The following is a 68,631-nucleotide window of genomic DNA, read 5'->3' as shown; positions in this document are numbered from 1 at the left end:
GTTCAGCTTCTATTTAATTTTAATCAAATTCAGTGTCCTAGTAATCTTACACTGCTCTGTTCATTACATGTTCTAAAAACCCAGATGCAAACTTGATAATACAATTTCAGTTCAGGTGCCACCTGTTCCCTCTCATGTCCCTGATCATTTTGAAAACAAATAATAATAACTCAAAGATAAAACTAGAGAAACAACCCACAAATTAATGAAACAAAATAGATGTTCAGAATTCTTTGTAAATAATGCCTGCCCAGCTACAGTATTTGCTTTTGTGTCATTGTGTTTGTTTCCCATTATCTTCTCTCACCATGTTGTGTTGGACTCTCTCGGTGTGTTATCCATCTAATTTAACCCCTGATAGTCCAAGACGTAAACATGTGCTTAATTTTACACACAAGTACTTTCACTGAAGTCAGTAGTAAGCATGTGTTTACATCTTTGCAGGATCAGGGTCTTAGATTCCTTAGTGTAGGAAACTTGAGTGGGATTTACAAAGGGACTTAGGCGTTGGACTGATGACCATCACAGTGCTTACCTTTTAGGCACCCAGAAAATCAAAGGAACAATAGTGTGATCCACAAAGCTGAGTTAGGTACCTAGGCTCCCTATACAATGAATGAGAGAGAGGCAGCCTAAAATGTGATCCACAAAAGCCAGCATGCTAGACAAGGAGCCGCCTAAGCTAGCCTATGGGAGATGAAACAACAGGAGTGTGTCCTAAGCCCCTCCTGGAGCATCCTCCTCACAGAAATCTGTGCCTATCTCTGCTTAGCAATCCATGGGCAGGAACCAGATGCCCGGAATCAGGCAGTTTAGGTACCTGTTGCAGGAATGAGTTAGGTGCCTGCCTGGCTCCACACAAAGCAGGGAGGGGGAGCAGAAGAGGAGGTACTGCAGCTACTTACCTTATAACTTTTAGCCCAATGGTAGTCCAGTGGTTAGGGCATCCACCTGGGAAGTGGGAAACCCAGGGTCCAGTCCCCCTGCTCCAATCACTCATTATTTATCCACAGTGGAACAGCTTCAAACAGAGGAGACTGAGGAAGTCCCATACCAGAATATCCCATAGTTGAGTCATTAGCGCACACTTCTGAGAGGTGGGAAACTCCTGTTCAAACCCCCTCTTCACCTCAGGTAGAGAGTGGGAATTGAATGTGGGTCTCCCACACCCCAGTGAGTGTATTAACCACTGAGCTAAAACTTATAAAGTGGGGACTGGCAGCACCACCACCTCCTCTGGCTGGATTCTGAATGGGATCTGATCTGGCAGGCCTCTGAGCACACTTACTGTATTGGGCTCTGTGTACAATTAGACAGATGAATGCCTATCTTCCCCAGTTTGTGAATGGCTCTGGGGCTTAGGCAGGGAGATGGGCATCCAGACACCTACAGGGAGGCAGCAGTGCACCTGTTCAGAGGCTGAAACTTGGGTGCCTAGGGAAGTTTTACCTAGAAAGAGTAGGCAGTGAGTGCATTTAGGCACCTACAAGATTTGGCAGTTGTTTTGTTGATTGCAGTGAAACCAAAACTGGGATTTAGGTGCCCAAACCTGAGACTTTGTGGATCTGGGCCCTTATCTTTAGACTGCTATGGACATGGAAGGCAATGAATTAATAATACCAATAGTTTTTGATGTAATAGTTAACTTAAAAATAAAGCCATTGTCCCACTTTGAAGTGTTGTGATGCTGAACAGCCTATGAGGAAATTCTGGGCAGGATTGTGCCTCCTCACACACCATGTTCTTCTGCTTGATTCTCCAATTACACTGCTCTACAGCCAAAATGCTTCTGAAATAAATGTAGTCAAACTTTACTAATTCTGGGTCACTGAGAACGAAAATGATGCTTAAAATTGTTGATTGGCTCTAGTTTTCAAGATATGCTATTGGGTCAGTATATACGACCCTTGACTTGGGAATGGCGGAGGATAAGTGAGTTATAAAGGGAACGAATCTCAATTTAAACCAGAAATGACTAAAATACATCTTTGACTGGATCTATGAATAAATCTATGACTGGGTTTGGACAGTACTTGCTTTTTAGGCAAAACAATGAATGATGCAATCTGAAGCTGGTATTGCGTCATACATGATATGAATTGCATCATGTTATTCCTAGAAGTCATGGCTGATGCAATCATAACGAAGCTTACATCACTCCGCTGAACAAATTGCCCTATATCAGCTCTAGAAATCATACAGTGTCGTGCTCTCTTATTTGTCAGTGTTTGATTTTTGCAAAGGGACACATTTCTGTTTAGCCAAAGTGAGCAGAGATGCCTCGTACTTGTGTGAACAGGGCAGATAACTTCTGCTATGTTTTGTGAAGTGACTTTTGGATCACAAAAGCACAGTATAACCACTATGGTTAAGAAAGCCTATCACCTTTATTTTGGCTGCAAAATTGGAGATCAGGACAAGAGGTGGGCCCCACACATATGCTGCAACACTTGTGCAACAAATCTTCGCCAGTGGTTGAACAGGAAAAGGAAATCTATGCCTTTTGCAGTGCCAATGATTTGGAGAGAGCCAACAGATCATACCAGCAATTGTTACTTCTGCATGGTGCCTCCAGTTGGGAAAGGTGTGTCAAAGAAGAAAAAGCGGACTGTGCACTATCCAAACGTTCCATCAGCTATACGCCCAGTACCCCATGGAGAAGGACTGCCAGTTCCTGATGCACCAGAATCATTCTCACTTGAGTCAGACGAGGAAGAGGATGAAACTTCTGGTCCTGAACCATCAATGTCACAGGACCCACATTTTCTCCCATCCTCCTCCTCTGAACCACACCTCATAACACAAGGTGAACTGAATGACCTTGTCAGGGATTTGGAACTACCCAAGAGTAAGGCAGAGCTGTTGGGCTCCAGACTACAGCAGTGGAATCTCCTGGCAGGTGATGTTAGGGTTTCCATGTTCCGTGACCGTCAAAAGGATCTTGTCCCATTCTTCTTCATGGAAGGTGATGTGTGTAGCCTGCAACAACATCGATGGTGTGATGGCAGCCCTCAACATCGTTCACGATCCAGATGAGTGGAGACTGTTCATTGATTCATCGAAGACGAGTCTTAAAGCTGTTTTACTGCATAATGGCAATGTTTTGCCATCAATTCCAGTTGGTCATGCAGTCCATATGAAGGAAACCTATGACAACATGAAACAACTTTTGAGGTGCAAAAACTATGACCAACATCAGTGGCAGCTTTGTGGTTATTTGAAGGTTGTTGCTCTCTTGCTTGGTCTGCAGACTGGATACACAAAGTACTGCTGTTTTCTCTGCGAATGGGATAGTCGTGCAAGAGATTCCCACTACATCAAGAAAGATTGGCCACTCCGACAGTCATTGGAGCCTGGGAGGAAAAGTGTTCAGCATCCACCACTTGTTGAATCAAGGAAGATTTTGTTACCACCCTTACACATCAAGCTGGGTCTGATGAAGAACTTTGTCAAGGCCATTGACAAAACACAAGCAGCTTTCAAGTACCTCCGTGGAAAATTTCCAAGGTTAAGTGAAGCTAAGATAAAGGAAGGTGTCTTTGTTGGTCCTCAGATTCGTGAACTTCTTCGAGATGATGCATTTGACCATGCACTGCGTGGCAAGGAAAAGACGGCATGGAAAGCCTTCCAGTTAGTGGCAATCAATTTTCTCGGAAACAACAAGGCAGACAACTACAGGTTGTTGGTGGAAAACCTCCTCAAGGCATACAAAAGCCTTGGTTGCAACATGTCACTAAAGATACATTTTTTTGCACTCTCATCTAGATTGATTTTTTTTTTTCCCCCCACCGAACTGCGGAGCAGTGAGCGGCGAGCGATTTCACCAGGACATTGCAACAATGGAGAAACGCTATCAGGGCAAATGGAGCCCATCAATGCTTGCAGACTATTGCTGGACAGTGACAAGAGATGCTCCATTTAATGAATACAAGAGACAAGCCAAGAAGGGCCGAGTAGACACTAAATAGGACTAAACTATGTACATAATAGTTTTTTGCCTTTTGTTTCATAATAAATTTTATTTATATAACCCTTTTGCTGATTTTTGAAGTGTTACATAAACAGGACAGGTGAAATATTATCATGTAAAGCAACCATAAACACATGAAAAGACCTAGGTTTACAATTTATGATTAAAACTCTATCTACACAATATACATAGACATAAAATGTAAAAACTTAAATATCTTAGAAACAGTAGCCAATCAGTTGTTTTAATTGTCATATTTGAATTCAGCACATCAAAATACATACTATATAGCACATTTTATCTCTGAGGCAGACGACTTCTCAAAAATTGTAGACCAGTGTAATAAAGTAATAGTGGCTCAGATAATAGGGGCCATAGACATACCTTAGATAGAAAGTCACTAAGGTAAAGAATTTAAATTAATTCAGGACATACCATGCTTTGATTCTACAGAAATCAGAGATTAAAGGTGAACTGAAAATCAAAAAACCAAAGTTTTTCAAATTTGGGTGCTTGAACTAAAACATATAAATCAATCTTTAAGTATCTAAATAATTTTCAGAGGCCCCAGTCCTGCAACAGGTACATAATTAACTTTATGCATGTGAGTAGTCCCACTTAAATTTTCAAAATCAGGGCTTCAGCAGGGGATTTGCTTTTTATTCTAATTGTAAGGTGTCTTGCAAAACCTGTAGTGCTACATAATTCACAAACAACAACAAACGATCGTGTGTCATCAACACATAAGTGTGATTCACACTCAAATTCTTCCCAAACTATCAACTGCTTCTGTGATTGTTACTTATTGAGGCAGGGACTAAAGGTTTTTTTGGCAGTAATCTGACTGTTCCACTCAGCCAGGAAAATATTCTGTGCCAATTTCTAATAAGAACATGTTTGAAAATAGAACTACAGTAAAAGTACATCTAACTTTAAATTCCTCAAATATTTTGCAGAATTGAAAAAGAAAAGGCTGCAGAGAAACCTAATCAGAAATCATTATGTAGCCCACAGATGGGAAGCTTTTCACCTTCCCCTCTCTGCCAAAATACAAGAAAACTCTTTTTATTTTCACGTGCTATGGCACAAATCCTGGGTCCTGTGCATGTAACAGTAAGGCACACATAAGCCCCTTGCCACCATGTATACTGGTTTACAATAGCCCAACAAACTCAGTTGATCATCTTCTTGTCATGTCCTCATACTGCTTCCCACCACACCTGTGCATATCCAGTTGCCTGATCATTGCACTCTGCCAGGTCATTGGAAGAGCATTTGTGCTCAAGCAGCTGGCATCACAAAAGATGCTTCATATTTTGAGTCTTTCTGCTATAGTCACCGGTATTGGACTCAGTGATGTAGCCCCACTTTATCATCATGTCTCTAGACCAGCCAACTCCAGTACAGATGGAGCTGATCTGAACCAGGAGATAGGTGCTCAATGGGTGGTAGCTGGAGCAGACAGGCTACAGGGTCATTCTCTACTCGTTTGCCATAACTGAACCCTTGGCTGTTTGGGTGATAATGTTAAGGGGTTTAACGTGGTAAGAAAACTTTGTTGTGACTTCAGTTGACTCAGAGTCAGTGTTATTTCATTACACCTGGGGGAATTCTGTGCTACTGCGCACTCATAATTAATGAGCTGTGCATATTTTTAATTTTTTATGCAGAAAAAAGCTCCTGGTGAAATGTTGCTGCAGTTCTGTCTTTTGCCCACCAGAGGCCACTGTGGCTATAGAACACAGCAGCTCCCAGCCAAATAGGGAAGAGAAAGATCCTGCAGAGTCTTCTTCGCAGTGGGCCAGGTCAGGAGACAGGGGCAATGGGGAGGCAGACAGCGTAGGGTGCTGGGGTAGGTCAGACAGGGGCTCATAAGGACTAGTGGGGGAAGACAGACTGGTGCAGGGGCTGAATGGGAGTGGAGGCACAGGGGCACAGTGGGGAGGGAGGTGCAGGGCCACATGGTGATGGGGGAGGGGTGCAGAGCTACATAGGGACAGGGAATGGCTGGGTGGGGGCACAGGGAAACATGAGGACAGGGGGAAGGGGTACAGGGACACATAGGGACAGGGGAGTGACTGGGTGAGGACACAGACACACATGGGGATGGGGGAGGTTTACAGAGCCACAAAGGGACAGGGGGAGGCAGTGAAGGGCCACATGGGGATGGGGGGAATGGGTGTCTGCGTGGGGGTGGAGGGACACACGTGGGTGAAGGAACACATGGGGATGGGGCAGATGTGCCTGACTGAATGGGAGAGGTTAGGGGTCAGCCAGGGTCTGCATGGGGGAAGCTCCCTAACAATCCCTCTCCATGCCCTCCCCTCCCCCCCCTCCCCAAAAAAACCTGTTTCATACTTTTCCCACCCATACCCAACAACCCTCCAAGTTCACACCCAGGCTCCTTCCCAGCAATTTACTTCCCTCTTCTTCAGCTCCTCCGTTACTCCTGACTCGCCCAAGCCTTTGCACTGCTTCTGAAGGGTGTAGAAATACGATTCTGTATTTTAGTTTAAATGAATTATTACTCAGAGTTCTGTATTAATACACCTAGTAAGGAATCTATTTGTCAAAAAACATTTCCTGAATCTTTTTTGTTGTCTGTATTGTTAGACATACTTGCTGACAGGTATTTTGAAATAAATGATCAAAAATAACTGAAATTGGTGTGATTATATTGTGTTATTTTGACAAATAAAATATGCAGAATTTTGCAGAATTTTAAAATATTGTGTGCAGAATTTTAAATTTTCTGTTGCAGAATTTTTAATTTTTTGGTGCAGAATTCCCACAGGAATATACTTACTTTTTCCTCAAGAAAAAAGGAAAAATGGCTTCACGGTTTAGATTTTGAGCTGAGTGTTTGAATAGAGAATTCAACTAAATCATAATGGACAAAAACATAAGTGCACTTTTTCCAAATTATTGACAATATAGAGGTAAACATCAAATTTGTTCTTTATAAAAATATTTTAAAGCTAAAATAATATTAACAACATAATAATTTGCATTTATACAATTATTTGACTGTGAGTGCATAGATGTGTAAGTATTATTAGCCGAATTTTGCAAATGGGAGTACAAGTGGTTATAGGAGTCAGTAACAGAGTTTAAGAATAGATCCTAGATGTCCTGACAATTCTGCTTTTCCCAAGTACACAGACATGTTCCAGTAATCTTATATTATTTGTTCAATCAACTGGTGTAACCAGAGATGAGTTAGCACTAGGGCCTTCTGGAGTTAGTCTCTTGGTTTAAACCATGTAAATATAACCTGAAGAAGAGGTTGGGTAAGCTTAAAATCTAGGTTTTTTTACCAACTGAAGTTGGTCCACCTTTGTCTCTCTACATGTAAACAGACACATATGCAATTTTTCAGCTACCTAGAAACTTCTGTTAAATTTTTACTCTGTGAAGACAGATGTATCCCAAAACGTTGCCAGACATCTTACAGATATCCTGCCCAACAAAAGCTAGAAAACCAGCCCCAGTACAGCATGCATTAGTTAATCTCTTAGTCACTATGATACCCAGTAACCTAGGGTTACCATACGTTCGGATTTTCCCGGACATGTCCAGCTTTTTGGGCCTCAAATCCCCGTCCAGGGGGAAATCCCAAAAAGCCGAACATGTCCGGGAAAATAGGGAGGGGCCGGCACCGCTGGGTGCTGGGCCGGGGACCGGGCCGGGGCCGGCGGTGCTGGCCCGGGGGTGCTCGGCTGGGGGCTGGCCCGGGGCCGGCACCCCGGGGCCCGAGCCGAGCCAGGCTGGAGACGCTGGGGCCGGGGCTGGAGCCGCTCGGTTGGGGGGGCCAGACTGGGACAAACACTGGAAAATGGGGAGGGTCCCGATTTTATTGGGACTTCTGGTCACCCTACTTTTGTTCATGGTGCAGTGTGGGGAAATTTGACTGTCTAGCAGACGAAGCCAGCCCATGGGATATTTCTGGGGTACTCCCAGAGAGAGTACAAGTCCAATGAGGCTATGTCTACACTGTAACACGATAGGGTTTGAACCCTGATGCCTGGCTTGACTCAGGCTTCAACCCTTTACTCCCATGGGGTCCTAGGTTCCAGCCCTGGGTTAGTGTGATTGGGCAGCGGGGGAAGTAATTAGGCTTGAGCCTGTTTGAACCCTGTGTTAACACTACAGTATACGCACACCCAGACAGCCCCTCAATGCTAGCTGCAGCAGGCAGGTACTACTGTGGGGGGAACTATGGGGGACACTCCTCAGCAGAGGGTAGGAGACGAGCAGGAACGGCCCCTAGGTCGGGAGGGCGGAGCAGCTCAGCAGCTGCACCCGCACATGCAGCTGAAGAAAACTGCTGGAACTGCCCCATTCCCTAACCGCCAGCAACCGCAACCAATCCCGCCCATAACCGCCCCACAGCTGCTCACGAGGTAAGCGCATGTCTAGAGAAGAGCAAGAGGGCTGAGCGAGCGCACGCGCTGACTCCAACTCCCTCCCAACCTCTCCGCGCGCAGCGCACTTTAACCGTCCCACGCTTACGCCATGCCTTTTGCTCTAATGGCCTCTAAATGGTTGGTTGGGCGAAAGTGGAGGATACGGGTGATGTCATTGTCTGACGCATGTGATAGCGCGCTCTGTGATTGGCTGGCACCGCCCGCCAATAAACGTTGAATTGTTGGATTCAAATTGAGTGGAAAGCTGAAGAGGTCAGTTAATCAGCGAGCTCGGCCTCAGGGTGAGGAACGTGAGTTGGGTCCTGCTGGTGTAGCTGCCTCCGCCATGGCCCATAAGCAGATCTACTACTCCGACAAATACTTCGACGAGCACTACGAGTATCGGTGCGTGGGGCGGGGGCTGCTTCTCTCTGTCCTTCACCCTCTTCCGTGCCGCTGGCGGGGCGCGCGTAGGAGGCGCGGGGCGCAGCGCTCTCTGGGGTGGGGGGTGTAAATGCTTTGCCCCGCTGCTCCCCTCTGGGGGTGCGGACGGGATCAGTGACTCTTCTGGGGTGACGGGGTTGGGGGGCTCAGGTCAGAATATGACGCTCTAATATCGGGGCCCGACTCAGGCTCTCTCCGCCCGCCTCGAGCGCAGACGCCGCCGAGTCTGCCCCGGAAAATGAGGGGACGGCGACTCCTTCTGCAGGGGTCGGGGGAACAATGGGCTCTGCGCGGTGGGCGGGGAGCCTGGGGCGGTCGGGCTGTGTGCGCTGAAGGGGCTCCCGAGCCAGTGACTAAATCGCGGGGCCTGCTCGGAGCCCTCAGCGCCGTCTCCCAGGCGTACTGGCTGAAATTCATTGGGGAAACTCTAGCGGCCATTGCTGAGCAGAGGCGGGCTCGCAGGTCCCTTACCCACCCGGAGCAGACATTGGTGGGACTGGGTTTTACTACCTGTAAACAATCCTGATCTCGGGGATGGGGTGACAACAATGGCAACTGCCTGTTGGCCACATCAGGGGAGGCGCCTCTGGCTCCCTCCAGCACCTGACTCTGCTTTCACTGCTTCAAAGTGAGGCAATTCCTGCTCTAGTCACTTTATACAAGCTCACTGAGACCACGTGGCCTGGGCAGGTGGGCACTTAGCCTTTTTGTGTGTAGCTGCTCTGCAATGCAAGGGAGTCTTGGAGCTTTAACTTGAAGTGTATTAACTCATACAATACTCTGAATAAATCCTAGCAGTAAAGATGCCATGCTTTCTGTGGGAAGTTTTGCTCTGGTTGTGTGTATATTGGTGACTCCTTATATGCAGGTTAATGACATTGAGCACAAGGCTATAGGATGGATGACCTCTTGCTTACCCCACTTGAATGTTTTGTTAATTCAAGCCTGAAACAATGCTGTGAGACCAGTTTGCATCATAGGGAGGCAGAATGTAACTGGTCTCAGAGGGAAGATGTAAACAGACTGCTCAGTGCCCTATGAAATGCACTACAATGCCTCAGAGTAGCAGCCGTGTTAGTCTGTATCCGCAAAAATAACAGGAGTACTTGTGGCACTTTATTATTATTATCCTGTTATTTTTGCGGATACAGACTAACACGGCTGCTACTCTGAAACCTGTCATTATGCAAGGCACTGCATTTAGCCGTATGGAGTGGAAATCCATCAACTTCTTTTTAAAATTTGTTAGTCTCTAAAGTGCCACAAGTACTCCTGTTATTTTTACAATGCCTCAGTTTCATGTTACTCTCACCTAGATAGGCTTGTGATCTGCATAGACAGTTTCGTATTCAAGGGCAGAGGTCAGATTATCTTGGTCAGCAGTTGACTTGACAGTGATAAGTGAATGATGGCTGGTGGTATAAGAATGTTGCTTTGTATGTTTCTAAAACCACTTATCTGATCAGGTAGATAGGGGTTTCCTTTTTTCTCTTAAACAGTGTGGCAATAATCAGTTGCCAAGAGCACTCTTTGCTTTGATAAACATGTGCTAGACTAGGCAAGAATTCTCTCCTGGCTCAAATATACTCCATTCCGCACTTCATCTGAAATATATGATTACACCTTCCCTTACAGGGCTGAAGGTTTAATATCTACCATACTGGCTCTTGGTTTTCAAGATTTAAGCTTAAGAGGTGGTATGCTAAAAGTATTTTAATATGAATACTTAAATCTGCATGAATTAAAACTATTGTATCTTTAAATAGCCTGTATATTGCCATTGGTACATCATCAACTTGTAGAACAGTTGATGTCTCTCCTAGTGTAGTGAATGGCACTCCCAGGAAACTTGAGAACAGGTGGGCATCCTTCCAGCAGCTGGGACAGAAATAGATTGGGAGGGGCACAATATCTTAGGAAAAGTGCACTGGGCTTCCCACTGGTGGTCAGGATAATGCCAAGTTGCCTGTTATCCTCTGTCTGGAGGCTATAGTTCTGGACTTTGAGCCCTGCTTAAGATATTTCTCTAGGAAAGGCAGTAAGGGTTATAGCCTACAAATACAGGTGTCATCAAAAAGAGAACTGATCTGTACTGTGGGATAACTTTAGTACTATTATATTTTCAACAGACATGTGATGTTACCCAGAGAGCTTTCAAAGCAAGTACCAAAAACCCATCTGATGTCCGAAGAGGAATGGAGAAGACTTGGTGTCCAGCAAAGTCTTGGCTGGGTCCACTACATGATCCATGAGCCAGGTAAATAGAATGACTGTTCTATAGCTATAATGGCACTTCTAACTGACTGCACAGGTACTTGTTGGGATTAAAAGGACACCCTGAATCTTTGCCTACTAGCAATACCCAATGTTACAGGAAGCAAAAGATTGATACAACTCTGTAGTTGCTTGGGAAAACTAACAGCAGTGGAGAAGCATTGGCTTCAAATTTCCCTAACACTTGCTCTTAGACCTAGGGCAGGATTTCTCTGGGTTTAACTAGTGGGCATCTCATGTCTAGTTTGTAGCTGTCAAACTTTTCAAGCCCAGAACTAGGGGGTGAGTAGGCAAGCGGCGGGGTGGGGCAAGCCAACAGCTGGGTGGGGGGGGGGTGGTGAAGAGTCTAGTGGCAGGGTGGGGAGTGAGGGTGAGCCAGGGGCAGGGGGCGGGGGCAGCCGCAAAAGATAAGAGGCCAGCAGCGGGCAGGCAGGTGAGCTGGTGGTGGCAGAAGGGGGGTGGTGAGGAGGCGGGCGGTGGGGGCAGGTGTGGTGGGGGAGGGGGCTGAGGAAGCAGGTGGGCAGTGGTGGGGGGGAGGGGCTCAGGAAGTGAGCGGGGGGGGAAGAAGCACCGAGTCGGTGGCTGACCTGTTCTACTGATCTCGTCTCATAAAAAATTGGTCCTTTTTCGCTGCTTTTCTCTGGGTTGGGGGTTGTCCCAATGCTGCAAAGAGGGTGTTACCAAAGGAAGGTGCTTGCTTCTAACCCTGGGGGCCATCAGTATGTCTGCTCTTTAGTGAGCCCACTTGACAAGTTTAATTGTCCTTGGTCTGGAAGGCATCCCCTCTCCAAGGGTTGCAGCTGTCTGGAGGTGCCTGCCTTCCATGCCTTTCTCATTCATTCAACAGGGTAATTGATTACAAAGTGGGGAGAAGATCTTATTCTACTTCTACCTTAATTATCCTACCTTAAGGGCCTGCTATAACATATTACCAAGGTTCAATACTGCTGTTTCGGTGGGGTGGCCCTGGGGGGTGGGGGGGAAGGTTGTTTCGGCAGGGCGGGCCATGCTTGGGGGGTGGGGTTCTGCCCTCAGCTGTTTTCTTTGGAGTAATATGGCCCTCGCTGCTTTACGAGTTGTGCAGGCCTGGTCTAAGGAGTTGATCATATACTCATGCATTACAGTTACAAATGGGAAGATAGAATTCCACACTAAAATGCACTGATCAGTCACTCAACACTTAACCTTCCAAGTATTTGAAACTTAAGCATTCATGGGACTATGTAACTGTTGTAGTAATTCCCATTTTAATTTTGAGTGTCCTATCTTGGCACCAAGGGTAAAACTTCTTAAAAGCACCTAATTGGCTTAAGATACTAAGTCAGGTGCTTCTAAAATTTTTACGCCATATGGAGGGGCAAGCTTGAAGGCACTGTATATAGGAATGGTCATTTTTCTTACGCTCAGTGGGGAGACTTAATATTTTCTCTATTAAATGTAGTAATTGAGTACTAAGCTGCTGTACACAAATGTGTAGGACTGGCAATGATAAATATTGCAGGATAACATTGAAATGTTTAATCTTATTTCTACAGAACCACACATCCTTCTCTTTAGAAGACCTCTTCCGAAAGACCAACAAAAATGAACTTTTTTTTTTCTGGAGAACTTCTATTAAATCTTCTGGAACTTTATGTATATGAGTGTATATATGTTGGTAGTATTCAGTGAATACTTGAAAAATGTACAAAACATACATCCGTATCTGTGCATGAGCTGTATTATTCACAGCAACAGAGCTCAGTCAAATGCAATTCCAAGTAGGCTGCTATGGTGTCTAAAGATTAATTAAAACATATTCCTTTACTGTAATATAAATGCCTATCTGACTTTTTATTAAATTACTTTTGTTTAATAAAGTGTTCATGTTGCATGTCTATGTGCTGACTATAGACTTATTACATGTATTTTTTCTTTAGAAACTTTAGTTTCAATACTGAGCTCCTCTGTACAGCATTGTAATTACAAATGTTTGACTAGTTCAAAGCCCATGGCTTCCCAACTCCTCACAATGGGTCTGAAGAAATAAACAGTGACTCTCTTAATTCTAGATACCTACTTTGTGACGTCTTTCTAAGAAATCTTGTGTGTTAGCAGATAGGAATCAACTATGTAGAATTTGGGTGTTAAGGCTAAACTAGTGGAGGAGGTACCTGTCCAAAACTGATCATTAAATCACTGCATAGGTGTGGTGTGTCCCCCCCCCCCCCCCCCCCAGCAAAAAAAAAGTGGCTTCACAGCAACCTCGTTCTCCACTATGACATAATACTTGTCTCTGTGAAGACACAGTTGCTGGCTTCACTGCCCCAGAATGTGCACCATCACTTTGCTGCCCTTAGGCTATTTGAGACACCTCTCAAATCGCTTTAGCATGATGAAGGCTAGTCAGCCGATCACACTAAAACAGGCTGGAGAATGCAGTTGGCTGTCCTGGCTTTAAGATTATAAATAGCCCATGTGCTGCTTGAATTTGCATTCAGTGAGCAGCAAAAATCCCATGCTATTCAGGTATTAGCTGTGGCTAGAGATTTTATCTCTAAGTCTTGTGACCACTCATTTCCCATCTGAAAAAAATGTGCTTGTGCACGCTTCTCACAAGGGTGATAATAAACTTTCTCGATAGTCATGTACGTGACGCACATGGCTTGTAGTGGAGGGCTGCAAAGATGACACATTCAGAGAACAGCAGCTATGAGCAAGTAATCTTTCCAAAACATATTTTCAGATTAGTGACTACCAACTTTTAAAGGAAATAAAGAGACAAACTGGATGAGGTAACATATTTTATTGGACCAACTTCTGTTGGTGAGAGAGAGAGGAGCTTTCAAGCCACACAGATCTGCTTCAGGTCTGGGAGAGGTACCTGAAGAAAAGCTCTGTAGCTTGAAATCTCACCAACAGAAGCTGATCTAATAAAAGATCTTACCTCATCAACCTTGTCTCTAATATTCTGGAACCAAAATGGCTCCAGCTACATACCATAAAGAACATTTGTATGAAAAGTTTAAGAGATGCCACCCCACAATGTTTTGTTGCTGGTGCAAAATCATCCGCTTGTATCAATTTTTGAGTCTGCATTGTTATTGCTGAAATACAGGACAAGGAGCATCTTGTATGTATGACTTCATGTAGAACTTTAGGTACTGCAATGTTTATCACCCCTCAGTCATCAGGTTTTTTAAGAGAGAAGACACCACACATATCTACTGGCAAGTACTTAGTTCATGACTGCTTAGAAATACCAAGAATGCACTGAGTATATGAGAAGGGGAGTACTGGGCACAAACTTCCATTCAAGAAACTGAATTTTGCATTGCTGATGTACTCATAGCATGTCTACCGTGATGGCCAAAGCTCTGTGGTTGGGAGTGGTGGTAGTAAAGTGTCCCCTCTCTCTCCCTCCCCCCCTTTTAAAAATTATTTTAAATAAGAAGGAGGGAAGAAATTGAGAGGCCTTCAGTTGCCGCCACTCTAAGCAGTTCTCATACTCTCACTATGTGTAAGAGCAGCCTTGGATGTTGTGTGCATGTGACTATTAGCTGGCTCTAGATGCCTTGTTTTATTATTACTGGGCTGCTGTGGTACTGGGGAAACAAACAGCAGGAGGAGTATATAGAGATGCTGCAAATGTAAATAGAAATGGTGAAAATGGAAAAATTGTGCCTGACTCATTTGTGCAATGATTGATGGGAAGAAAGTGTTCTCAGATGGTTGTAATGCTTTTGTGGTTAATTATATAACAAACCAGTGAATGAAAAAGGAATACAACTTTAATAATTTGAAGAGCATCTCTGGTGAACTGAGGCACACAGCCATGCGGTGTTCCCAACCCTTGCGTCCAGGGCACATTGCCAATGTTCATAAAACTATCCCTCATAAGGGAGCATCTCTAAATTATAATAGTCTACAAACATACCGCTACAGTGGTTATTTGGCCGTGGATAGCAAGAGCCAGATAAGAGGGAAAACGCTGGAAAACTGACAAAAACGCCACCATTCAGATGGATTATTTGCACAAAATAACACAATCAGCTTTCCGTGAGGCACACGCACAGGAGCGTGTCACCCAGAGGCTCCCGGGGGTACCACCCAGGCTTGCACATGGCCTCCAAGGTCTTGGGTCGCAGGTGTGGCAGTACGGTCACGTGACCAGACAAACAGGCTCCACCTCGTTCCGTCGCTGCTGCCGTTGATTGGAAGGTGACGTAGAACCAGCTGCGCCGCGGCTCTTCTGACGCCTCTTGCGGGCGTCGTCGGCCGGTCGGACTCGGGAGCTGGTTTGGGGAGAGGGGGTAGGTGGCGCGTGGTGCTGGTCCCCTTCCCGACCAGCCATGGCCACGGAGCGGGAGCCGGGCACGGCCAGCGAGGTAAGGGTGAGGAGGCGGCGGCACTGGGCTGCGCAGGGGCCCGCCTCCCAAGCCGTTACATAAGCGGGGGGCTGGCTGCACTGCTGGCCCTGGGGGTCCGAGGCGCCCTGCTCCGCTCCCGAGTCTCTGACAGCGGTTTCTGGGGAGCCCCTGCGGACTCATGCGCCCTGTAGCTCTGCCCTGGGGGTGGAAGCGGCGGCGGCGGCCTCCACCTTGGCCCTACGTGTGACGGCCTAAGTGGCTCCGAGCTGGCCTTTGAGTCCAGTTGGTTTCTTTTTAGAGGGACTATCAATTTGAAACGATACTTCTGGTCTGAAAATACTTTACCTGCTGCTGTTGTTGTTGTAAGTACCCCACCAGTATTACTGCAACTGAAAGGGAGCTGGGTCGGGGAGAGATCTCGTCTTTCAGTTTTTCTTGTGCTTTGACAGTCGTTTAGCCACGATCTTATAATCAGATTCGTGCAAGTGAGCTCTGTGCCTGTGCAGAGCCATTTCCAGGTGTAGGGATTTGCTTATATGGCTCTGATTGCAGGGGGGAGGGGCAGGCATAAGTTTCTCACTTTCCTTGTGAAGTCTTAGGACTTGTCTACATGGGAAAGTTACACTGGTGTAAGCTAAAGTGTGCATATAAACCAATATAGATCTACTGGTATAACCTCCTGTGTGGACAATCTTTTTCTGGTGTAAAGAAATGGCTCTTTTCAGTTTAGCTTGTGTTGCTTGGGAATGGGTTTAATTAATTCTGCAAACACTCAAGCATGCATATAACTTTACTCATGATCAGTCCCAGTAGTGTTTATCCCTGATTCTGCAGCTGGATCTGTGCAACTGTTGATTTGTGTGGGTCTCTACATAGGTGTTGGGGTCTGCCTCCTCAGATCCAGTTGCAGGATTAAGATGTCAATCCTGCAAAAACTTAAATACGTGCATAAGCCTTTACAGAATCAAGACTCTGTTGTTTCTGTGAGGCTTTCACGCATCAAGGAAGAGAGAAACTTTTGTGAAAAGGAACATATGTTTATGAAACCACAAATAGGGGAGTCAGGAGCTCATGTAGTACCTGAAACATCTTATTAATTTTTAAAGATGGTGTTTGTTCTAATTATCCCAAACAATTTAAAAAAAATTTGTGAGTATTTTGTGCAGCATAGGAAACTAAATTCTACGTGCTGATCTACATGTAATGTTAGGGGGCTTATTCCTTCACCCTCTCACTTCCCTGGTCCTCCTCACATGAACAGAGACCAACAATACCCGACGTCTAAAGGTGCAAAAACAACAAGGAGTCTGGTGGCACCTTAATGACTAACAGATTTATTTGGGCATAAGCTTTCGTGGGTAAAAACCTCACTTCTTCGGATGCATAGAGTGAAAGTTACAGATGCAGGCATTATATACTGACACATGGAGAGAAGGGAGTTACTTCGCAAGTGGAGAACCAGTGTTGACAGGGCCAATTCTATGCATCTGAAGAAGTGAGGTTTTTACCCACGAAAGCTTATGCCCAAATAAATCTGTTAGTCTTTAAGGTGCCACCAGACTCCTTGTTGTTTTTGTAGATAGAGACTAACAAGGCTACCCCCTGATAAAGGTGCAAACAATTTGATGTTTATTGGGGTGAACTTCCAGCAAGCATGATTCCAATTTCCTTCCTTAGTGTCCCCCTTCCCAGCTCTGATACCACAGAGCCTTTGTTCCCATTTCCCCTCCTTAGCAAGACATGATTCCAATTCCCCCACCCCCATTCCCTGTTCCCATTTCCCCCCCTTACTTCCTGATTGACTGCAGACTGTATAGTAAAACTTGAGTTCTGCTTAGCTATACCGTAACCAATCATTTTACTGAAATTTAACTAACCAATCCTAACATATTGTAACATGATTATTTAACCAATTATATCCCACCACCTTAATTGGTTTACACCCAACAAAATTAATTATACAGCAGACAGAAACAATCACAGAACCAGACAGAGATTATACAGACAAACAATAGGGAAGTGGAGATTACAGTGATAGAGCAATACAGAAATGAGGATTTCACATCCCAGCTATTGATAAGGGAGTTCTTGCCAGACAGGATGCTATCAAACTAAGTTTCCTTTTACATCTTCTAGGCTCTTCCCTTTCTCTGGAGGTGATAGGAATATCAGGACAGGATTGTATTCCTAATAGCCCAATAGCACCTTATTTCAATGTGACTAGTTGGAATGTGAGGATGTGACCATACACTTCCCAGTTTATGGCTGGCCTCTGCTGCTTAGCCGAAGGCCTTAGCCTAAGAACCAGGCCTCAGACTGTCACAGTAAGAGAAGGCCCTTACACAGACAGACAGTGATTTTGATTCTTTCTTTTATACCTCTATAACTAGCTAAGTGATAAGAATACACCTAAATTCTTAAAGTATAGGCCTTTACAGACAGGCCTGAATATCTATATCCTAATATGTAAAATATACTTTTCTCCCCAAAGCCCTGAAATAGTTACTTTTGTCAGATACTTGTGGAGGAGAGAAGCAAGTAATTCAAAGAAGTGTATACAATATTAAGAGCATACTTAAAAGCAAACTGCGTTAAAATGCTTCAAGTTCTTTGCTAAAATCAGTCTTTTTACCATTACAGCATTATCAGCAGGAAATTTACTTGAAATAAGCATTCATATTGTACCAGTACCTTAAGAACCAAAATGTCTCCTGTTAAGAGACTAAACACATTGTAGGCATGGTGAAGTGTATGTATGTGTATGAGAGAGAAAGAGAATATATATGTAAAGGAACTTACTACTTTTAAGAGTCACCTATCCTATGGTAGGGTTACCATATTTCAACACTGAAAAAAGAGGACACTCCACGGGGCCCTGGCCCTGCCCCAACTCCGCCCCTTCTCCACCCCCGGCCCCGCCCCTTCCCCAAAGTCCCTGCCCCAACTCCGCCCCCTCCTCCGAGCACCCTGCATTCCCCCTCCTCCCTCCCACTCTGATCTTGGTTGGGGGTTGCTAAGTACTTCCCTGCTCCCCCCTTGCCCTGCAGCCTCTGCACCCCCACTCGCCCTGCAGCCTCTGTGACCCCCTGCTCCCCACTCGCCCTGCAGCCTCTGTGCCCCCCGCCTGCCCTGCAGCCTCTATGCCCCTGCAGCCTCTATGCCCCTGCCTGCCCTGCTCCCCACTCGCCCTGCAGCCTCTGCACCCCCACTCGCCCTGCAGCCTCTGTGACCCCCTGCTCCCCACTCGCCCTGCAGCCTCTGTGACCCCCTGCTCCCCACTCGCCCTGCAGCCTCTGCACCCCCTGCCCCTGCAGCCTCTATGCCCCTGCCTGCCCTGCTCCCCACTCGCCCTGCAGCCTCTGCGCCCCCTGCCCCTGCAGCCTCTATGCCCCTGCCTGCCCTGCTCCCCACTCGCCCTGCAGCCTCTGCGCCCCCTGCCCCTGCAGCCTCTATGCCCCTGCCTGCCCTGCTCCCCACTCGCCCTGCAGCCTCTGCGCCCCCTGCCCCTGCAGCCTCTATGCCCCTGCCTGCCCTGCTCCCCACTCGCCCTGCAGCCCCTGCACCCCCCTTGCCCTGCAGCCTCTGTGACCCCCTGCTCCCCACTCGCCCTGCAGCCTCTGTGACCCCCTGCTCCCCACTCGCCCTGCAGCCTCTGCGCCCCCTGCCCCTGCAGCCTCTATGCCCCTGCCTGCCCTGCTCCCCACTCGCCCTGCAGCCTCTGCGCCCCCTGCCCCTGCAGCCTCTATGCCCCTGCCTGCCCTGCTTCCCACTCGCCCTGCAGCCTCTGCGCCCCCTGCCCCTGCAGCCTCTATGCCCCTGCCTGCCCTGCTCCCCACTCGCCCTGCAGCCTCTGCGCCCCCTGCCCCTGCAGCCTCTATGCCCCTGCTCCCCACTCGCCCTGCAGCCTCTGCACCCCCCTTGCCCTGCAGCCTCTGCGACCCCTGCTCCCCACTCGCCCTGCACCCCCCCGCCCCTGCAGCCTCTGCGCCCTCCCGTCTGCCCTGCACCCCCTGCCCCTGCAGCCTCTATGCCCCTGCCTGCCCTGCTCCTCCTCGCCCCTGCAACCCCCGCCCCTGCAGCCTCTGTGCCACCCGCCTGCCCTGCCCCTGCGCCCCCTACCCCTGCAGCCTCTGTGCCCCTGCCTGCCCTGCTCCTCCACGCCCTGCAGCCTCTGCACCCCGCCGCCTGCCCTGCTCCCCAGCTCACCCAGCAGCCTCTGCCTGGCGGGGGCTTCAGACGCTCAGCGGCGACCGGGGCAGCGCTCCTGCTTCCCGCCCGAGCTCGCTACAACGTAGCGGGCGGCTGGACTGCGCTGCGGACCCGGCGGATCGTGCTGGGCCCGGGCGGACTCTGGCTTATGCCTCCCTATTTCCCCGGACATGTCCGGCTTTTTGGAAATTCCCCCCAGACGGGGATTTGAGCACCAAAAAGCCGGACATGTCCAGGGAAATCCAGATGTGTGATAACCCTATGCTATGGGGTAGTCTTCTATTACATTCTTTCTGTGAATAATGCCCCCTTGGTTGTGTGTCAAATATAAATGTACATATCTAACCAATATGGCACTAGATTCCATAGAAATCTCCCAGTCAGACTGAGATGTCTTTAAAATTAATGATCAACCCCAAATTAAAAGTACTTTTATGGTTGGTATTATTTATGCCTTATTCATTTGTCTGGTAACTAAGCTTTAACTCCAAAAATAACTTGATTTGTTTTTATACTCGTGTGTGTACATATTTCATGTCCCATTTCTCACCAATGCAATCTATATTTTGTATTTAAATGGCCAGCATAAATTTGGCAACAGTTGAAGTGGACACTCTTCCTAACAAACCCATGAAGCCAAGAATCCATATTATCTGTTGGGTTGTAAAAGCCTTATTCCTCAAATTTCCAGGTGCACACTTTACCACCAGAGGGTGCTCTTGTGCATTCTAAATACTGAAATTACTGTCAATGAAACATTTTTATAAACAAGGCTCCATGTGCCCTTGCATGGATACAGCAATTCATGAAGTTGACTTTGTTTTACTGCTTTAACAATGAGAACTAATAAAGCAAGTCTTAGTTATGAAGAAATATATAATCAGATTTAAAATGACTCACTGCATGTATTAGTGAGTAGAATTTTGAAATACTACTTTCTCCAAGCACAAACTATGAAGTGCCAGCAACAAGTAACATCAATAAATACATTCTGGTTTTAATTTTGGAGCCTCCTTTACATTCAGAAGGCCTGTTGAAGGCAGTAGTAGTCCAGCATGTGGAACACACCCCCCAAAATTGGGCATGTCAATATGAATATATTAGTGCTGTGACAATCTCATTAAAAAGATATAGAATTTAATGTTTGATCCATATTTTTTTAAAAGCAGTCACAATTACTGTACCTTTGGAGACCGCTTTTACAGTAATGCTAATGATCTGAAGACATGATTATACTGATTAAGTGACTAATCTGAAAATAAAATATTCTTATTATTTTTGCATCTTATGTGTTAAGCAGGATGCTAGCATTTTTTAATGTACCTTTGTTTTGTGTATTTTCTGTTAAATGTAGGCATTATGTGAAAATAACTTTCCAAATCTTTGCTGTTTGTTTTTTCCCCTTCACTTTCCTTCTGAGAATTTTGTTGCTTCACAACTATTATTATTAGAACAAGTGAACAAACTAGCTCTTGTGCAGTTTTTCCTCACACCGATGAGGTTAGGCTGTTTTTTTCCCCCCACTTACTTTTGCTTAATCTCAAAATGCATGTATCCAAAAAACGTTTTGTTTCATAGGGCTTCAAGTTCTCAGCAGATGTCAAACCGTTTGTCCCAAAATACACGACAGTAACTGTGGCATGGTCAGAACCGTCGGAAGCGTGTGTCTTTCCTACTACATACTACCCACGTGTTCAGGAACCGTCTGTGGATAAGTATGTATTTTTCTGAATCTCGTATAGGTAATTTTAACCTTCTAGAGCCTTGACTTTGACTACTTTTCCAAAATTGAAGTAAGAGCCTCTAGTGCTTTAATTCTTCTAACTGTATTAGTGCTTGCCTAATGGTTTAGACTTCTGCATTGCTCTCTGAGTGATACAGATTTGGTACCTAGGTTGTTGATCCCAAAGACCTGGTATTGTGGAGTCACTAGAGAAGGGCAAGGAAGAGTCCTGTCGCTCTGCAGTGCCTAGTCTAGCTGATTCAGATGTGGTGTTTGGCTCTGGAAGGAATCGCATCCAGTCCTGGGGTAGAAGGATGATAAACTATTATATGGATGGGAGAAACAATGGGCGTGTATAGAAAGGGAAGGGAGGACCCTTGAGAGTGGGGAAGGGGGAGGCTCCCTAAATGCCTTCATTCTAGATAGAAGGAATCTTCAAGGTCCTTTCTTCGTCTCTCCCCCTGCCCCCTCCCAAAAAACCAACAACAATAACAAAAAAAGGATTTTAAAAGGTAAATCTAGTAAGAATAAGATACAATTGCAAAAGACCCCCAAACAAATCTATTTTCAATGTAGCAGTTTTCAGGATTTTCCAATGTAGATTTTACTAAATGGGTTGTTAATGCTGTATATGAGGATAAAAAAAGACACCTAACAATTACAAGGGTTTGATATTCAGTAGGTGTCCTAACTTTTGTATTAGTTTCTCAGAACGGTAAGCATTGGTTTCATTTTAGGCATAATTGCAGTGTCCTGCAACTTATTTACTGCCTAAAAAAAACCCCAAAGAGGTGTTCTTTTTTTATACCTTAACTGACTTTTCCCAGGGGCGATCTCAGAATTGTTACAAAATTGTCTTTGTATACATCCTGTATTTTGGATTGTTGTAATTTGTTTAATGATGAGCTGAATGCAAGTCTGATTTATGACAATATAACATAAAGAAATAGTGAGAAGCACCAATATTGTGATTAAGGTTGCATTGTTGGGGACTTAAGTCAGAAAATGAAGGTTAATGGTTGATGCACTATTGTGCATATTTCTCCATATAAATTAGGATAGGCTGAAGTCAAAACAACTCTTACTACCAGAGAGAGAGAGCATTTCTAACTTCAGATATGCAATACACAATATCTACTTATTCCAGAATTGAACAGATATATGAAAATAGGAAAACATCAGGCGTATAAACTTTGGCCACGCTAAAGTGGTTTTTAAAATTGGATATGCATAAGCTAACATTTGTTTGCTCAAATTGAGAATGTCACTGCTAGCTGTTCACTTTACACTGTAAATGTAATTTCTGTGGGAAATGTCTTCACTTTCAGAGGCCCGCTTAGAATTTGGCATGATCTGGGTGGTGGAGACCTTACTTATATCAATTTAGAAAAATGTGTTTTCTGATCTCCTCTTCCTTTTTAACTTTCAGATCTGTTGAATTTGCGGAAGCTGTATTTAAGGCTTCCTTTAGCCAGTAAGCACAACCCAAATATCTACCATCTAAGCACCTTGTGCTGTGTTGTTTGACTGAGATAAATTCTGTCCCACAGAGTACTGTATTTATTCTCCTGTATTTTAAAATAAGTTTCGGTACGTCATATTCCTTTCCTTGTAGTGAAATGCATTTGCACATGCCTCTTAGTTGTATTACACTTTCAAACCTCTCTGTCTTTTAGTTTAAGCTCACTCTTTACCACAAGGAAGTCTGGCAAAGTAATAAAGAACTTGCTATCAACTGTTAAAGCTGAAAAAGGGAAGTATAACTTTAAGTAAAGCAGAATAGTTTTGAAACTCAGTAACAAATATTTTGTAGGTAGAATCATTGTGGTTTTTGATTTTTAAATAACCATTATGAAAGCTTAACTATACAAAGGAGATAAACATTAATATTTTAATCATGTTTGAGGAAAAACTTGAATTTTATGGTTAAAACACTTATCTAGAAAGCAGTGAGTAAATACTTAATTGAAATTATGGAGAATGTTTTTCTTGCAAAATATTATGCCTGCCTTGATATTGAACAAAATCTTCAACTAAGGAATGGTGTATTTATTTAGGCCACAAATATGTGCGGAAGATGTGTCCTGGGATGGCGCTTCATCTCTTTCTCAATATATATCTGGTAGCGTTATGGGATATACTCCACTTGGTGAATACTCTAGCTCGCCTTCTTCGTCTGATGCTGCACCAAATATGTACTCACTAGCCAGCGCACGGTATAATTATAACAACTCTCAACACTACAGTCATTCCAGGATAGTTAATGAATGTGGCGAACAAATTTGTCCAGTCAAACAAGAGACTAGAAAGACTCCTAAAGTAAGTGAATACCTTCTTCTGTGAACTTTAAAATGAATAGTCACTACTTGTTCACTATTGCTTCTACAACAGCATTTAAAGGGATGTTGTTAGCAGTAATATAAACCAGATTTCGATTTGTATAGCAGTAAGATTATTTTTTTACAGAATCAAAGACCAGTAGAAATCTTTCTATGAAACTCTTACCATTCAAGTATGCACAATATTTTAAAATTCTGCGTATTTTATTTGTCAAAATAACAATATAATCATGCCAGTTTCAATTATTTTGTTAATTTATTTCAAAATACCTGTCGGCAAGTACATCTAACAATACAGACCACAAAAAAGCTTCAGGAAATGTTTTCTGACCAATAGATTCCTTACTAGACATACTAATACAGAACTTTGAGTAATAATTCATGTAAACTACAATACAGAAACGTATTTCCTACACCCCTCAGAAGTAGTACAAAAGCTTGGGGGAGTCAGGGTAATGAAGGAGCTGAGGGAGAGGGAAGTAGTTGCTGGGAAGGAGGCTGGAAGTGAACCTTGTTGGGTTTGGGTGGGAGAAATATGAAACAGGGTTTTTTTTGGAGGGGGGGCGGAATTGTTAGGGAGCCTCCCCCATGCAGACTCTGGCTGACCCCTAGCCTCCCCCATTCAGTCAGGCACATCTGCCCTGTCCCAGTACCTCCACTTAGCCAGGCACATCCTCACATGTCCCCATGTGGCCGGGCACTCCCGCTCCCATTAGCTCCTGCCTCCGTGTTGTCACCCCACTAGTGCCTGTGCCTCCACCCCAGTTTGTCCCCACCACTAGCTGTTCTGAATCCCAGTCTAGGAAATGTAGTCTGTGAGGCAAGTGGAGAAGCAGGTCAGCAAGGATAGTAAAGTGGGGGGCCAAGAGGTATAAAGGTGATCCAAGGAGTGTGTATGGTTCCCTTCCCCTGCAGGAAGTCAACCCTATTCCAGCTGCGCACTCCCAGAATTGGTCAGGAAAGTATGGAGGGGAGAAGAAGGTGGATTGGGGCAGTATCCAGAGTCTGGGAGACAGAGATGGGCAGGAGCCAAAGTAGTTCCCTTGGAAGAGAAGGTACTGGGTTGCAGGTAGAAAAAGAACTGAGCAGAGCCAGTATCCATGGACAGTGAAAAAGGAGTTGAACACGGGATTATGTCCTTGAGTGGAGCAGAACAGGGCAATGGCCAGCTGAAGTAAAGTGAGGCAGAGGATGGTACCCATTGAAGGGAAAGGTCTGCAGAAGGGAAGGCATAGAGGAAGGAGCTGAGATTAGTGCTTAGAGAAGGATGCCCCCCATCAATGAAAGAATAATGGAGGCAGTCTCCCTGTCTGTGGGGATTTTTTATTTGTGCATTTTAGAATGAATTTTCTGAAATTCTGAGAAAGGGAGGCAAGTCCCCCAAAAAGTTAAAAACCTGCCAAAAAGCAGTGTGATGTTAAGCCATTCTCTTGATGATTTTGGTCTGTTGTGATTTTTGAACTTGTTAGGTTAGCGATTTTGCAGGCAGCATGCAACTCAAGACTGCCTGTCCTGAAATTGCATCCACGTGGCTGGCCTCCTGCACCAGTGCTGAGCCCTACTGACTCCAATAAAACCCTGTCTGTGTGCGGGAGCCCACACATGTAGATACAATTGCAGGATCAGAGCCTAAGTATGCATTAGCATGAAGTGTCATGAGAATCTCAAAGTCCAATTGATTAGAAATAAGTGGACTAATTTGGTTTTTTTGTCCAAACTGAGAGACATGCAAAAACTAAATAGCAGAAATAACAAAATATAAATCAGATTTAATAATCTAAGATGTTCCTCTGATTTTTATTGGTCCTCAAACTGTGTTGGTTATTTTAGTACTAATTTAAAGTCCAAACTCTTAAGGTTATTCTAGTTAAGTATAACTAAAGTTATGGTAATGCAAATATGGTGATCTGACAAAGTGTAACTAAAAAATCTTCTGGAAAGGTTTTCATTTAACCTGCCAATTCATTGTTTCTTACAGAGGAGATCAAAAGGTGATGAGCAGAAATTGGACAATAAAAGGCTTGATGGAAGTGACTCATCAGACAGAACAGCAAATAGAAGTTCACTTCATACTTCTGTGTATGGCAGAGATGCTTTGAAACTAGGTACGGGTGCTAATAGTGGCTTAGTTAAAATATATGCAGTAGAAATTATAATTGTTGACTATTTAGTGGTTTCTAGTTTAGTGTGACTATATGTTTCTGAATCTAGAGGTGCCAAGTCAAGGGGTATGGGGAGAATACTTCTTCGGGTGACTCCCTTTTTGAGAGAACCATGAATAACCTTATTTGCTGACTCTACAACATAAGGTAGATTGATATGAAGAACTTCTTAGGCAAGCCAACTAACTTTAAAATTACTCCTAGGTTCACTGTTAAATTACTTTTTCTGCATCTTTATTATGATTAGTATATCAACATTTTCAAAATAAGTTATTGTTGACCTGAAACTATTCTTTGACAATCAGTGTGCTTGGATATCGTGACAGTTGAGGTGACATAAACATCTAGGTATAATTTAGTGAGTATAAACAGATAGTTGGCTTCTTTGACTTTATATGTTTTAATTAGACAGGTCTAATAAAGCCATGAACAGGAAATCAAAACCGATTCCAAAAAACGAGTCTCTTCCAAAACCTGCTTTTGAAGTTACCCTTTCGGATTTCCCTAAGTTGCAGACTCTGGGAAGCAATGATGTAGTGGACCTACAAAAACATAAATGGGGGCCATTATGCTCAACTGAAGGCAATACTGCACTCTTGAGACAACCAGTGAGAACACAGACTTCTGCTTTGGTGACCACAGAGGTTAGTTGATGTTTGTACTTTGGAGCCTTGTAGAGTATTTCATAAAATGACTTGTTTAGTGATTCATTAAACCACTTGTGTCATCAGTAGGGTGATTAAGTAACAAATAGCTTGTAGGGGGAAAAGAGTCTGCAGCCTGCCTTGCCCTGTCACTGTAATAAAGTAGGAGACAATTGCTTGAGAGTAGACTAGGAATTTAAACTATTACTCCTGGGGGAATTCTGCACCTAAAAATTCTCCACACAGTATTTTAAAATTCTGCATGTTTTATTTGTCAAAATAACACAATATAATCACTCCAGTTTCAATTATTTTGGTAGCTTATTTCAAAATAATTGTCAACAAGTATGTCAACAACACCCACAAAACAAAAAAGATCTCCCCCTTCCCCCAGGAGTAGAGTTACAGAAACCCCTACAACAACCCAGCTCCAGTTGGGAGGTACTGGAAGGGGCTGTGTGAGGTTAGGCAATCCACTCGCTGTGAGCTGGGCTCTGCAGAGTTCAGCAGCCCCTAATGGCAGCGAGCAACTCTGCAGCCCCAATTCTGCAGGGGAAACACAGAATTCTGCACAAATTTTGCATTGCACAGTGGTGCAGTTTACTCCTGTGGGAATTCTATATTAGCTAGTATCTTGCCTAATATACAGTAGATTTCTGCTTAATAGCAATCCTGATGTTAGCAACTTCTGGTTAATGACAACATATTGCTGGGAACCAATTCCAGCTCATTAACATCAATGTTAATGGGATTCGGATATTAGCAATGGCATGCTGCTTATTAGCAACTTTTTTGGAAGAAAGGTACCTCCTTTTGCAGGCAGGCCTGTGAGGCTACAGCCCAGAAGGAAGCAACCTGGCAAACCTGCCTGCAAACAGTGACCACATAGGAGGTAAGAGGCTGTGAGCTGGAATCCTGGGAGGTGAGGCTGTGGGCAGAGCAGTAGCAGATTTGTGGGGGGAGGGAGGACTGCAGCCTGAAAGGTGGAATCTGCACAGTACATCTTACTGAGCTCTCTGGGCTGTGCCCTGCTGTGGGACTGTGAATAGGGAAGGAAGTGCTGGGACATACTGAGCCCTGACCTCTGGAAAGCCTAGGAAACGGTACTGTGTAGCTGCATGAACCCCAGAGCACTCTTCCCCCACCCCCCTTGCTTCTGGAAAGCCTCGACATCCGGGCTGCAGCCCTCTAAGACTTCCTTCCCTGGCAGCTGCCTCACAAACCTGCTTTTCACTTCTTAGTAGGGCTGTCATGTGATTAAAAAAATTAATCGTGCGATTAATTGTGGTGTTAATAGAATACTGTTTATTTTCTACATTTTCAAATATATTGATTTCAATTACAACACAGAATACAAAGTGTATAGTGCTCACTTTATATTTATTTTTGATTACAAGTATTTGAATTATAAAAAACAAAAGAAATAGTATTTTTCAATTCACCTAATACAAGTACTATAGTGCAATCTCTTTATCAAGAAAGTTGAACTTACAAATGTAGAATTATGTACCAAAAAAACCTGCATTCAAAAATAAAATCTAAAATTTAGAACCTGAAAGTCTACTCAGTCCTACTTCTTGTTCAGCCAATCGCTCAGACAAGCAAGTTTATTTGCAGGACATAATGCTGCCCACTTCTTGTTTACAGTGTCACCTGAAAGTGAGAACAGGCATTCGCATGACACTGTTTTAGCTGGTTTCACAAGATATTTATGATCCAGATGCACTAAAGATTCATATGTCCCTTCATGTTTTGGTCACCATTCCAGAGGATATGTCCATGCTGATGATGGGTTCTGCTCGATAACAATCCAAAGCAGTGCGTACCGATGCATGTTCATTTTCCTTATCTGAGTCAGATGCCACCAGTAGAAAGCTGATTTTCTTTTTTGGTGGTTTGGGTTCTGTAGTTTCCACATCAGAGTGTTGCTCTTTTAAGACTTCTGAAAGCATGTTCCACACCTCGTCCCTCTCAGATTTTGGAAGGCACTTCAGATTCTTAAACCTTGGGTCGAGTGCTGTAGCTATCTTTTAGGTTTTGTGAAATCTGCAGTGAAAGTGTTCTTAAAATGAACAATATGTCCTGGGTCATCATCAGAGACTGCTATAACATGAAATATATGGCAGAATTTGGGTAAAACAGAGCAGGGGACACACAATTCTCCCCCCAAGGAGTTCGGTCACAAATTTAATTAATGCATTATTTTTTTAACGAGTGTGATCAGCATGGAAGCATGTCCTCTGGAATGGTGACCGAAGCATGAAGGGGCATATGAATATTTAGCATATCTGGCACGTAAATACCTTGCAATGCCAGCTAGAAAAGTGCCATGCAAATGCCTGTTCTCTCTTTCTGGGGACATTGTAAATAAGAAGTGGGCAGCAGTATCTCCATTGTAAACAAACTTGTTTGTCTTAGTGATTGGCTGAACAAGAAGTAGAACTGAGTTGACTTGTAAACAGTCAGTGCCTACATTGTTTTGTTTTTGAGTGCAATTATGTATAACACAAAAAATCTACATTTGTAAGTTACACTTTGACAAAGATTGCACTACAGTACTTGTATGAGATGAATTGAAAAATACTATTTCTTTTAGCATTTTTACAGTGCAAATATTTGTAATAAAAAATACTTTGATTTCAATTACAACACAGAATACAATATATATGAAAATGTAAAAAAAAATCCAAAATATTTATTTAATAAATTTCAATTGGTATTCTGTTGTTTAACAGTGCGATTAAAACTGATTAATCGCAATTAATTTTTATAATCGTGATTAATTTTTTTAGTTAATTGCGTGAGTTAACTGATTGATTGACAGCCCTACTTATTAGCAACTGATGGATAACAGCAACCCCTCAGATGCCAGCAAAAAGTTGCTATTAAGTTGAATCTATCATACAAAGATTTTTTCCCCCATGTGCAGTAAAATATCATGTGATGCTCACACCTGGGACCTTGCATGCTTCAGTAGCCCATCCCCTCCTTGTTCCCTCCAGCAATTTTCTTATGGAAAAAAAAATAAGGTAACAACCACCACCTCTGTGCATGGCATTGCCTGTGGATTAATGACTAACGTGCATCAGCTTCAGCCAGTCATTAATTCCCAGGAAATGCTCTGCACCTCATTTTTATTGCTAAAGTAAGGTAAATCTGTGTTCTGATTTGCATTTCGTTCACATAATTGCTGGAGCCTGAGAGCAGGAGTGTCATGGAACCTTTATGCCAGATCTCCGCTGGCTGGGGAGGTCTCCTGCACAGGAGGTATTCTCAGGATGCCATTTCTACCCCCTTTTAAGATTCTTTTATACTAGTTGCATGGTATAAAAGGGTCTTGGTATGGTTGCAGAATATCATCGGGCCAGATGAGTCTAAAAAGTTACGTACGTTGGGAGTCTTCTGTATTTAAGAATACAAAACAATATGTTGTTGCTTTGTAGGATGAAGCTTCAGTGGAAAACAAAGCTGAATCAAAAACTTATACAGAAGCAGGTTCAGTTTCCTCTTCATTTGATACTAGAGGTAAGTGCTGGAGAAACCCCAAAATATCTACCACCTATTTCGTTTGAATTGACTCTGCATCTCATTAATATAAAAGTTACGGTACTGCTGAATGTTTCTTGAGAATAGAATAAATGTGCAAATTTAAAAATAAAAACCTAAAGCATGGAAACTAACCAGTGAGAGATAATGAAGCAGTTGTTTTAATTGCTATGTAAATATCTTGACTTACCACAAACTACTTCCAAATATATGTAAATAATGGATTTCTAATGCAGCGGAGTTCTTAGCTTGTAGCAGATCTCTAGTTTAAATTTAAAAAATTCACATGTTAAAAGCAAAAATGGCAAAAAGAAAATTGTTCAGAACAAACCACTTTTTAATGCATTAATTTTTCTTTTAGGTCTTAGGTCTCCTCAGATTTATGTATAAGCTTATCTTGTGGGGTTAAGAATATTTTATGTTAATGGCTGAGTTTTTATATGATTCAAATCTATATCCATTTGTATTGCAGCAGAAATGTCTGCTCTCTCAATTGAGGTAACCGCACGTGATTAACTCTGTATATAGAATTCACAAGCTAATTGTCCCATTTTTGTCTGTGATGTCATGGACGTTTAAAGAGTAGTGCTGATGTACTGATTCTTGTGCTGCTGCTGCTTGGTTGGTTGGTTGATGATTTCTCTTAATTAACCAGGTTTTGAAGTCTAGTGATCTTTGACTTCTGATGTTAAGGGTACTCCTCAAGTTTAGTACTTTGCTTTCTATAAAAAAAAAAATCAGTAGCAAATCACTAGTACCCTTAACAACATTTAGTAAACCTTGATAAGCAAGCTTGTTTTGAGTGGTTGACTAGCTGGTTGTTAATAGCTGTCTTCTTTCAGTGGCTGGCTGAGTCCTTGCCATTATAAGTATATTTCATGCGGTTTTTCAGATAAAATGGATCCAATTCAGACTTCAGAGTCTGTTTCTGTGGCTGCAGGGCAGTGTCTTGAGAGGACAAATGCAAGGTCTTTGCTGCTTAAGTTTGGGACAGTGTGTCTCTCTCGCCTTGAGATGGCAGAAGAGTTGTGAATAGTTTTTGTCATGACCTTGCTGGCTGAAGGCCAGGATGAAAAAACTGGCTCAGTTTATTGGCAGAGGTCATCCGTGCCTACTTTAGGGAGAATAGAATGCTGGTGTCTGCTAAAGAAATAGCCAACTATCAGCAGTGTCATCCAGTATTGTGGCAAGACAGCTCTGAAAGTATGGCTGCCTCAGATCTCCTTGATGTAATCTCAGTACAGACTTGAGCACAGGAACTGGTAGCACTACTAGATGAACTCCTAATGTCTATGCTAATATTAGATTGATCTCTGCCTTTGATCCATTGCTTGTGAGGTGGTGGTGTCTTGTCTCTGAACCCCAGCAGGAGTAGATGGGACTTCCCTTTGGTAATTTTGTTCTTAGGGTCCATGTTGTCTCTCCTCCTATTGAATATGTAAATGTTGCCAATTAGGAAGGCTATTGAAGGGTTTTAGTTACTCACCCAACACAGCCAGTGCTGTCAAGACATCTGGTCAAATGTCATGGTATAGTAGAGGAGACAAGGCTGGTGAGATGGTGATGTTTATTGGCCCAACTTCTGTTGGTGAGAGAGACAAGCTTTCGAACCACACAGAGCTGTGTGGTTTGAAAGCTTGTCTCTTACCAACAGAAGTTGGGCCAATAAAGGATATTGCCTCTCTCATATCCTGGGACTGACACAGCTACATCTATACTACATAGGACGTGGATAAGAGCTAGCTGTCTGAAGTTCAGCCCAGATAAGACTGAGGTAGTGTTGGTAGTTTGAGTGGGAGAAAGGAGCTGCTGGCAGGAGGTTCTTAATGTGAGGATTCCTACTTCTCTCTGACTCTCAGGGCACTCTCAAACCTTATTTTTTTATCAGGGCTAATGCAGGGGAAGGGTGATGAGGTGGTATTTAAAACAAGGTTATGCTGGGGTGTTTGGTTTCTCATTTTGGCTTTATGGTGGCTGTTTTATATAAATTAAAAAATCTAACACTTAGAGGCTAGAATAGTTGGGAGGAGTGGTCCCCTTAAATTTAACTGCAGTTTTTCCAAAATTTAATTTTCAGTTCTTTTGCAAATAAAAATCAATGTCAAAGCCCACAATCTGTATAACAAACAAGTGAGCATGCCCAGTGGAGGAAAAATGTAGTAAGGAAACACCTTGGTCTCTAGCTGCCAAGGAACTAATTTGAACAGCAGTCAAAGAAACTAAATTAAAAACAATCGGAATACCTTGTCACTAATTGTAGAGGTGGTGGTATTTGATTCATTCGTAAACCTTTTGAATATTAAGTAGCTGGAGAAATAATTTACCTTTTAGATATTTCTGAATATTATTTTCTTTCCAGCAGCACTTCCTCCAACATCTGCACCTTACTCCACTCAGTCACATTTATCTTGGGCCACCATACTATCGCAGGCTCCAAAGAGAGTTGTTTCCTCACCAGCCTCTGAACTTATTTCCAGTAACCATTCTTGCAGCAAAGAAAAACAAGATGTTCAGGCAAATAGTAAGGTATTCAGATAATTGTCTGTTACACTCCATTGATCTAACAGTGGTTCTCAAACTGTGAGTCAGGACCCCAAAGTGGCTCACAAGCCCGTTTTAATGGGGTCGCCAGGGCTGGCATTAGACTTTCTGGGGCCTGGGGCTGAAGCCTGAGCTCCACTGATGGGGGGCCAAAGCCCTTTTAGGCTTTGACTTTGGGGCCCCCCCCGGGACAGTGAGGCTCGGGCTTTGGCACTCCTGCTTCAGTCTGCCCTCCTGGGGTTGTGTAGTAATTTTTGTTGTCGGAACGGGGTCATGGTGCAATGAAGTTTGAGAACCCCTAACATCATCCATTGACACTATTTAAAAAAAAAAAAAAGCCATTAATGTATCTGCAAACCAAATGCCTCTTTGCTAAGGTAGTTTAGGTGTAATTTTACACTTTGTTAGAAGTGTTGTCCATAATTTTAAGTTACACTTCTTTCATATCTTGCTGTCTTCAAAAGTTAAAGGTGAAACAGGGTCTCTTTTAGGAGGAATGTTTTCTGCCCAAATCACTGTATCCAAGGTATGCTGTGATAGTTGTGCAGTACGTTTACAGCAGTATATTCTCTGCTGTGCTCTAACTGCTGCTGGGTCTTAAATGATCAAACTCTGTCCATGTGTTATCACAATGTAGATTGGTTAGGGCATACTTTGTTGTACATGTTTGATCGTTTACATAGGTTTGGTGGCTTTAAAAATATTTTTACCTTTATTCTGATACTAGTCATCTGTAAATAGCTGATTTACTCCACTCGTGGTCTTTCAATAGTCAAAAACAAGAAATGATGCTAGTGAAACTGAGCCTGAAGAAGTATCAGAAAAGAAGAAGAAAAAAAAGAAAAAGAAACCTAAATCAAATCCTGAAGAGGAAAAACCTCAAAATGAAAGCTTTATAGTACAGGAACCACCAAGGATTGAGGTACAGTCGAATGTTTTGGGAATGTGTGCACATTAAGGGGTTGGTATGTGATTTCTAATTTGTAGAAACCTGGATTCAGATCTGTGGTGTAAACTGATTCTGTAGGTATATTTAAGAAGGTAATTTTTCTCCTAGTCCCAAAGTACAGTTGTGACTGGAATCCCAGGGGAGCCAGCTGAGGTCACTCAATTAGGGTGAACTGCAAAGAATGGGGCAGACAATACCCAAAGCTGGTGGATATTCCAATACTTACATTTACCAAGCCAGCACAAAGCAGCTTCCATAATAACCTCACTGGTTACCCAGAAACAACAACACAGTTCCCTTAAAGTAACCCAGCCTCAGGCCTCCACCTAGGCATCCAAGTCAGATATGATGAGGATTAATACACCTTTACCCTGATATAACGCTGTCCTCGGGAGCCAAAAAAATCTTACTGCGTTATAGGTGAAACCGCATTATATTGAACTTGCTTTGATTCACCGGAGTGCGCAGCCTCGCCCCCCCGGAGCACTGCTTTACCGTGTTATATCCGAATTCATGTTCTATCAGGTCGCGTTATATCGGGGTAGAGGTGTAAATCTTATTCATCATGCAAAAAAAGTTCTATCAGTCCCAAAGGATCGGACACATTACCTCCCAGGTCAATGAATGTTCCAGATCATACCTAAATACACGCTTACAGCCAAATCTTATTAACTAAACTAAAATTTATTTTAAAAAGAAAAGGGAGAGAGGATCAGTATACATACAGACACGAGTCAGTCTTGAGATTCAGATTCATAGCAGAAACAGTGAGCTTTGTAGATACAAAGAGTTCTTTCAGAAATAGTCCATAGGTTATAGTCCAATGTTTATATTTCAGGGTGGTCGATTCAGAACTGGGATCTCAGTCCTTGTGGCTTCGGCTTCCCCTGCATGAAACCTCAAGCAGATAAACGGGATCGGGACCCAAGGGTCTTTTATACCATTTTCTAGCAGCCACTTGACCATACAGTTCTGGGTAAACAATAGGCTTTTGATGTAACCTTCTGTTTCCTAAGCACCACCAGTAATTAGTTACACAAATTAACATAGGGCAATTTATCCATTAGGCAGTCTATCACAAACTTCAGAGAGACAAATAGACATTGACATTATTTCACCCAAGTTTCATCTAAATGTTAATGCTCCCTTTTGATCTCTGAATTAATAGTTCTAGTGACAGACAGGGACTATCTGTTTACATGGCTAAAGTTTGAGTGCACACGGACAATTAGTATCACTTCTAACAATATAGGTTTGCATTTCAAAGTTCTAGCCAATCTAACATCAAATGGCCATAATTACCATTTCTAATATGTCTCTACAGGTTGGCTCTGGGTTAGTTAGCCTGCAAGCTGTTTAACCCTTTCTGGACGTGTGTTACACTTCGTATAAGATTCATTGCAATTATCTAACAGCGGTAGCAATAATTTGCATGGTTATATTTTAATTAGACAAAGTGACAACAGTCTATTACAAAACCAGACAAAACCCTAACTAAGAAGTTTGGCAAATCTGACTCTGTATGTGACAACAGAGATCAGAGGGAAAAATAGGGTGTGGTAGCATGACACTTGCACCTGTTATGTCCCACTGAATTCCGCGCTAGTACTAGTGATTCCTCTACAGGATTTGCGACCGTAATGTGCATCATGACTACAAGCAGCCAAAACATTCAACATGGGATTTCTTTTTTGGTAGCAAAGGAAGCAATTAAAATCTGCTGCTTACTACACCTCTACCCCGATATAACACGAATTCGGATATAACGCGGTAAAGCAGTGCTCCAGGGGGCAGGGCTGCGCACTCCGACGGATTAAAGCAAGTTCGATATAACGCGGTTTCACCTATAACACAGTAAGATTTTTTTTTTTTGGCTCCCGAGGACAGCGTTATATCTGGGGAGAGGTGTACTTTGTTACATTGTACAGCTAACAGTGTCTCATATGCTTCAGATTAAATATTATATTGGAGCGGGGGAAGATCCAGTTGATTTCTCCAATATAATTATTCAGGAGTAAATCAGATGTTCTGCTAGGTAAAGATTACACATGTATATTTTTGTGTATTACATTTAAAAAACCAAACAGAACCTTTTAATGCTAAGTAGTAACTCTGAACATTTCCCCCCTAAGATTACAGAATTGTTCCTTTTTGTGTTTGTACATTAGCAACATACAAAGTGCTGTCCAATTTTTGTTTCTCTAGTAAATGAAGCAGTTTCCATTTGTTTATGTGGCTATTTCCTCCTGCAACAGTGGGGGGGAGAGGCTTTTTCAAAAATGTGTGGTAAAATGTTGAACTGACTGGGACTTGGAGGGCAGGATGTGTAGGACCTCAGAATACCCTATTTTTAGAAATTGTCTAGATTTTAAATTGGTTTCCCTTTTAAGATTTTTATATTAACCTTAACTCTTCCACCTTACCTACATATAACCCAATTTGGTCTTCAGATTCATGCAACTCCTGCTGAAATTGATCAATATGAAGTCACAAGTACTCCTGTTTTTATCTAAATGGTATATGCTTAAAATAGAGCTATTTCAAAATATATGTGTAATTTGGGCAGTTTAAGGTTACTGTGAGAGCATTAATGTAAATTTGTGTTTTTTTTCCTGTCTCCAGAAAAAGAGAGTAGTTCTAATCAGTATTATTTTTACTCTAAATTCCTATTGTGGATTTTATTAATCTATTTTATCAGTTGTAATTTAGCTTTTGCACAAATAAAACTGAGAAATAATTTTCATAGATGCAACTTAACATTCAATTTATTAGTGTATTTTAAAGTTAACGTGATTGAAAACTGTTAGTGGAATTTTTGAATATATTAAAAAAAAACAAAGTATAGTGTTATGCGGCTAATTGGCTGAGCAAAGAAGTCTTTCACTCAGCTCAGTGACGTCAATTTGTTCATTACAGATATTTGAACACCACATCCGGTCAGGTCCAAAACTTGATGTTCTAGGTATCACTAGGCAAAACTCCAATTGATTTGGGTAAAAATTGAAAAAACCTGAAGTGGGAAATAGAGGATCCATGGAGCTCCTTGAACCTTGCAGCAGCTCCAGCTACCTCTGTAATGGTCTTTAGATTGAAGAACTAGTTGATGGCAGCCCTTAACACTTTCCAGTATAACTATATCACCCATCTCAGCTCTCCCCATCCTCCAAATACAGTTTAAAATTGTTGACATCCTGAATTACTTTACCCTCCCAGTCTGAGAAGAGAGAGAAAAGAAATGAGAATGTGGGGAGAGGGAATAGGGAGGAATGAGTAGGCAGGCCATTCGTCCTGCTTTTGAAGGTTTGTTCCTGTCTGGTACTGAGACAAAATTGGATGTGGCTTCCAGCAGAAGTGGAGTCATGCCATTCAGAGAAGTACCGAAATGTTGTATCCTGGGAATATGTGAGGGGAAATGGGGAGGGCACACAGAGCCCATGGCATGGGGAGAATGGGGGACCACATTATCTCTGGCCTGAGGTGAAAGGTGGGATGACTGCAAGGAGTCCCTGAGATTGTGGGAGATGGGAGCATGGCATACAAGGAGCTTGTGGAGGGAATGCAGGACGTCAAGGAGTCTGTAATGTGCTTTTTTTTTTATGCTCTCAGCCTACAGAAGCAACAAGTGTGTGATCCTCTAGTTTGCTGAATATTGTATACTGCATACATGCATTCTCTGTGCTGTTGTTTAACTGTAAATGTACATAGTCAATAGTATCAAAACGTGCATATACTGATTTCTTTGCGTGTTCACGATTCCATAGTCCAAAGCTTATGGCACTCCCCTCTTTTGTTCCCCTTCTCTCTCTCACCCGCACTTTTTAAGGCAAGACTACATAACTGGAGGCTAGAGTGGGAAATGTGGGCTTTGTAGTTCAGAATGCTTGTAAATGATCTAAAAAGTAACAGAATGGCTCTTTTAACTGTCCATACTAATTGGCTGCAGTACTGACTGCACTCAGAGTACTAGAAAAGATTCAAGTTCTGGCATCTGTCAATGCAAACGTTTTTTTGTTTTGTTTTTTGTTTTTTTAAATTCCTTTATATCTGAACTAGTTGCTGCCATATGCAAAATCTGTGCCTTCTGCAGCTTTTAAGCATTAAGACGTTAATAGTTGAAGGAGCCGCACTGAGATCCGTGAACCTCTATACACCAAAATAGATGTGTGTTTCTTTATGTGGAAGGGAGGGAGAGAATATATATTTGATTTGGAGCTGGGAATTTGGCGCTGATTGTCCTCTTTAAAAACAATGGCTTGTATTTTGTTTAGGATGCTGAAGAGTTTCCTGACCTGGCAGCTGCTTCTGACCGAAAAAACAGGGCGGGGACTCAGAAATCATCCTATGCTCCTCCTGTTAGCAGAAGGCAGCCTGAAGTAAGAGATCTTGTCAGATGACTCCCATACACTTGCTTTGTATCTCCAAAAACTGAACAGAGAAAAACGGAAACTTTAAAATGTTGAATTTTCATATTAGTTGTGCTTCGATTTGGTGAAGAGGCTTGCTCTTAGACTGTGTAAGGGAAAATGGACACAGGTGTCTACTGCATTGTTGTAGCCATATTGGTCCCAGGATATTGGAGATCAAGGTGGGTGAGGTAATATCTTTTATAGGACCAACATCTGTTGGTGTGAGACAAGCTTTTGAGCTTACATAGAGCTCTTCTTCAGGTCATATGTAAGCTCAAAAGCTTCTCTCTCACCAACAGAAGTTGGTCCAATAAAAAAGGTTATCTCACCCACCTAGTCTCTCAGGTGTCTGTCTGCTGAGTATCTTCAACTTCTGGCTCTGCAGCCTGATCAGTGTTAAATCTACTCAATTATATATCTAGGGCACCTAGAACACTACATTTCAGTGCCAGTCTGCTGCAAGGGTAAGAACTGTGCAGCTTTTTGGGAAAAGTAATCTACCTGCATATGCATTCCTTTCACTATTTTCCACTTTAAAATTATTCTGCAGTGAAGGAGCAAGTCTAATGCTTGATCTATACTTTCAATTTATGTCAGCATAACTATATCGCTCAGGGGTGTGGAAAAGTGATGTAACTATATCAACCTAACCTCCAGTATAGTCAGTGCTGTATTGATAGGAGGGCAGCTCTCCTGTCAGCATAGATAGTGTCTTAGCTAAGTGCTACCGTAGCACTGTGAGTGTGTGGACAAGCCCTAAGCCATTTCTGTGTTTCACTGGAGTAGTGTTTCTAAACCTTTGGGCTGTGACCTGCAGGGGGATGACAAAAGACAATCGGGGGGTGGGGTGTGTCACAAAGTATTTAAAAACTTTCCTTCTAAAGCAAAAAATATAAAATTTCCAGAATAACTTGGAGGCAGCCCAAACCTTCAAAGTTTGTGAGGTAAAACATGGTCTCAAAACACACACACATCATATAGGCTTGTCATATTGTTTTTATTGTTATAATAAATGTAGAGGGGTCTCAAAAATATTTTTCACCACCAACCAGAAAAGATTGAGACATTTGCATTAGAAGAACTTAAATACTATCATAGTAGGCAAACTAGAAATACTGAAGAAAGAGAGGGGGCTTGGATGTAGTTGACCAGTCTAGCAGCCAATGAATGCTCACTTTCTCAGAGGAAACTCATTGCTTACTATTTCAGGTCTGGGTCACAGCTCCTGTTACTGTAGGTAGACTTGACTACCACATGTTCCCTTTATCCCCCTGCAGATATTCATATTGCTTACATTTTGGTGGTTTAAGTCTACAGAATATGACAGGAGTCTAAACATTTTCTGTTCTTTCTTGGCACTTTCTTTCTGTCTTTAAATTTCAAAGGTACATGTAACCAAAGAGTCCTGTGACAGTCATTATCGAAATGATGCATCAAACTTGGGAGCTGTTGTAACACCAGGGAAACATGCTTCATCTGCTATGTTGGAAAGAAAAAAACCTCAGGTAAACCAATTCCCATTGAAACTAAGTGATCATAGGCTGAAATTGCAGAGAGAACTGGCATGTTTAGCAATAAGGACCAAAAGTTCAAGCTTAAATGCAAGTATATATATTTTTGTATCTACAGTAAGTGGCCTGATTCTTTAGTTGGAAGCACTTGGCACCTGTGAAAATCAAGCCACTTTAGGTTCTCAGATGTGAAAAAAAAATTGGCCAATGTATCTTTTCATTTGTTTTTGCAGTGTATATGTTTTAAGTACAGTAACTCCTCGTTTAACGTTGTAGTTATGTTCCTGAAAAATGTGACTTTGAGCAAACTGATGTTAAGCGAATCCAATTTCCCCATAAGAATTAATATAAATAGGGGAATTTTTTTTCACCAGACAAAAAACTATATATTACATAGATATACACACAGTATATGTTTTAAACAAAGAATTTAATACTGTTCACAGCTATGATGATTGTGAAGCTTGGTTGAGGTGGTGAAGTTAGAGGGTGGAAGAGGGAGGGATATTTCCCAGGGAATGCCTTACTGCTAAATGATGAACTAGCACTTGGCTGAGCCCTCAAAGGTTAACACATAGTTGTTAATGTAGCCGCTCACACAAGGCAGCACGAACACGAGGAAGGAGAGACAGCATAGCAGACAGAGACAGACCCACACCTTATGTGTGGGAGAGAGAGAGATGCACACTGCCCCTTTAAGTAAGCTGACCCACTCTTAAGTGCATTGTCTTTTTAAGTGGATCAGGAAGTTGAGACAGCAGCTGCTGCCCCAAGCTCTCTGTCTCTCTCCCTCCGTGTCCCCTCCCTGCTCTATATGGAGAAGGGGTAAGCGGGGTGCAGGAGCAGGGGGGAGGGGGACACCCTGACATTAGTGCAGCCGTTCCCCCCCCCCCCCCCCGCATAGCAAGCAGGAGTCTCTGGGAGCAGCTCCAAGGCAGAGGGCAGGAGCAGCACATGGCAGTGGGGGGAGGGACAGCTGAACTGCTGGCAATTGATAGTCTGCTGGGCGGCTGCAGCACAGGGAACTTAGGGGAGCGGGGAGCTGATGGTGGGGAGGGGGCTGCCGGTCCACCCTGGTTACAAGCCCCCACCAGTTAGCTGCAACGGGCTGCTCTTCCTGCAAGCAGTGGACAAAGCAGGCAGCTGCCAAACGACTTTAGAAGGGAGCATTGCACAACTTTAAACAAGCATGTTCCCTAATTGATCAGCAACGAAACATTAACCGGGATGACTTTAAGTGAGGAGTTACTGTATTGGAGATTGTCCCCTTAGCCCATCTGATTTGATCATGACATGCCCTGTCCTAAACCAGTGTCTTAAGAATTCAGGAACAGTTTGAGCTGGAGTCTTAAGGATATTGCACACCCAGAGATTATATTCTCCCTTCTACATCCAACCATAGGCACCTCATTTTTAAGTTGCGGAAGGAAAGCAACTTCTGTTTAGGGCTACAGTGCTGCCCCCAAGCTACCTTTTTAAGACATAAGAGAGAGTGACATAAGCTGTCTTATTCCAAAAAATTCTTGCTGGATCAAGCTTGACTTGGATTTATTAGCATTCTACTGGGTCTATATTGTTCTCTATAAACTTTGAGAAATGCTTTTACTGTTTCAGTGGGCTCTTCAAAATTATTTTCAACTTGATATCAAACAGGTAGTAGTAGGACAAGCTAGTAGTCAGCCATACAGAGCTAGGTTGTAGCATAGCTCTGGTAATGGAAGTAAATCAGAATGCCCTAGTCTCCTGCTTCCTGGCATGGCTTGTTATTGGTTTGGTACATTACTAAAATGATGATGGCTGGTGCTATGAAGGAAGGAGGAGTTACAAGGATGTAGGAAGGTAACCTTGGTTTGGACATATTGCTTACTCTGGCATGGTTTGTGTACAGAAATCAAGGAGGACCATGGTCCTGCAGAGATCTTCTTGTGTCTTATTTAGGTATCTAGAAAATAACATTTTGTTAGTACTGTCTGCCTTAAGCCTGGCCTAAACTTAAAAATTAGATTGACTTAGCCATGTTGCTCAGGACTATGAAAAACTTTGCACCCGGAGTACAGTGGTAAGGTTGATCTCACCCCTGGTGTAAACACAGCTAGGTTGATGAAAGAATTCTTCTGTTGACCTCACTACCACCTCTTGGAGTAGTGGATTAACTACATCCATTAAAAAAACCCTTCTGGTGATGTAGGAAGTGTCAACGTTACAGCAGCACAGCTGTAGTAAAGACATACCCTAAGTTTCACGTGTCTGCCTCTGTTAGGTTATTCATTTACAGCTTCTATAAATTTGGATTTAAAATTAATGTTGTCTCTGGATAGAAGAGGTATAATGCCAGCCATGGAAGAGGCTACTTGCTCACCTTCTTGGATTGAGACACAGGAAAATAAAGCTATTTGTCAGATGATGGCACATTAAAGTGGGAATCACTAGAGAATTCTTTTCAAAGAAAGGCATTGGGAAGGGTGAGGTGTCTGCACCAGGCCCAGATGCTGAAAAACAGCTGCTAAAACCAAAAATGCATCAACATATTTATCATATATGTTTCTGAAGTAAAATTAGTAACTCCAATAAGCCTTTAGTAAAAGGTACCTGACATACTTCCCAAAGCAGAAGCCTGTTCAGTTGTGAAATGACTGCTGATGCTAGTGTAAAGAGATCTTTGGTGCTGTGTTTCAGTAGGTGTCAAAAAACATACATCATTAATCCAAAACAATCACTGTTCCAAAACATTAAGATTTGTTGTGTTTTTTCACTTTAACTTGTTTTGATCTTTAAACACAAGTATTCCTGAATGAATGTGTCCGTAGTATATTGTATGTCACAAGAAATGCAGCCTCTTAAGATCTGAAATGGGACAACACCTGTTTTATTCCTGTCTTCCTTAGGAAGCTTCTAAGAGCAGTGGAAAGAAGAGTCAGATTCCAGTGAAGTTGGATTTGGGAGGCATGCTGGCTGTATTGGAGCAGAAGCAACATGCAGAGAAATCAAAACAGTCCTCAAAACCTGTGGTGCTTTCAGGTACAAGCTATGATTAGATTTCCTTTTTTCATGTCAACTGTGTTGGTTTCAAATATGGGAAATTTAAAATTAACCTCACTTTGAATATGTGGTAATTGAAGAAACATACTTCACATTTGTGATAGACAAGAAAATCAAAGTGAAGCAAGCTATATATGAAAAGTTAAGATAGATAACATGGGGATGGAGGTAGGGAAGAACCACAATTTAGCTGGAAAATATTTTTTTCAGATGGTTCGGAAAGATGACTGAAAATTAACCTGAAAAGTTGGCAAGAGGGGACATATTTGGTCTTTATTCTGGTTTATGATGTATAGGGATAGTCAAAGTCTATTTCAGCTTGGCATTTTGCTTTTATTTTTAAAACTTAAAACTGTCAGGTCTTGTTTGCTCTCCCTTTGCTTGAGGTCTGCCTTATTGACAATTGGGGAACTGATAGGATTATGACATTACAAGAGGCAAGACTGGAACCTGAGCAAATGAAAGCAAAGAGAATTTCAGTCAGTTTCATTTTTTTGAATACTGATTTAACTGAAATTCCTGACAAACCAGTCTCTTGGAAGAAAAGCTCTCTGGTAAAGATTCAAACTGTTCCATCCCAGCCCTTTCAGCTGAGGGCTGAGAACTCCCACAGCAATTCCCTGGTTCGTGGAAGAGTTATCTAGGCAAAAACAAAAGACAAGACTGTAAGAAGTGTCTGTTAGTTGTAAAGTAAAAAATGAGCAAAAACCTGGCTATGGTGAGGGAAAGAAATGCTTTCAGGCTTTATTTGTATATCCTAAAGAAACAAAAATGGCACAACACATTGCATTGTAGATCACCTATAAGGAAAACTTGCACTTAACTACATTAGTTCAAGTAGGAAAAACGTAGTAATCCATTTCTATCACTTGACAATGATTAAGAATTTCTCTCCTTATTTTGGAATTGTGGAAACAATGTACTGAGTTGAATGAACTCTAAATACAGTAAAATTAATTTCAAATTTTTTTTTATACCATGCCATTCTTGAGATTTCAAATGAATAACTGGAAATATCAATTATCGGTGTTTTTTGTCTTTGTTCACTGTGAGAACTTGGAATACTTTATGTATAATCTCTCCTAGTATTAAAGGCAGCCAAAATATAATATTGGAGAGGTACTAGCAACTACAATTGTTAATCCTAAATCCCAGAATAGTTTTAAAAAGTACTTGCATGAGGATAATTTTAGTGTGGATCGGAGGGTGGGGACAGGGCGAGTGATGTAGCAGGAAGTAGAGCATCATGAATCATAGCGTCTGCTCCTGTAGTAGTAGTTACATTAGATTACCTGTGCCTGGTGTTGTCTCGTAAGAGGGATGAGACTATCTTGGCTGTACCTAGGAGGGATAAGACAGCTATTGCATCATCAAGAACTTTGAGACTCAAGTGCTCACAATAAATCACTTGAGACTGAGCCAAAATTTGAGTCTGGCTTATAGGTTGTGAAATACCTTTATGCTAACAGCTGATATAGCTGCAAAGTAGTAAAGAGAATAGGAAGTCACAGAAATCTAATAGTGTGACAGATAGCGTTTATCCACGTTATTGCCATTCTACCTTATACTTCTTTTTCAGAGTATGGTGAAAGTGAGAGAATGGCTCACTCATAGTAATTAAACAACTTTAAATTTAATAAAGGATGTTTATATACAAGGACATTGTCATCTTAAAGAACTGGAAGGAGATCACATCTTAACTATGTTAAATTACCGACTTGTTTGACAGCTTCAGAGCTTATTAAATGTGTTAATTGGTCCTAGAAACAACAAATAGTAATCTCTTATGATCTGCCTTACATCATAGTTTAAGTTTTAAATCATCAGCTGATTGGTTCTTGAGTACTTAAATTGAGCAATATCCTTATTTTTTATTATATCTATTAACCGTTAGAGGGTAAGACAAATACACTTGGATTTATTAATGTATGAAGGTAAAATGTTTGACTCTAAGGGCTACTTGTCAAAATGCTATAACCATATACAAATGACAACAGTATTTTTCTCCAGGCTATGAATACACAGGTGATATGCATAGTTTGTGACAGATATATAGGAGCTTCAGGATTTTATGCATACTCCTGGATCTGAAGCAGCACATAACCTTTAGCTCTACCTACACACACCTTTTATATTGAAGAACTTCCTTGGCTGTGTTCTCAACTCAGTTCTCATTTACTAAGTCTAGCCTGAATCATAGAATATCAGGGTTGGAAGGGACCTCAGGAGGTCATCTAGTCCAACCCCCTGCTCAAAGCAGGACCAGTCCCCAACTAAATCATCCCAACCAGGGCTTTGTCAAGCCTGACCTTAAAAACCTCTAAGGAAGGAGATTCCACCACCTCCCTAGGTAACCCATTCCAGTGCTTCACCACCCTCCTAGTGAAAAAGTTTTTCCTAATATCCAATCTAAACCTCCCCCACTGCAACTTGAGACCATTACTCCTTGTTCTGTCATCTGCTACCACTGAGAACAGTCTAGATCCATCCTCTTTGGAACCCCCTTTCAGGTAGTTGAAAGCAGCTATCAAATCCCCCCTCATTCTTCTCTTCTGCAGACTAAATAATCCCAGTTCCCTCAGCCTCTCCTCATAAGTCACCCCCTAATAATTTTTGTTGCCCTCCGCTGGACTCTTTCCAATTTTTCCACATCCTTCTTGTAGTGTGGGGCCCAAAACTGGACACAGTACTCCAGATGGGCTTCACCAATGCCAAATAGAGGGGAATGATCACATCCCTTGATCTGCTGGCAATGCTCCTGCTTATACAGCCCAAAATGCCGTTAGCCTTCTTGGCAACAAGGGCACACTGTTGACTCATATCCAGCTTCTTGTCCACTGTAACCCCTAGGTCCTTTTCTGCAGAACTGTTGCCTAGCCATTCGGTCCCTAGTCTATAGCAGTGCATGGGATTCTTCTGTCCTAAGTGCAGGACTCTGCACTTGTCCTTGTTGAACCTCATCAGGTTTCTTTTGGCCCAATCCTCTAATCTGTCTAGGTCCCTCTGTATCCTGTCCCTACCCTCAAGCATATCTACCGCTCCTCCCAGTTTAGTGTCATCTGCAAACTTGCTGAGGGTGCAGTCCACGCCATCCTCTAGATCATTAATGAAGATATTGAACAAAACTGGCCCCAGGACTGACCCTTGGGGCACTCTGCTTGATACCGGCTGCCAACTAGACATGGAGCCATTGATCACTACCCGTTGAGCCCGACAATCTAGCCAGCTTTCTATCCACCTTATAGTCCATTCATCCAGCCCATACTACTTTAACTTGCTGGCAAGAATACTGTGGAAGACCGTATCAAAAGCTTTGCTAAAGTCAAGGAATAACATGTCCACTGCTTTCTCCTCATCCACAGAGCCAGTTATCTTTTCATAGAAGGCAATTAGGTTAGTCAGGCATGACTTGTCCTTGGTGAATCCATGCTGACTGTTCCTGATCACTTTCCTTTCCTCTAAGTGCTTCAGAATTGATTCCTTGAGGACCTGCTCCATGATATTTTTTACAGGGACTGAAGTGAGGCTGACTGGCCTGTAGTTCCCCGGATCCTCCTCCTTCGGTTTTTTTAAAGATGGGCAGTATATTAGCCTTTTTCCAGTCATCCGGGACCTACCCCGATCGCCATCAGTTTTCAAAGATAATGGCCAATGGCTCTGCAATCACATCCGCCAACTCCTTTAGCACCCTCGGATGCAGCGCATCTGGCCCCAAGGATTTGTGCTCGTCCAGCTTTTCTAAATAGTCCTGAACCACTTCTTTCTCTACAGAGAGCTGGTCACCTCCTCCTCATGCTGTGCTGCCCAGTGCAGCAGTCTGGGAGCTGACCTTGTTTGTGAAGAAAGAGAAAGCATGAGCAGGAGAGCGCAAGAGGGGAGGACTCCTGCCTCTTACTGAGAAAGCAGGACAATCCGAGTTATCTTGAGTGCCTATACGCAAATGCAAGAAGCCTGGAAAACAAGCAGGGAGGGGGGAGGGATAGCTCAGTGGTTTGAGCATTGGCCTGCTAAACCCAGGGTTGCGAGTTCAATCCTTGAGGGTCCACTTAGGGATCTTGGGCAAAATAAATACTTGATCCTGCTAGTGAAGGCAGGGGGCTGGACTCGATGACCTTTCAGGGTCCTTTCCAGTTCTATGAGATAGGTATATCTCCATATATCCCACTTCCCCACTTACCTCAGGGCTTTGGTCTCCTTCCCCTGGTGAACCTAGTTTAAAGCCATCCTCACTAGGTTAGTCAGCCTGCTTGCGAAGATGCTCTTCCCTGTCTTCGTTAGGTGGAGCCCGTCTCTGCCAGCTCTCCTCCTTCTTGCAACACCATCCCCATGGTCAAAGAATCCAAAGCCTTCTCTCCAAAGGGAAGAGAAGCTGTCTTGTATCAGCTTTAAGTAATCTGAGTGCACAGTAGCTAATCAGCTCTGAATAACGTGCTTGATATTAGGAAGATACTATGTAAATTCCCTTGAAAGCTCTAAGAAAGCTCTAAGTAGAGAGATACAAAAAGTGACTTGCAATATTTTCTGGAACAAATATAGCAAGTTCACTCTGCTGTTACTTCTGATGTCTTATTCATTGATGTACTAAGGTAAAATGATTTCTGTGCAGATCCTGAAAATTTCACAGACTTGATGCATCTAGAAATTCTTATTGGGAGCATGTTAGAGGAAAGATGGTCCAATGGTTAGTGTAGTTAGTGTGCTAACTTGGGAGATCCAGGTGCAGTCTGTGCTCTGCCATAGACTTCTGTGTGACCTTGGGCAAGTTGCTTACTGTCTCTGTGCCTCAGTTCCCCATTTGTAATGGGGATCATTCTTCCCTACCTCATGGGAGCATTGTGAGGATAAATACATTAAGGATTGTGAAATGCTGAGATATGATGATGGGAGCCATATAAGTACCTTAGATATCTCATTATTCATTTATTACTCTCCAGTAGAAATTGGGTGGTGTTGGCTTGCAAGCAATTCACAAATAGGAAGGGTGGAGGAGGTTAAACACATTTAACTTATTCACAACAAATAATTCTAGAAGCTCTAGCACATCCTTGAAGCTACCATAGAATCTGTTTGTGGAAGTGGAGAGGACAAAATCCCAAATGGCAAGTCGAGTAGAACTTTTAGGTTTCCTAAAATTTCCCAAATTGGGTTGGTATGATATTGAATGTAGCCTGCATTGCAATATTTAGCTTAATTTCTTCTCCATATTTTTGAGATTGAGATCAGAGCTAATTAAGTTGATGGTATAATAGAGATGGGTGAGGTCATATTTTTTTGGGAAGGAGCTGAGACAGACTAAAGCTCCTCCCCCTTCCCCCTCAACTCATAAATTGCATAAAAAGTCTCTATATGATAGGGGACCTGTTGCATTTACACTAATGACAGCCAAACACTAAATTTGCCTTAGATTTTGTTCAGATGTTAACACTGAGTTACAGCTGTCTGATGAAAACTCTCTTATCTCAGTTGGCGGTGCCATACCATTGCTTTCAAAAGAACCTACAACAGTAACAAAAAATCAACAATTAAATCAAGGGAAGACACCACATAATCCACTGGACTCCAGTGCTCCTTTGGTAAAGAAAGGAAAGCAGAGAGAAGTCCCCAAAGCAAAGAAACCAACATCTCTTAAAAAGGTGCTCCAATTTATTACCTTTTATTAAATAGCTCTACTATTCTCTTTAACCATATCACCATCATCTGTTAAATGTATTAATCTGGATTTTAGCCTTGCTACAAATTCAGTTTTAGATAGCTTTGATTTAAAAAAAAAAAAAAAAGTCTTTGTATATGATCACGCTAAATATATTATTCAGTGTTCCAAATCAGCATTCTCTACTCGTAACTCAAGCCACTTTCATAGCACAAGGACTGTATGTATGAAAAGGTGCTCAAATTTTTGGGATGGGGAAACGTATTAAATACCAAGTTCTCTAGTTTAGCCAGGCTGTGCTCAGTGCAGGTTTGAGCATGATGGTCTGATTCCTAGCATAAATTATAGCAGCCTGAAAGCTTCTCTAATCTCTGCCTGGTTGCCCATGGAGCTTTTATGGAAGCTGAAAATAAAAGGACATCCAGGCCCCTTCCCATACCTCTTGGGCATCTCTTTTATACTGGGGCCAGTGGCATAGCATTAGTTCAATATCACCTGGCATTCCTTAGTCCAAGGAGATCCTCATGGAGCCAGTTAGGATGGCTTAATAACAACTCTGCACTGCTGAAGTTCACCTGAAAATTGTACAATATAAAAATTATAGCTAACAAGCCGTGTGCCACTTGCTGCCTTGGACATCACCACCTTTTATCAGTTTCAGGCTGTAAACTTAAGGGATGGGAACAATGTTTTGTGGGCTCTTTTTTTGTTGTTGTTTTGTTTTTGTTGCTGTACATTGTTTAGTACATTTAGGAGCCATTGTAATAGAAGTATCTGGTTTTGCTTTTTCTGGTTTTCCCCCCCCTCTAATAAAGACTTGTTTTCCCCCTCTTGCAACTGGGCCCTGTGGTGTGAGTGGTCACAAAGCTTGGACCAGTCAACTGAGCCAGTAGCCCCATACATGTTACCTGCTGCATAGCAAACTAGGGGCTGTTGCAAATACAGGGAGGGATGACTGATTTCAAGAAGCTGTCCACTGCTCTAGCTGTAGCAGCACACTTGTAATGTGTCATCAAACTGGCTCCAGTGTTACACAGCTTTCCTCATTCCCAATACTCTCCTTTATTACCCTGTACCACCACTCTCCTTTCCTTTCGTCTTCTCTGTACCCCTCAGATGTCTTTTTCCTCCCTCCCCCCTGCCTCCCCCCCACAGTTAAGGAACACTGACGTACTACAGACTGACTGGATTTTACATAGTAGGATGTGAGGGAGTAAAGCCTCAATCCAGCAAAGTATCTTAAGTGTGTATGAAATTGGATTACTCTCACATTTTATGTTCATACTTTAGTGCTTTTTAGCTGCCCCTTTGTTTTGGGCCAACTTTTTGCTCTAACTCATCGCTACTCTTCAGCTTTTCTCTCAGTCCTTGTAGTTGGCCACCAGAAATTTCTCTTCCAGTTACGATGGTAGCCATTAGAAAGCATTAATGTAGGGGCAGAAAATTCATCTTTTCCCCTTTGATACAGAGGCAGGCTAGGGCATATATGGCTTACTCTGACATCAGGCTGCCTGAACCTGGTGTGGGGGGATACACCTACAATGAAACTCAAACCTTAGTGACATGGTGGAGTTTGTGTAATTGGTCTCGGTGTTAAAACTTGATTGTATTGGTGCCTGCCTGACACTGAACTGTTTAATTTTTAAGATTATTTTGAAAGAGAGAGAACAGCGAAAACAGCACCTGTTAGAACAGACAACGATTCCAAAAGATGATGGAGATACTGTTCATCAGTGTGAAGAATCCACAACTGAAGATCAGACACTTACTCAGGATACCAAAACAGGTATTTCCTGATGATGAATGTCTTATTTTTTTTTATTGGTATGGGGGAGGCTTTTTAATTTTTTTAAAGAGCTAGCTAACTGGATACAACACTAGCAATGTCACACTGCTGTGGTACTTTCTGATGAGTAGACAATACAATGTGTAGGTGGTGGTGTGGGTGTAATTGCGCTTGCTGCTTTAAAAACCTTGTACACAAGACTTGTGAAATGAAGGTTAGTATAGAGCTCAGGCCTCCACTGGGGATTTTTTAAAAGGGTTTTTTTTGCAGAGTACAGTTCCAGCCCAACTGTTAGAGCTGATAACCCTGTGTCTGTGCTGCTGTATAATTGCGAGTCTAATTATTGTTGCCTCCTTTCTACACATGTTGGATTTACTGTATTTGTAACTGTGTCACAGCCCTGGTAGAGCTCCTCCTCCTGGATGCTCACCATGCTGCCATGTTTGGGTTCTACCACATGGCCTGTGTGCTCTTAAGCTTCCCTTGGTGTGAGTAGGCTGCAGCATTGTGTCTTTTCTTGACCCCTCTGGCATACTTATGTGCACTGGCTCTGTCTGTTACCAGTTCATTGAAATGGGGTCCTGCCTTTCTGGGGGCCTATGCGCAGGACTAGCATTGACACCCCCCAGACTCCCTAGAAGCTTAAGCATACCCTTTCCCAGAGCTCCAACCTCATGGGCACTCTGGATTTATACTTCACTTCTTCATGGATTACAGACTTTGTAAGGGTTCCAGTCATTTTACTTTAGCTAGAAGAAGAAACATGCAGATGTAGGGGAAAAAAAAAAAAAAATCTACACACACTTCCCTGCTCAGTTTCCTCACCATTCTGATCTAAGCCCAAAATATGCTTCAGGGAGAGGCCTCTACACTGTTAAGGATCCACTTCCTACAGCCCATGACATCTCTGAATCATGGAGTCTGTTTTGCTCCTGCAGCCAGCTTTTTGCTTCTGCTCCTGATCTCTTCTCCCCCTTTCTGTAACCCCTGCATACAGTGCTCTTCTGCTGTCTTGCCCAAGCGTCCTCTAAAATGGCTGGTGAGTGACCCTTTTTCATAAACTTCAGTCCCTTGTGTCAGGTATCCCCGCCCTGCCCTTCCCTCTTGCCCCTCCTCACCCCCATCCATCTGCCTTGTCTGGGAAAGGATCTCTCGCTCAGATACCCACCCCCACCCCAGAATTCAGACTTGAAAAACGGGTTTGCTGTGGGTGGTAGTTGTTTGTCCAAGAGTGCTCCATGTGAATGGAGGATCAGCAAAGTTTAACAACCCTCCAGTGTTATCCTTGTGTCAAGTGCAAGAATTTCTTCTGTCAATTCCTGTGGGTTTTAGCTCAATATGGAGGCAAAAGATAGCAGAGAAGGCAAACAAGCCCCACATTGAAAATGAAGTTGAAAGTTTGGTATAGGCATGCAGAGTCTCCAATATCAAACAGAATTTGTAAATTGTACATAGATTGCCCAAATTGTCACATTGTAGGAGTCTCCAAGGGAAGTGTGTTACCTAGCTTGCATCTATGTCTCTAGAGAATCTCTGCCTCTCTTAGGTCATCTGATGTGTTCCTCTGCCAATATAGATCACTAACTGTTTTGTCTAGTCTGGGGTATTCAGTGGGGCTTCCACTTCCACCATTTCCAAAAGGAAACTGCTCCCCACAGGCTAATAAATCATATTGTTACTGAGGGTTTCTATATATCAGCTACATTTCCCTTTAACTGTATTCCATTATTCTCAATTAAATCTGTACAGAATGCGGATTATGTTATGAATATACATTTTACATTGAGTCTTTAAATTTGAACTAAATACTTCAATTATTAAATAATTTCTCTGAAAATCTTGAACATATGAAAAGAGAATTAAACTTCTCCTGCATTTGTAATTGCATTTTTTATCAATTATAATGAAGATTGAAACTATTTAACTGTTTAATAGCCAGTTTTCCAAGTGCTCCAAAATCTACATGCTTGCTTGAATTGTTTTGGAAATTGCTGTGACCAGTGGAGGCCTGAGATAGGGTTAATTTTCCAGTTTAAAGATTGTTTGAGCAACTGTTTCCAGAAGTACAGCCCCCCTAAAATCATATGACCTCAAAATTGTATGGTGCTTACAACTTTTTTTGCATGCACCTGAGGCTCACACTATGGCTCTGATATCCATCCTAAGCAGGTGATCTGAGGTGTTTGGCACCACTGTTGCTTTGGGAAACCAATGTTTTAAGTTATACAGACTAAAAGTTGATCTACAATGTTGCCCATACCACATTGACAAGCTACAGAAAGTCATTTGCTCGTGTGCAGCAGGAAGCACTCTGTTGAAGCCAAAGGCTTTCCAAGCAGCCTGATATCATAGTAAGTGGGTGGCTCATGGTGATGATGTGGCCACTGAAGCTGAGTAGTACCCATGTGTTATAAGTTTGAGTCCTGCCTTTGGCAGTCTCTTGATGTGGTGTGCACATTAGTTGCTGACTGTCTACTCTTGGCCAAGGTCCTTTTAGAAATTTTACCCTGAGAGCAAAGTTTATAGTTTAAGAGCTATATTTCAAACTATTCTAAAATCCACGTGCATACTTATATTTTACTTTAGAAGTATTATCATGGAAAATAGTATTAACAAGAAGGAAGATGGAAGACTCTAGTAAACAGTAGCCTTGGGGTAATGTAATCATGCCACATGCTCCTCACCCATTCCATGAACAATAGAGTTGAGGCCAGATCTACACTAAAAAGTTAAGTTAACCCAAATACATTGTTCAGGGATGTGAAAATCCACATCCCTGATCAACGTAGTTAAGCTGCTCTAGACAATGCTAGGTCGACAGAAGAATTCTTCCATTTTCTTAGCTACTGTCTCTCAGGGAAGGTCTACGCTACAAACGCTGCATTGGTGCCGCTGCAGTGCTTAGATGAAGACGCTCTAAGCCGACTGGAGAGAGCTCTCCCGTCAGATTAGTTACTCCACCTCCAGGAGGCGGTAGCTATGTCAGTGGGAAAAGCTCTCCCGCTGACATAGCGCCGTCTATGCAGGGGGTTACGGTCGGTATAACTACGTTGCTCAGGAGTGGATTTTTCATACTGAAGTAAGCGTGTAGTATAGACCTGACTTCAAGGAGCTGGATTAACTATAGCGATTGAAGAACCCATCCTGTTGCTGTAATGAGTGGCTATACTTAAGTGCTGCAGCAGTGTACGTGTAGCCGTAGTGTTACCCAGGGGTTTCTGAGCCCAAAACTGTGGTAACTAATCTTAGTTTCCCAGGTGGTTTCAGGAAATAAATCAATGGGGGGACCCACCTCTTCCGTCTGATAAATGATTGGTACACACAAGAGTGCTTTCACTCAGATTTTTTTTTTTTTTTGAGCCTGAAGTGCACATCTAAAATAGCAATAGTCTAGAGCAATCCAGACCTAGTTATCCAAAACCTGAGATGGTGATGAATGGTCAGCAGCAGGTTTCTGGTGACCAGCCTTCCTCCTAGTCACTGGGGAGTTAGATGTCCGCCTCCTAGCTTGTAGAAATCCTCTCCGAACTTCTCCAAATACACACTCTAACCTTTTTATAGGTTGCTCAAAACAAAGGACATAACTCGTAGTAACCCCTAGTGGGCTAACAATTTTCCTAGCATCAGGAAAAAAACTCAGAATTCTACTTGTCACCAAAGCAACTCCTAGTCATAATAGCAAGAAACTCATGGTCATAGACACCCAGGTCCAAGGTCAGTTATCCACACTTCCTCCCATTCTCATGAATCTGTCACTTAGTCTGTCCTTATTAGCAAAGCTGCCACTGCAGCTATTTCACATGCTTATGCAAAGCTCAGGTTATTCCTGACTTTGTGGTTTTCTCGCTTGCAGTTAATGGTGGCTAAGTGCACAAAATGGCTGTGGTTGTGTCAAGTCCAGTTCTCTCGTAACAGTAGCCTGAGTGTGAGCAAAGAAAAGAGAGTAGCTGCAACTCTCATCAGTGTCAGAATGATCAAAGTGGTTTCTGAGCATTAGGAAGTGAACCCGTAATAGAAAGCCGTATTTTAACTGTTGGTGTAAAATTTACATTTTCTAATGTAAAACCATGATGCTGGCATCAGTCAAGAGTATTTTTTTTATTTATCATGAAAACTTAACACAACAAATTTCAACTGATAATAATTAATCCCATCTCTGCCAAACAAGGGATCATTTTTATCAATTTTATTTCTTAGTGATGTGTAGTTATCTAGAAAAAGGGATCTGAAGGAAATGTCAGACATTAGAAAAATTGTAGTTACATTGTCCTCTTCAAAACAGTCACAGCAAATCTCAAATTGCATTTTTTCCCTGTAAATTGCTATAGAAAAATTGAGCAGTGCACAAACTATTTATTTTTTAAAATGATACTCTAACCCAAATGTGTGTAGCTCTTTTTTACAATTGTTAGAATGGAAATTCTGTGTAACCTTAACTGTGGTGGCACTACCATCCATAATATTACTAATGCCACATTAGAGTCAGGGATAGAGATAGTGGTGCAAGTTGGAATTACTTTGTCAAGGGGTTCTCAAGTACAGCTACCCCATGAAGAGCTTGAACACTCATGAGCATAGTGAGAGTGTCTTGAAAATTTATCTGAGAACATTACATTGAGATGAATTAACCACTTCACACCTCTGCAATCCTCTTATACTAAAGGGAGTTTTATGCAAAGCCACTTCCCCAGTCACTGAAGTGGAATACAAGTTCTGGGCTTGTCCTACACTCCACCTTGCTTACTCCAGCTGGTAGATGTGCTTCTCACAGCCTGTCAGTTACCACCTTCCTTCTTCCCCATGGTGCCTGCAATCCTACTGGGTGGATGGAAGGAACAAGAGTAGGGGAGAGGTGGAAGTAAGGTGTTCCCAGGAAGCCTTCTTGTGCCCCCCAACAGTGCCCCCTTCACTATGACCATCACCACCTCAAACAAGTGAAATTTGGTGCTCAAAAACTTTAATGGAGGGTTAAGGTTGATTGACAGTGTCTCATACCCTTCCAGAACGTCTAATACAGCTAAACTTAAACTTCTTAAAACCAGGAAATACAAAATTGAAGTACATACCAGCCCTGCACTGCCCTTCAACCTTAGCTGTTCTCTTTGAGTGACGCCCTATGCAACACCTGACAGATGTCATAGCAGTCTATCTTTGCTGATGATATGGAGCACTGTGGGGACACAGCATGAGTATGATAAGAGAAACGGAGAATGGTGAAGTCGCATTTAGGTTGGCATAATGAACAGCAGTTGGCTATACCCGGTGTATGCTCAACCACTTCATCTGCTCTTTCCAAGCAGCCAGTGTTGCCAGGTGTCACCACTCCCTTGAACCTTGTCCTGTAGATTCCCTCTGGAATATTACTTGCACTTACCTCTGCTCTGTAGTGCACTGTCATGTATGCTAGCAGACTGCTACAAATCCCTATGGCAAGGATAGACTGTTGTGCTCCTTTACTTGTATAACTGACATAACTTAGCCCAGAAAGCAGATGGACCTCTCCTCATTACAGTGTGAAATGTGGCAACCTGCTGCACGTAATCTCTGCACTGTAAATTCAGCTGTCCCTAACACAGGGAAGGGCAGTTGGGAGTGCATACAGATGAATGAGAATACAATTCTGTGGGACACACCACACCATGTAAAGTGGCACACTAACTTAGTCATTCCTCATATCTGTTTATCACAGGGCAGCCGTGACACTTATTATATTGCAACTTGCAGGTCCAGTGGGCAGACGTAAAGTGTTGGGAAAAGGCTGGTGTGTACCATAACTCTGTATTTCCTTTCCTGGTTTTCAAGGAACTGCCAGCCATAACTCTGCATTAACAAAGTTTTTGGGCAGTGAATTTTTATCTAATGCTGCGTCCTGTTTTCTAGTCAAACCTGTCTAAGGCTATGTCTTCACTACCCGCCGATCCAGCGGGTAGCAATCGGTCTATCGGGGATCGACTTACCGCGTCTAGTGAAGACGCGGTAAAATCGATCCCTGATCGCTCTGCCGTCGACTCCGGAAATCCACCTCGGCAAGAGGCGGCAGCGGAGTCGGCGGCAGCGTGGCAGCGGTCGACTTTCCCGCGTCCTCACCGCCAGGTAAGCCGACCTAAAATACGCAACTTCAGCTACGGTATTCACGTAGCTGAAGTTGCGTATCTTAGGTCGGACCCCCGCTGTAGTGTAGACCTAGCCTAAAATTGAAAGATCTGAATCTATAGGGAAAAGATTCTAAAGAACCCTGGTCATATTTTAATACTACTTGCTGGGTCATTCACTTCAGTACTAGAAATGATCCTAATAACCCTGAAACAGGTAAAAGCAGGACTGGTAGGAACTACCTGTCCTATTTCTGTGTAGGAGAGTGCTTGAGTTACATTCTCACTTTTATAGATCAGTTCAATTTTTCGTCTGTCTTTTATAACACAAATACAACTGTTTATTTCTTTATGCTTAGACATAGCAGAAGATGTTCCCATAACCTCAGTTTCTGTGGCTCAGAGCAGTTCAGAAGTGTTCCTGGAATGTGAAGACCTCAAGGATTCTACGGAAAGTTCCTCCAGTCTAACACAACTAAACTCCAGCCTTCCAAAAATTCATAGCAGGAGATTTAGAGAGTAAGTATTTTAGTATTGGCACTTCCTTTGTACCACGGTACCACAGGCAGGACATTGCTCAAATAAGGTAAGTTACGTCAGTAACGTTCTGTGAAATGCTAACTGAATTTTAAACTCACAACTCTGAATTCTTATTTTCAACTCTCCTGCAGGTTAGCACCTAATAAGTGACATCCCAGTAAGCAGCAAGTGCAGTACTAATATGTCGTCAGTCAGGCTAAGAAGGCAGATCCTTTTGTGGTCACTAAACCTATTATCCTCCTCTTCTCTGGTGATCTTGGAAGGAGGAGCAGATACTCTTAGAAACATAAACACCTTGCTTATAATGTGGAATAAATCACATAGTTATACAGTAAAAGCTGTTATCTGACCCTGTACCAACCAGAAAGCTCTATAAACTGGCATTTCTAATCTTCATAGAAAGTCCGGTTTATAGTCTGGTTGGCGCGGGGCCGGCAGTCTCCCAACTGGCTCTGATGGTTCCCCGGAAGAGGTGACATGTCTCTGCTGCTCCTAGGCAGAGGAATGGCCACGAGGGGTTCGGGAGGGGGTGTGGGGCTGGGGGTTGGGGCACGGGAGGGAGTGCAGGGTGTGAGCTCTGGGAGGGAGTTTAGGTGCGGCAGGGGGCTCAGGGCAGGGAGTTGGGGCACAGGAGGGGTTTCGGGATGCTGGATCCAGGGGACACTCACCTCGGGCGGCTCCCCGCAAGCGGCAACCTGTCCCTGCTGCTCTTAAGCGGAGGCGTGGCAGGCAGTTCCTGGTCAATGTGAGCTGTGGAGCCAGCACTCGGGGCGGGGCGAGGGCAGCACGCAGAGCCGCCTGCCGGGCCTCCGCCTAGTAGTGGCCGAGACAGGTCACTGCTTGCAGGGAGCCGCCCGAGGTGACACCCCCCTCCCCAGCCCCATGCCTTCTCCCGCACCCAAACTCCCTCCCAGAGCCTGCGTCCCAGCCCCGCACCCAAACTCCCTCCCTCTTAGTTAACTGGCATTTTTCACTTACCAGCACCCCCCCATACCCTAACATGCCAGATAAAAAAGCTTTTACTGTACAGAGAGAGAGAGAATTAGGGCTCTTTCACCTTTCTGAAAACACTCTTATGGTTAGAATATTTCTTTGTTTTCTGCTGCCCGACAAAATGATAGAGGGGTACAAAGCAGAATGTGATTAGCAAGATGACATGTTTGTGTTGCATGGAGAAATCAAGGAGACAAGTTAGTTGCCCTTTTGTACAAACACTTCAAATGTTATGATAGCAGCTGTGTGTGCATGTTTCCTTTTAACGAGAAACTTTGGTTGTGTTTGAACAGCAGGTCAAAGATTCGCTACAGGAAAAATTAAACTCTGCCATTGACATAACTGTTTAATAATGTTGCTTTCATCTTCATTCTTCAAAAAGGCACCACAGCCTTTTTATGCTTCAAGATTTAGTTAATGTAAAAAAATGTGACTCTTAATTGCCTTTTTTAAAGTAAACAAATTTCTTGGGTCCACAGCAACTCAACATTATTTCACTTAAATGGCAGATAGGTCTGGATATGCTCAGGGCTACTCAACCAAAGAGGTCTTCTATTGCTTGGTATTCAGGGTGGAGGATTCTTTTCTACATCTAGATTACATTGTTTTGATGGGCTTGTCCATTAAACTGTTACTGAGGTAAATCTGAAATGGTAAATAAAGTTTTTACCAAAAAAATATCCCACTGAAATATAAGACTAACCAATATGAAACCTAGTTTCAGTTGTAAGGTTAGTAATGGTTAGAAATAGGGGGCCAGATCTCGCCTTTCATGGGAGGGAAGGGCAAGGAACTCTTTGGTTCCCCTTGTGGATTACCCCTGCATTCTCCTGGTGTGGGGATAGTTAGTGGGTTCCAGTATACCTCCAGAGCAAGAAAGCAAGGGTCTGACTTGCAAAGTGCTGAGATCTGGGTGGATCTTGGATCTGTGGGGGTACAGGACCATCCATACAAAGGCCCTATGAATATGTAGCCACTTATCCCACCACTTTCTGGTAGCCTAGCTCCATGGTGCCAGGGGTTCCCTTCACTACAGCTGTCCCCTAAACCCTTTTTTAGAGTGGTTACCAGTGTTGAGGAGGTCTGGGGGAAACTTCAGTGCAGCTATCTAAGGCTATGTCTACACTAGCACTTCTGTCAATAAAATTTGTCGCTCGGGTGTGGAAAAACGCGCTCCCCCGACCGACTTAACTTACACCAACATAACTTGCAACAAAAGAAGCTCCAGTGTGGACAGCATTATGTCAGTGAGAGATGCTCTCCTGCCAACATAGCTGCCACTGCTCATGGGGGTGATTTAATTATGCGGACGGGAGAGCTCTCTCCTGTTGCCATAGAGAGCTACATAGGAGACCTTACAGTGGCGCAGCTGATTCGGTACAGCTGTAAGGTCTCTACTGTAGACATAGCCTAACTTTCCACACTGATTTCCACTGGGTGCTAAGAGGAATGAGGTGCATCTACTCTTTCTGTGGCTCCCCCTCCACGGGCAGATCACAAAGGCATGATCTGGACCAGAGATAAGTAAAATGGTGATACAATTGACTTCGTCCCTTGCCTTTGGCTCTTGCTCCAACTTTCAATTTGTTATAAGTGACAGTGCTATAGAAATCAACTAGCACTTCTACAATATGGTTGCGATCTCTTGATTCTTATGAGTGAAAGTAGGCTGTGACCTTGGGAAAACTTTCATTAGCAAAACTCGTCTTTTATCTTGATATGCATGTCTTGGTATAACTTGATACAGGAGCCGGAGTGTCAAGAAACAAAACTCTCTGTATCTTTTAATGCACTGAAAAACCTGGAAAAAAATGTTTATTGTCCTGTACATAGAGCGTGTATTTGAGAGAATGCAGTTATGTTTGCGATTGCAGAATATTTAACACTTAAACAACTGATTCTTTTTTCCAGTTACTGTAGCCAGGTACTTAGTAAAGAAGTTGATAGTTGTGTGACAGATCTTCTAAAAGAACTGGTTCGTTTCCAAGATCGCTTGTATCAGAAAGACCCAGTGAAGGCCAAGACAAAACGCAGACTTGTTATGGGGCTCAGAGAAGTTTTGAAACACCTGAAGTTGAAAAAATTGAAATGTGTCATCATCTCTCCAAACTGTGAAAAGATTCAGTCAAAGGGTAAATGTTTTACAAAAAATAGTTTTATTTTCATAAGATAAATGTTAGAACAGACTTGTTATATTGATGGTAGTACCCTTTGAGGGCCACATCTTACACTTGGAGAAAACTGCCATGGAAGACCAGTGATTTATTGGTGCCTTCCTTGAAAAGTAAATCAGATTGTTCACAATAAGGAATCTGAAAGCAAATGACTGGTTGGAGGACTTATCAACTTGTCATTGATGTATTGTTGAAATGTTATAAGTAACTACTGTTCAGATCACGGTCTTTGATCTGTGATCTTGAAGTGACTTAGCTTTTAAAAGTTTTCTTTTTTTGACAGCCATACTTCATCTTTAGCCACACTGCATTGTTTTATACTGTTTATAGTGGTGCTGGTGTGTCAGTCCAATCTTTGTTCTTCAAATGTAATAAAATTTGGAGTTTAATAGCAGTGTTATCTGAAGATTCATGTTGATTCAAAGGGAGAATTGTCAGACTAACCTTCTAGATAAGCAGATCCTACAGTACACTATTGAGCTTCAAGTAATGTTTCTGTGCACTGCACATTCGTAAGTATTTTTTTAACACATACATTCTGGCATTTCTAAATGCTGCATCTTAAACCTGTAGCTTTTACTAAGGGACTACTGGCAGTAATGCCTTTTAGTTAAAACTGGATTGAATAAATGATACTTTTTGAATAGTCTCATTCTCTGTCTGTTCCAGGTGGGTTGGATGAGACTCTACATACCATTATTGACTGTGCCTGTGAACAGAATATCCCATTTGTCTTTGCTCTCAATCGCAAAGCTCTAGGACGTTGTGTGAACAAAGCAGTGCCTGTCAGTGTGGTGGGAATTTTCAGTTATGATGGTGCTCAGGTGAGTTGAACAAAGACACTGGTTCATACCTTTAATTAGTATTACTCTGTGTGTATTATGTATACAATAAAGACCTGACTCTGAGGCAGCTAGTCAGTCAGTCTCTCTCACTCCATTTTCTGTATTTATACTCTTGACAGGTCAGTTGCTTTATAATGTTATACAGAATTAACATTTATTTCCACAGCACCTTCCTCCTTTTTGCTTTGTTCACAAATGTATTTTTGGCCAGCTGTCTGCCTCTTCTCTACCCAAATCTGCTCTTAAGGATAACAGGTATTTTAAATACCTGGTGAGAGATGTGGAGGGAGCAGCCTAGTGGCAGCCCTCCCACCCCTTCTCTTCTCCCCCCCCCCCCCCCCCACAACCTTGTTGCCAATTGGGAGAACAACTGGGGACAGAGAGGGATACTGAATGTTTATCTTTGGAAAATCATGGGAGACGGGAGAGATTTCAGAAGACTGGAAAAGGGCAAATATAGTGCCCATCTATAAAAAGGGAAATAAAAACAACCCAGGAAACTACAGACCAGTTAGTTTAACTTCTGTGCCAGGGAAGATAATGGAGCAAGTAATTAAGGAAATCATCTGCAAACACTTGGAAGGTGGTAAGGTGAGCGGGAATAGCCAGCATGGATTTGTAAAGAACAAAACATGTCAAACCAATCTGATAGCTTTCTTTGATAGGATAACGAGTCTTGTGGATAAGGGAGAAGCTGTGGATGTGGTATACCTAGACTTTAGTAAGGCATTTGATACGGTCTCGCATGATATTCTTATCGATAAACTAGGCAAATACAACTTAGATGGGGCTACTATAAGGTGGGTGCATAACTGGCTGGATAACCGTACTCAGAGAGTTGTTGTTAATGGTTCCCAATCCTGCTGGAAAGCTATAACAAGTGGGGTTCCGCAGGGGTCTGTTTTGGGACCGGCTCTGTTCAATATCTTCATTAACGACTTAGATATTGGCATAGAAAGTACGCTTATTAAGTTTGCAGATGATACCAAACTGGGAGGGATTGCAACTGCTTTGGAGGACAGGGTCATAATTCAAAATGGTCTGAGGTAAACAGGATGAAGTTTAACAAAGACAAATGCAAAGTGCTCCACTTAAGAAGGAAAAATCAGTTTCACACATACAGAATGGGAAGAGACTGTCTAGGAAGGAGTACGGCAGAAAGGGATCTAGGGGTTATAGTGGACCACAAGCTAAATATGAGTCAACAGTGTGATGCTGTTGCAAAAAAAAGCAAACATGATTCTGGGATGTATTAACAGGTGTGTTGTTGTGAGCAAGACATGAGAAGTCATTCTTCCGCTCTACTCTGCGCTGGTTAGGCCTCAACTGGAGTATTGTGTCCAGTTCTGGGCACCGCATTTCAAGAAAGATGTGGAGAAATTGGAGAGGGTCCAGAGAAGAGCAACAAGAATGATTAAAGGTCTAGAGAATATGACCTATAAAGGAAGGCTGAAAGAATTGGGTTTGTTTAGTTTGGAAAAGAGAAGACTGAGAGGGGACATGATACCTGAAAACTGCTATCTAAAAGGGTGTCATAAGGAGGAGGGAGAAAACTTGTTCACCTTAGTCTCTAAGGATAGAACAGGGGTAGGCAACCTATGGCATACGTGTCCTGGCCACTGGTCCGGGGGGCTCTGCATTTTACATTAATTTTAAATGAAGCTTCTTAAACATTTTAAAAACCTTATTTACTTTACATACAACAATAGTTTAGTTATATATTATAGACTTCTAGAAAGAGAAGTTCTAAAAACGTTAAAATGTATTACTGGCACATGAAACCTTAAATTAGAGTGAATAAATGAAGACTCGGCACACCACTTCTGAAGGGTTGCCGACCCCTGGGATAGAACAAGAAGCAATGGGCTTAAACTGCAGCAAGGGAGGTTTAGGTTGGACATTAGGAAAAAGTTCCTAACTGTCAGGGTGGTTAAACACACGAATAAATTGCCTAAGGAGGTTGTGGAATCTCCATCTCTTGAGATATTTAAGAGTAGGTTAGATAAATGTCTATCAGGGATGGTCTAGACAGTATTTGGTCCTGCCGTGAGGGCAGGGGACTGGACTCTATGACCTCTCGAGGTCCCTTCCAGTCCTAGAATCTATGAATCTATGTTGTTAAGAGACGCTTGAAAATCTAGAATAATCTTCCTCTTCTGGCTGGTAGAATATTAGTTTTGAATGAAACTTTGCCGGAAAGGGGGGACTACATTTTCAAACTGGTACATAATAAAAATAGTATTTATAACACATTAAGTTCAAAGCACTCTATAAAAACACTATAGCTGTACATGTCCGGTGTGTGGCTAAAACCACATGTTGCTTAAAAATGTACCTTTGAGTTCCTCATGCATCAGAAAGTCTCTTGATGTATTTCCCTGTTATCATTAGCCAAAACAAGATAAGTTACTAAACAAAATCCAAGTACGTGGTTTATTCTGTTTTGCCTGCTTGTGTGCTTATTTAATATTCTGAGTAGAAGGGGTGCAAAAACTGTACCCTACATCTTTACACACTTCAACAGAGAAATATGGTTTAAGCCATAATAGTGTTTCATGGTCTCTTATCACTTGCTTCTCTCCTACTTTTTTTCCATGTTAGGACCACTTTCACAAAATGGTAGAACTGACAATGGAAGCCAGGCATGCATACAAAGATATGGTGGCAGCTTTAGAGGAAGAGGCAGCTGAAGGGGGAGGAAGTGAAAAACACAGCACAATCTTAACCACTCAATATGGAGAGAAGAGCTTGTCTGAGACCGGTAAAACGCCCCATGTGGAATCTGATGAGGATGTACCAAATTACAGTGAGTGTTCAGTGGTTTATTCTTTGTGTTCAATCAGTTTTCCTTCCTTTGTAGTAACATTCTCCTCTGATCAGAATCTTCCTGAGGCAGTGCAGACTAAAGAAGTCTAGTTAGGAAGGGCAAACATATCACTTTGGGCTGTGACCTTAGCAGACTTCATGAATTGAAGTCAGACCTGGTTGCTGTTTGGATGGGAGACATCTAAAGAAAACCTAGTTTTTCATGAAGTTTTATTGTTTACACAGCAAAAGCTTTGCATGGGCTAGACTACGCTGGATTTAATCCAGCTAGCGCAGGTAGTAATCGCAATGAAGTCAGCATAGAGCAGGCTAGCAAGCCAAGTGTACTCAGGGTCTGTGCTGGGCTTATGCTACCTGCGCTGAAGCCCATGATGCGCTGTTTTCACTACTAAGTTACCCACGCTAGCTGAGTTTGTTAGCTCCGGTAGGCTAACCTGTGCACAGCTTTTGCTATGTAAATGAATGTATCCTTTGTAGATGACACTCTTCCTTTAAATAATTTCTGAAATAGTCCACCTGGTGGTAGATGGCATATGCTGCTCTTTCAGATAAGACTTGTAACAGAGCTCCTGACCATAGTGGCTAAAATTCCACTGGTACTTGTAAGACTAGTTGGCCCAAGCAGACTGGCTAAATTCTGGTTAAATAGTTTGACAGTTTGCTACTACAGCTTCAGTTGTGTAAGATTCTTCTTTCTGACCTAAACTATTTCTATGCTGTATGAAGGTCTTCAACCCTATAGGTAACTGCATTTGCAGCACTGAAGGAATGATCCCTTTTTGTGTATAACTTTGTGTGTCCATATTAGGATCTGTAAATAAAATGTGGTTATGATATAGCATTAGAAAGTTATTCATCAGATCATTACTTTGAAACAGCAGTAGGCAAACGGGTCTGTATCAGTTCCTAGAATGTGGCAAGTAACATATGGTTAGATAAATTGAAACTTCTCCAGGGGGACTGTCTTCCAGCAGGTGCTGCAAAATGTGTTGGCTTAAGAGTCCCTTACATGCTGATTTCTCCCTCAGTTCTCACGTTGTCCTTCATAGTGGGAGATTGAGCATTTCAGTGCTTAAGTAGGGTTGTCTATGAATACTAAACTTGGGGTGGGTGGGAACCTCTGTGATACTCTGGGAGAAATTAAAGTGACTTTCATACTAATATTCTGTTCTTTGTTTATAGTCAAAATCTGGAAGAGAAAGCTTGAGGAGGAGTATAACCCTTATGCCTTGGAATTAGAAAAGATTGCAACTACTGAAATGCTGACCTTGAATTTAGAAGAGCCTCAGTAAAGCTGGATCATATTTTATTGGGCCTTATTACTTTTTACATAGATATGTAAATACTGAATTATCTAAAATCAGTGGTCCATCTAAGCTGCGAGGTGTAGCAAATAAAGTGTAATCTAGGAAACGTCTAAAGTTGGCTAAGACGACTATTCTGATCTCACTTAAAATGCACACTGGAATGCATGAAACATTGGCTGATTCTTACAGGTTTCTGTGTACTTGACTGATTGCTAAAGCTGCTGCTGCTTCATTCTTTGTATTAGAGAATTAATTTGAAGGGAGGGGAAACTGTTTTAACCCAGGACCACTTGTGTATTAAAACAAGCCCATTCCTTCCTTGTTTTTAAGGGTTTTACTGCTGGTGTCTGGTGCCACAAGTAGAGCTAGCCAGAAAACAAAACCTCAACATTTGTTTGAGACACAAATTCTGAAAACCTTCATTTTGGGAGAATATTTCATCTTGCTGGTCGTCTGCCTGGAAGGCTCTTGTTAATTTCACTTTTTCTCTGCAGGCAGAAAGTGAGATCGACAAGAACCTTCCAGGTGGGAGCAGTCACTTTCATTTTCCCAAGGGAAAATTGAAATTTTCTTGGAAAAACTGGAAACTTTCTGCTGGAATGATTTTCTGAGGGAAAATAGCTCTCCCCCCCCCCCTTTCCCCCCCCCAAAAAAAATTCAACCAGCTCTAGCTTCAAGTCAAGCTTCCTTCCCTTGGGGCATGCAGCAGCTGGAAGGGGGACAGGGATAATGAGTCATGAAATTCCTGAGAGATGGGGAAGCTGGTAAAGTTAAAATGGACCACAAAGAAGATTCCTGCCCTAGAGAACACTTAAGATCTGATGCAGATAGAGCCCTTTTGCTGGCAGAGGTTAGGAATGCTTCAGGGAAAGAGGTGGGCCAGCCTGTTCCTGCCCCTTCTCTCCTCTTACAGAATTTCTTCTCCTTGCCTTAGGAGTACCACAGCTTGGAGGAAGCAGTGCTATAGCACTGGTACTGAATTCTGCAGGGAAGGGCAACTGCTTTCTTCAAAATGCACCTGCTGCCTGCATTTTCTTTAGCTGTTGTCCAGCTGCCTCAGCCAGACCCCAAGGGCAGCCATTTGGGTACCCTTGTTGCATAAGGGAGAATTATACAGCAATGTGCTTGGTTGCATAAACACAGTATGTGAGGTCTTAGCCCTTCCCTTCAGAAGAATTTGTCAGTCTTGTTGCTACTGTTTTTGTGTGTGTACAATTGTGAATTTTGATTCAGATAATGAAGTCTTAATTTGAGGGAAAAGATCTAATATGTTAGAGCCAAGACTGACTGTATATAATTGTGTATCAAATGTAGAGAAGTTTTCTGAAGACAGGCTTAATTTACTTTTGATATTGAGACTTTTTTAAACTTGACATGTACCTGGTTGTGGTAGAGCACTTTTGTGGGAGGTTTCTTTTATAAATAGCAATGCTTATATATTTTTAGAATGAAGATGGCACACTTAATGGAGAGGGCCAAATTGTGCAGTAGAGTATTCAGATTTTTATAAGGGTGAAAACGAAAATTAGGATTTCTGATTTCAATGTGTGCAAAATAAAATGGTTGTAAATCCCAGGTGCAACTAGTACCTCTGTGTAGTCTGCCATGCGCTGCTTCTAAATGCTCAGAGCAACTTTCATTTCAGCTTCTCGAGCACAGTGCTCCTGAAAATCAGGTGCCGGGGGAGTGTCCCAGGTAAGCCAAAAGCAAGAGGTAATATCAAGTGTCAACCTTGAAATGATTTTTGAAGTATAAAACTGATGACATTTTATAGCATCCTGTGGTTAGAGCGTAGCTAATGCTTGAGATTGATGTGTGAGACATAATCTTATGCTCTGGGGAGTAAAGGATTCAAAGCAGCTCTGCTTTGACACTGAGTTGATCACTGGATGTGAGATCTTTCTACTTTTCCATAATTGCAGCTGACCTTAACTTGACTTTGGGAGTGGGGAGAGTCCAGAGCTGAGAGATGATTTGGGCTGGCAATAGACATTCCTGGCCCAGTAGGAGGTTGCTGTGTACTCACAGCAATGCAAACTGTTGTGTATGAAGATGGTTATGATTGCACTATGCTATTAGAATGTTTATAGCTGCAAATACCACTACAGGAGAGGCTTTGGTTTAGTTTGGATTTTTTTGGTGCATTTTTGGGGGGCGGGGGGGGAGACAGCGGGTTGGGCCAGTGCACTGTTCAGGCTAAACTTTCCACTGCATCATGGAAAGGGGGCCGGCAGCTAGGTTTTTGCATTATACAACTTCCAGAAGGCAGAAGTGCAGATGATAGAGAATCTGTACGCTTTAGGGTTGCTACTCTGCAGAGATCATTTTGCACTTCCATGAAAGTGCATGAACATGACTGTTAGCCAAGTCCTAATGCTAGCATCCTTAGCAGTTTTCATTGTAACAAACTTAGGGAGTTACTTACCCTTGCCCTCCCTAAGAAACCCACTGTGTGTATGATAAGAGCTGTTGAAAGCAGAATTAGTGTGGAAGATGATTAAGCAGTGAATAGACCTTTGTCCTTCAAAATAGTTTTTGAGGGGTTGAAGTGTTTAATCTCATTATCACTCAGCCATCCCCTTTTAAGACAGTTCTGTGGACAACTTTGTAAGAGAATCTCTGCATGACCCCCCCCTCCCCCCTTCTAGTCCTGTTGCTTAGTTTCCAAAGTGTTTTACAGTGTGCATTGCCACAATGTGCTCTGCTTCCTGCAGCTAGTTTGAGAATCTATCTTAAGTTAAAGCTAGCCTCACTGCTAACCAGCTCCCTCTGCTGGGCCAACAGCCAGTCACAATTTCTACACATTTAATTTTCAGTATATAAAATCACCTGATAGTAGTTTCCTCCCCATAGTGTCCACTTTTTTGTGAGGATGGGAGCGGGGCAGAAAGGCCTGCAGTGTGCTGAATTACAGCCTAGGCAATTGTAAAGGCTTCCTTTCTCCTTGATACTTTGGGTCACTGATTGGGGCAGCTCTTGCTGATGTAGCACAGCAGTAGCATACATCTTTGTGCTTGGTCTCTCTTGCTTTTTTAACAGGTAATCAATTTTTAAAAATACTGCTGCTTTATCTTCAGTGCTACTGCAACAGACCTTAATAGCAAAGGGCAGTAAGGTCACTTGTAGTCTTGGGTAGGAAGAGGAATTGGCCTATTTGCTCAAATTATGCACAGGCAGGTGAAGTGTAAAGTAACCTAAACTGAGGGTAATGCTCTGAGAACAACTTCCTGATAGCTCCTCTGACATACCTGCCTACTATGAAGTACAATAATATAACTTCATTTCTCTAAAGGCTGGGTGTAATTCAAGTGTTTCTCTTTGTTAGCCATTCCACTCCAGCATAGCAGTAGTCTTAGCAAAGCCTCTGATCACAGCTCCTTTAGGACTTCAATAGTGCAAAATCAGGCCCTTCCTTTTGCTTATTTGTGCACCCAACCTTTTGCTCCAGGAATGTCACTTAGTGTATCAAACTTTTTGAAGTGGGAGGACTTCGATGGTCCTCTTTCAAAACTGTCTGGGGGTAGAGGGCATTTTTTCCTCACAGCCCAGGTCCAGTGGAGTTGCCTCCTCTTCCATGGGCAAGAGAAGAGCCAGATGGGATTGGAAAAGAACAGGCTCTGGGGCAAGCAGTCCCATCTTCATGAGGGGAGCGAAGCCAGAAGGACAGTGCGCCAGTTGGAAGACCATGCTTCAGCTCCTACAGCCTGCACCAGCAGTCATGCCTCTGACTGTAGAGCTCAGCTACCTCATGGATGGAAGGCACAGGACACAGCTCAACTGCTACCAATTCCAGAAAGTGGTAAGGGGCCTTCAGACCCAGCTTCCTCTCCCTGCTGCCACCTGTAACACCCTTCTGCCCCTGGCAATCAGGGGCTCAACAATTCTAGCTGGTAAATTTTTACCTGA

The 68,631-nt window shown here is 42.8% G+C and overlaps 2 protein-coding genes across 2 annotated transcripts; both read left to right on the top strand.

Annotated features, from left to right (window-relative positions):
- The first annotated feature begins 8,640 nt into the window (after positions 1–8,640).
- CKS2 (CDC28 protein kinase regulatory subunit 2) lies at positions 8,641–13,061 on the top strand. Its single transcript, XM_065406835.1, has 3 exons — positions 8,641–8,781; positions 10,950–11,077; positions 12,630–13,061. The coding sequence occupies exons 1-3, from the start codon at positions 8,723–8,725 to the stop codon at positions 12,680–12,682; spliced, it is 240 nt and encodes a 79-aa protein (XP_065262907.1). The 5' UTR covers positions 8,641–8,722; the 3' UTR covers positions 12,683–13,061.
- A 2,288-nt stretch (positions 13,062–15,349) lies between these two features.
- Positions 15,350–65,333, top strand: SECISBP2 (SECIS binding protein 2). The gene is made up of 19 exons (XM_065406166.1): positions 15,350–15,461; positions 21,231–21,367; positions 22,805–22,849; positions 23,433–23,694; positions 25,693–25,819; positions 26,285–26,520; positions 29,964–30,045; positions 32,426–32,592; positions 33,380–33,529; positions 37,825–37,929; positions 39,348–39,467; positions 42,359–42,491; positions 47,976–48,145; positions 49,810–49,948; positions 56,400–56,559; positions 59,485–59,705; positions 60,417–60,571; positions 63,194–63,398; positions 64,601–65,333. The coding sequence occupies exons 1-19, from the start codon at positions 15,426–15,428 to the stop codon at positions 64,708–64,710; spliced, it is 2,760 nt and encodes a 919-aa protein (XP_065262238.1). The 5' UTR covers positions 15,350–15,425; the 3' UTR covers positions 64,711–65,333.
- Positions 65,334–68,631: the final 3,298 nt, after the last annotated feature.

Source organism: Emys orbicularis, chromosome 6 (assembly GCF_028017835.1).
Source record: "Emys orbicularis isolate rEmyOrb1 chromosome 6, rEmyOrb1.hap1, whole genome shotgun sequence".
Taxonomy (NCBI): Eukaryota; Metazoa; Chordata; order Testudines; family Emydidae; genus Emys; species Emys orbicularis.
Note: the sequence above shows the minus strand (reverse complement) of the source record. Positions and strands in the feature narration are given on the sequence as shown.

Excerpts from the sequence above, each read along its gene's own strand:
- CKS2 (XM_065406835.1), top strand. The coding sequence starts at position 8,723 with ATGGCCCATAAGCAGATCTACTACTCCGACAAATACTTCGACGAGCAC. Across the intron at positions 8,782-10,949 it reads GACGAGCACTACGAGTATCG|ACATGTGATGTTACCCAGAG; the intron begins GTGCGTGGGGCG and ends TATTTTCAACAG. Across the intron at positions 11,078-12,629 it reads CTACATGATCCATGAGCCAG|AACCACACATCCTTCTCTTT; the intron begins GTAAATAGAATG and ends TTATTTCTACAG.
- SECISBP2 (XM_065406166.1), top strand. The coding sequence starts at position 15,426 with ATGGCCACGGAGCGGGAGCCGGGCACGGCCAGCGAG. Across the intron at positions 42,492-47,975 it reads AAAACCTGTGGTGCTTTCAG|TTGGCGGTGCCATACCATTG; the intron begins GTACAAGCTATG and ends CTCTTATCTCAG. Across the intron at positions 63,399-64,600 it reads TGAGGATGTACCAAATTACA|TCAAAATCTGGAAGAGAAAG; the intron begins GTGAGTGTTCAG and ends CTTTGTTTATAG.